At 37.3% G+C, this 72,089-nt stretch overlaps 1 protein-coding gene across 1 annotated transcript; it reads left to right on the top strand.

Annotated features, from left to right (window-relative positions):
- Nucleotides 1-38,974: 38,974 nt before the first annotated feature.
- On the top strand, nucleotides 38,975-70,365 carry LOC111079656 (the record flags this gene model as incomplete). The annotated part of the gene is made up of 6 exons (XM_041593430.1): nucleotides 38,975-40,178; nucleotides 55,988-56,166; nucleotides 58,077-58,184; nucleotides 67,754-67,930; nucleotides 67,997-68,102; nucleotides 69,759-70,365. Coding segments are annotated over 6 exons (1,881 nt in total), but the record flags the coding sequence as incomplete, so codon positions are not given.
- Nucleotides 70,366-72,089: the final 1,724 nt, after the last annotated feature.

The following is a 72,089-nucleotide window of genomic DNA, read 5'->3' as shown; positions in this document are numbered from 1 at the left end:
TTCTTATTGTTTGTAATATTTTTATGTAAAATTAAAAAACAAACAATGAAACAATTACAAAAAAAAAACATCACAAATCTAATACACCCTGTGAAAATTTTGTTATACCCGTACTCAAAAAAGTGTAGGGGTATATTAGATTTGTGGTAAAAGTGGATGTGTGCAACGCAGAGAAGGAAACGTTTCCGACCCCATAAAGTATATATATTCTTGATCGGCATCAATAGCCGAGTTGATATAGCCATGGCAACCAAATTTGGTTTCCAGACTTATGTTATATCACACTGCTATAAGTGTATTTCAAAATTTCGCCTCGCCCCCTTCCGCTCACGCAAAGGACGAAAGTCTGTGGCAGGCACAATTTTAAAGATACGATAAAACTAAAAACGTAGTATCGTACAGAATGACCATATCTACCAGATTGCCCAATCTGAATGAGATCGGATCATAAATATATCCAGAATGAAGAAATTAATTTTCAGTTGCTTCCCCCGCCTACTTTAGCCAGAGACCCGCTACCTATCTCTTTCTCGCTCGCACACTCTTCCGCGTTTAGTGCGTGAGCAACCCCTAGCGGAGGAGATGTAGAATCTAAATGGTACATGTACAATCTACATGTTAGATGTAGAATATTCATTGTAGATGTAGATAGCAGATGTAGCAAAAAAATGTATAGTGTATTATTTTTTTTTTAATTCTAAAATTCTAAAAAATCATATGCTCAAAAATTTATATACTGACTGAATACGGGTATAAGTAGAGTCGGGTCCTCAGAAGCGACTCACACGTTCCTTCTCGTTTTTTTTGTATTTGTTTGAAAAACTATAATATCGTTGTTTATGGTAATATAGTACAAATAAATAGCATTTAGACCAATTTGCATCTTCAACGAGCTGCATATCACTTTTTGAAGAAATTGGTCCTCTGCAAGCAACTGCACGAAGCTTACTTCTCCTGAATGAATTTTTTTTGTTTTTTATGCAGCTAAGAAAGATGTTAAGCTTTCATATTATTTTAATTTTAAGCGGATTTTTAAGGGGTGTCCATAACAGGGCCTATATTTTTTTTCTTGAAAATATATCACTTCACAATATTCTTGATACAATTTTTCTGAATTAAGGAATCAATTGATTTCCTTCACTTATAGTTAGCTAATACCTCTAGCTATAAATTGGTGCACATATGTTTTTATAATATATAATTAGTTCAAAAAACTATGTTCACAACCGGGAACTTTCCCTTAAATATGGGCATTTCCATTCTGGCTTTACGTTACATTCGCACGACAAAATGTTAAAAATAATAATGAAAAGTCCAGTTTTGAAAACAAATATTTTCTTTTTGGTCTCGGAAGTTAGGGTAAAACATTTTTTACTGATATATGAAATATTGAGTGTAAATTTTCAATGTTATGTATGTCTATATATATAAAAATCTCGTATCACGGTGTTTGTGATGAAACTCCTCCTAAACGGCTGGACCGATTTTATGAAACTTTTGTCGTATATTAAGTAGGTCTTCGCATAGGTCGTAAAGTATTTTTATACTCGTACTCAAAAAGAGTTAAGGGCTATATTAGACTTGTGGTAAAAGTAGATGTGTGTAACGCAGAGAAGGAATCGTTTCCGACCCCATGAAGTATATATATTATTGATCAGCATCAATAGCCGATTCGATATAGCCATTTCTGTCCGTCCGTCTGTCTGTCTGTCTGTCTGTCTGTCCGTCTGTCCGTCTCGATGAGCGCCTGGATCTCAGAGACTATAAGAGCTGAAGCAACCAAATTTTGCTTCCAGTCTCATGTGATATCACACTGCTACAAGCGTATTTAAAAATTTTGCCCCTCCCCTTCCATCGCCATCACCAAAAACGAAAATCTGTGGCAGCCAAAATTTTGAAGATACGAGAGAGACAATGACCATATCTATCAGATTGCCGAATCTGAATCAGACCGAATTATCAATATAGCCAGATTAAAAAAATTATTTTCAGATTCTAACCCAACTCCCTCCTGCATATGGATGCTTCGCATATGTTAAGCGAGAAATCGATTCAGTAAAAAATAAGGGGTTAAGTTCTTAGAATTCAAAATATGTAGGAAAAAAATTGTTTTATTATTCAAATTTGGTTTTAATTAATCAAAATATTTTTTTTTTGGTGGCTCCTCTGGTTTATCAAAAAAATCAATAATTTTTTTAGATTTAGATTTTGATAAACAATTCCTTAAACGACGACTAATTAATGTATTATTGTTTATAATTAATGTTTTTGAATTAAAAATTTCGGGAAAAGATAACACAAAAAATTGTTCCCAAACGGTAAGGCGAAGCAACAAAATGTTCTGGTTCAGTTGTAGCTGCATTTATCAGCTTTTCAGAATTGGTCAGATACAACTAGACGTAAGATATGAAAAAACCGTCATCATCAACACGGACAGACGGACGGACAGACTTGGCTATACACTCATTCACTTTTACCACAAATCATCTATGGCATCCACAATTTTGAAGATACGAAAAATATAAAAACGCAGAATTTTAGATAGTGGCCGTATCTACCAGATTACCGAGTCTGGATCAGATTGGATTATTAATATTATTATAACAATAATGAAAAAATCTATTTGCAGTGATATAAACTACTTCTTCCATGCGTTTACTCATTCTCTTTTTCTATCTCACACTCTCTTCCTCGTGCAAAGTGGAGACCTGGCAGAGGGGAACGAGATATTTGTTTCTTTTTAATGCATGGTATGTTTAATACATACTATAGAAACACTTTTTAACATGCATAGGACATCGTTTGACGTTTTAGATGACAGTCGAATTTGAAATAAAGAGAAAAAAATGTTGTACACTTGTGTAGTACACTTGTGAGGGAAAAATGGTGATGGACCAAAATGACACCCCATTCATAGACTTACGCTACAGCAGTCACCCCGCAGCATGCCACATATAACAGGAGCGTGAAAAGGAAGGAGTTCCAGTGTGCGTTGGTTCATCATTTGCAATTATTTGGGCAATAATTACTATTGTGTCTTATGCTTACATTTTGCGCCTGTCAAACGGAGGGCGGGTGTTGGTTTGGGAGTGAGGTATACGTCTCCTCACCCCTTGGTAGCGGCCAGAAACGCCTACCCCATTCCTGCCGTCACCCTCTTGACTTAATGAGGCCTTTTTGTGCTCTTGATGGATTTTAAATTGTTGTCATCATCGCTATTTGTTTGCCAGCTGTGGCAGACGCTGAGCTGAGGGTTGAGTGGAGAGCAGTCCCCGGGGGTTCTACGGGATGACAGGAGGTGGAGAATTCAGTTTGATCATTGTACCTGCCTGTGCAGCCTGTGGCTAATCCCTCGCAGGCGGTTTGTGGTTTCGGGACACTCTTAAGCAAATGCTGATCGGCTACACAAATTCAATTTTTATCTATTGCGCTGCCAAGTTTTCAGAATACCGTGTCAATTGCCGATTCCCAAATTGAATTGATAACTAATATGTGAAAATCTATTAGGAAAAACACCAAGTGATTTATATATTCTTGATTAACGTTAGCAGATGCTATAAAAAAATTAAAATATTTGACGGACAAATTTGTATATATGTACATATGTACGTTAGAGTGGGCTGAAAATTCAAAATTTTTGAATCTTAAGTTGGCCCGGTATAGAAAAGTTGTATTAGGGAAGAATTTAGGTTCAAAAAATATTTCTCGGTTAAATAAATTAGACTTGTGGTAAAAGTAGATGTGTGTAACGCAGAGAAGGAATCGTTTCCGACCCCATGAAGTATATATATTATTGATCAGCATCAATAGCCGATTCGATATAGCCATTTCTGTCCGTCCGTCTGTCTGTCTGTCTGTCTGTCTGTCTGTCTGTCTGTCTGTCCGTCTGTCCATCTCGATGAGCGCCTGGATCTCAGAGACTATAAGAGCTGAAGCAACCAAATTTTGTTTCCAGTCTCATGTGATATCACACTGCTACAAGCGTATTTAAAAATTTTAAGTTGGCCCGGTATAGAAAAGTTGTATTAGGGTATGGTTTTATTTTAAAGGGAATTTAAAAATTTTGACAACCATAACACTACTCGACAAAATCAAACTTTTTTTTCCTCAAGGATCCAAACCGACTTTTTCTGATAGATATGGGGCTTTACAATTTTTTAAAGAATTATGGTTTTTTTTCTATGGCAGAACTTTTTTTTTAAGAATTTTTGAAGTCTGGTATTTTTTTTAAGCTTTTTTCAGAGGTAGCGCTTGGAAGGTTGCGAGCTCAACTGCCCATTGGGAATTGGGATCGCGATCAGGTACCAAATGTACAACCCTTTTTCGTTTGCTTTGTTCCCAATTGGCAGTTGGGCCCGCAACCATAAAAAATGTATTTTTTGTTCATTTTTTTTTTTTCATATTTTAGGTTTGGTTAACGAATTTTAGCTCCAAAGTCTCTCCATAGATTTTAATGAGCGATACCTTGAACGACGCCAAATTATTGCACCTATACACAAAAAAATAGAAGACACAGGATATCATTTTTTACTTTTCCTGAGTTTTTAAAGTCAAAATTTCGTAAAAAATACCCACAAAAATCATCATTTTTATTTAATGTATTTCCCAGACTGTAATCACAAAGTTTGGGCTTAACTTCTAGCTGTTTAATTATATTTTCAAATAGAGTTTTACAACCAACGTAGATAGCTATGTGAAAAAAGGCTACCTGAAAAGTTCAAAATATCAAAAAAGTCGCATAAAAAATACATCAAACCATTTTAAGCCCCAAACTTTAAGAAAAAGTTCGTTTTGTTCCTTGAGGAAAACGTGTTTAGTAATCGACCGACAAAACTTTTTCCACCTTTATTCTTTATAGCACTACTCGACACGAGTTTTCCTCAAGGAACAAAACCAACTTTTTCTTAAAGACTTAGGGCTTAGAAATGGTTTGATAGTAATTTTTTTTTCTATGCAGAACTTTTTTTTAGAATTTTTGAAATCTGGTCTTTTTTTTAGAGGTAGCTTTTTTAGCTTTTTTTAGAGGTAGCGCCTCTTGTTTTCACTAACTCTAGTATCTTACGACTGGCTGTCAAGAACTTTGCTATTTTGCAAAGATAACAGCTACAAACACTTTGTGATTTTAGCTTACCGTCTGGGAAATATAAGGCCATAATTCTTTTAAAAGTGTTAAAGTCCCATATCTATCAGAAAAAGTTGCTTTGGATCCTTGAGGAAAAAAAAATTGGATTTTGTCGAGTAGTGTAATTTGCGGACTATCAAAGTTGATTGATTTTAAGCATAGGTTCGAAAACTAAAAAAATTTAACACTTTTATCTCTTTTTATCATTTTTCTTGGAAAAAATTAAACTTGTAAAACCCCTTTATAACTTTTTATTGTTATTTTTTTGAGCATCGGTTCGAAAGTTATAATTTTGTTTAACTTTTTGAAAACTTTGAAATTTTCGAAGTGCTAGCACTCGAGTGCTAGTTACTTTTTGCACCTAAATTTTATATAACACTATTCAACACGACATTTAGGCTGTGGCCCAAAATAACTTTTTCTTATATAGTTCGGGGTTTAAAATTTTTTAGCGAATTATGGTTTTTTTTTTGTATGGTTTAGTTTTTTTTAAGGAATTTTTAAAATCTGGTATTTTTTAATGTTGTTAGTGGTAGTGCTATTATTTTTCATATGGCTTACGTATCTTATATCTGCATAGAACTTTGCAGTTCTGAAAAGCTGACAAATGCAGCTATAAATCCGACCCAAACACTTTGTATCTGCAGCTTAAATCTTGGAAGATATTAAGCTTTCAAATTCAAATTTCATAATTTTTTGCGGTATTTTTTCCCGAAATTTTGATTTTAAAAACTCGGGAAAAGTCGAAAAAAAATAATTCTTGGCCAATATTTTTAGTTCTAGATATACGCATTAATTAAGCGTCGTTCAAGGTATTGTTCATTGAAATCTATGGATAAACGGTCAACTTGCAATTACCATAATCAATCTGACTATTGTAATTAAAAGCAGCACGCATAATTTAAGCCAAAACAGCACGAAGTATTCGTGATCGCCGTGCAAGATTCAGTACAGGTACAGGGTCAACAGATCTATTTCGTGCATTACGTTCACGCTGAGATGCATTAGCTTGTGCGCGTTCATCTGCAGTCTGTGATCGTCTTAGTAATGCCACATCATTTCGGCGTTCGCCGACCTATATTTGCTCGTCTGTCTCGTGGCATTTTTCCTTCATATAAAAATAATAAATCAAATTAAAAACAAATTGCTACAATTCAAGACTCACCGTTTGTATGAATGCACTCAACAATATGTTTAAAAATATAAACACAACAAAGCAATAATTATCGTACCGCATGAATGACATATAAAAACATGCTTGTACTGTTAACACTGAGAAAAGTTTCAATTTGACAGTACAATTCAGTACAGTACAATTTGAATTCATTTGTTACAAAAAATGTGATAAATGAAGAACCGCTCGACCGATTTTGTGCAAGCTTCACATAAACCATCTACTAAATAGTCCAAAAAAAGCCTAAACATTTGGTTTGGATGTAGAGCCCGTTCTTGAGTTATAAAATTACAACGAAAAGTGGCATCAATTTTTATATAGTATATAGATATACAAATTTTAATATTTCAGTCAAACTGATTTTTGTACAGAGGTGTTCATACAAATATTAGTGCCGCGCTTCACCACTTTCAAAACTTTTTTTGAAACATTTCCAATATTTATTCCAAGTTGAATATAAAACCATCTACACATTTTGATTATAATGGAATTTTAAATTGGAATTCCGAAGAAACACCGATAAATTTGCTTTTTTTCATTACTTTGCATATGTAAGTACCCTTGAAATCTGCTGTTCATTTCCAAGTATCTCAACAGAGCCTTGCACGAATCTATTTGAAACAGTAAACGAGACACTCATACACTTACATTGACCGATATCAAAACATTCCATCTGAGCAAGCATAACAAAGCAATCGTCATATTTGCGAGAACGAGATGCTTCCGAAAGAAGAACCAAGAACAACTTTGTGCTTGCGATAACGGGTACCATTCGAATGGATTTTTTCGCCGAAAAAAACATTAGAAGGATGGTCGCTGTCACTTGAGATCCACTAAAAGGTACCCTGCACATTAGGCGGGGCCACATTCAAACGGGACACCTCCTATTTTTGTTACCTTGGATTTAATAGTAATTTACCGGTTTTTATAATTTTTATTTTTTATTTTTTAGAGGTAGCTACCGAATTTTACAAAAAAAATTTAATTAAGAAAATCAGTCCTATTGGGATAATATCGATAGTCTGGTGATCCATGTTTTTGTCATGTTCCTATTACGTTATAATTTGTTAGTTTAACTGCTCATAGTTTAACCTTATAAAATAAATACAAATACACAAAACTAAAGCAACATACATACATATGCATAAAAAAATTTAAGAACTCTGCAAGTACATTAAAAAAAAATATAATCATATAATCCAAACTATAAGACATAGCCGAAGCCCTCCAATGCCAGTGCTACACAATAGTGTTAATTTTAAATTTTAGATAACACTACTCAGCACGATAAGAGCTAGAGCAACAAAATGTTGTTTCCAGACTCATATAATATCACACTATAACAAGTGCATTTCAATTTCACCCCGTCCCCTTCCGCCCACACAAAGGACGAACATCTGTGGCAGCCACAATTTTAACGATACGATAAAACTAAAAACATAGTATCGTGGAGAATGACCGAGATTGACAGATTGCCGTATCTAAATTATAGCCAGAATAAAGAAATTATTTTTCAGTTACTTCCCCCACCTCCTCCGGCTCTGCTGCCGCTATTCATTCTCTATCTCGCTTAAACACTCTGTCTTGCCTCGTTCACTGGGTGACCTTTAACGGAGAACAATTTAGAACGGCGTGTTGGTGTGAGAAATTATGTAGATGACAGATGTAGTGAAAATATGTTAACTGATTAATATAAATATACTGACTGAGTACGGCTATAAAAATAGAGTCGTGGCAACAGAAGCGACTCACAACGTTTTTCTAAGGCAGAATTTTTTAAAAGATGTACAAACTTTTTTTAATGCTTTTTCAGTGAAAAATTTTTTTTCCACATAATCAAAGTATCTTACATTCGGTAAAAGTCATATATTTTAAGTAACAAAAAACACACATGATTTAATTTCGAGTCGAGACTCGAAGTTATGTGGAAAATAGAAGCAATACCTCTGAAAAAAAAACCATGCAAAAAATACCAGATTTTAAAAATTCTTAAAAAAAAGTTAAATCCCGATATCTATCAGAAAAAGTCATTTTGGTTCACAGCCTAAGTAAAAAGTTAAATTTTGTTGAGTAGTGTAATCCGATCTGATCTAGATTCGGCAATCTGGTGGATATAGTCATTCTCTACAATAATGCGTTTTTTGTTTTCTTGTGTCTTCAAAATTGTGGATGCCACAGATTTTCGTCCTTTGCGAAAGCGGAATAGGGCGTGGAACAATATTTAAACAAACTTGATGCAGTGTGATATCACATATGTATGTCTGGAAACAAAATTTGGTTGCTCTAGTTTCTTAGATTCAGGCGACAAACAAGACGGACGGACGGACAGACAGACATGGCTGTCTGTCAACGGCTCGGCCATTGATGCTGATCAAGATTATATATACTTTATGGGGTCGGAAACGTTTCCTTCTCTGCGTTACACACATCCACTTTTACCACATATCTTATATACCCCTTAACTCTTCGAGTACGGGTACGAAAAGCCAAAACTATCTGTTTTAAGTATTACGTCGAAAGCCTTTGCAGCTTGTGTGGATTAAACTATTATTAGGTTTAGTACTGTATACCAGTTTTAATTTTTTAAATAAATACAAACAAAGTATTAAGATATAAAAGAAAATATTTCTTAAAACCTTGCTTCCAAAAAATAAGGGACAAAATCGTATGATCGTCAAACTAACATGGTTCATTGACTTCGCCGCATGAGTAAAATTCTGAAAACTGAACTCTAGCCGAGTCATGCTTGTCAACCCTTGGAACGAGTTAAGAGAAGAAGGAAACAGAGATGGAGCAGAATCTTTTTTCGCCCTTTACAGTTCAAAATTTCACGATTTTGCAAAGGGTCAATTTAAATGTCTCCAATTTCAAATATTGCCGCGCATCAAGTGCTCTACCAATGCTCAATCCAGACCAAGCCGTTCCAAAAGCTCTCTTTGCTTGTTGCGAAGTGTCCGTTCACAAGGGCTCAGCAAGATGCGCAAGCGGGAGGGCAAAAGTCTCAACGGCAACAGCAGAAACTTGACATATGTGCGCCCCGAGCACTTTTTCGGAAACAGCAGGGCGACATTTTTCTCATTACACCATTCCCGACACTCAAAGAGAACAGGGGTATGGATTTTTATTCGTATAAAATGTATTTATAATAAAAATGTACCAGCAGACCCTCGCGCTTCGCTGCTTACTAAATGCATTTAATATTTAGGAATTCATCGAAATTAAACAATGATAATCAAAAGAAACAAATATGCTTACACAAATTGAAATTTTTTCAGAAATCAATTTTTCTTAAAAAAGATATAAAAACAAAATCTATCATAAAATGTTCTGTTCCACAGAACAGACATGTTCTGTTTTAGACAACATTTTAGATTTTTTTGATTAATTTTAAATTTTTGAGGAACCTATTTATAGAAAAGTACAAATTTGTTTGTGCAAACCATGCCATATTCTCTGGCTATCATTTAAAAAAAATCAACATTCAATTTGATGCACGTATAGCTGAATGCATGCCTTTGCAACCTCACGCACGTTTCTCTCGTCGCATATATAAACAAGAATCGCGGTCTATATATGTATCCAGCTTTCTTCTTTATTTCGGCTTCGTTATCGTTCTCTCCATCTATCTCTCTCTCGCTTGCATTAGGGCACGGGCAATTCGGTCCGCCTGCCCTTATTGAGTCTTGACGTAGCACTCGCACCTGACACAACATCGCCTAATCGCTTTGGCATAGTTAATAAATCAACATATGGGCAGTTCCGCCAAAAGGTCCACCAGGCCAAAAATCATAAAAAGTCAATAAAAACCGATTTCCATAAAATTTTTTCCGGATATTTTTTTCTAAATTTATTGAAAGGTAACTAATTTACTTTATTGACATATAATTTCATTAACTTTCATCCTAAAACCTATGAAAATTAGCAAAAGTTCACGTTTTTGGTATTTTCTGGTATTTTTATAGACATGTTTTCTTTTACTATTATCTCCTAGGAAGAAGATGATTCTTAATAAAAGTTTCTCCTTAAAGTCTTTCTAACATATTAAACTACCTAAAACCATTACCAGAACGTTGGTCCAACCTCGGCTAACAGTATATTTGTAGGCTTTTATAATCGCGGAATTCGGTAACGTCACGCCAGTAACGTTCGCCAGATGCCTCCGCGGAATTTTAACAAAAAAAGAGGAAAAGTTTTTACATTTAATAAGTTTGAAAATTAACTCTCAATACTTCATTTATTACCACAAAAAATTCGCAGAGTTTTGCCATTTTGTACCCCAACCTCGAAAACCACTTCTGTTTTATGTAACGCACTTTTAGGTCATACTTTGGCTTATATCTTTAAAACCGTACGCTCGATTAATTCCACTTTTCTGGTGAATGTAGGTCTAACCAAATTATATTCAACGAGGATAATTTTTTTTCCAAATTTCAGCTTTTTAACTATTTTTTTCAACATTTTGTCGTACGAATGTAACGTAACGCCAGATAGGAACTGCCCATATATGTATATCAATCTATTCGTGACGTCTTAATATAAATCAAGGTGATACATTTGGTACCCTCCTCTAAAACCTGCTCTCGATTTGTTGATCCCTCTATACGATTTACGATTTTATTCCTTAATTCTAGCTTTATTTCCTTTGGCTAGCTTACATATTAATCCTTCGTCCGCTTGCAATATGTTTATAAACCTCTTTTCCTCTGGGCAACTAACAGAAATCACTAGCTTATCCTCAATAATGGTCTTCTTTCGTATCGACATGTAATCGTGAACGATCAACTTTCGACAACAACAGCTTTATTGCCTGTATCGTAATTATGTGTTCAACTGGTTCCTTTAATTCTAATACCTAGCTTGCTGATGAAACAGGAATTGAGGTCTGAATATCGCTATAATGAGCCATATTGGTCTGAACGCCTATCTCTATCTCAGATCTTTTTTCATTACACTACGCACTACGTTATGGAAAACTACTACTTTCCGCGTATGTCTCTCTCACAGTTCTACGTAGTAGTTTTCAAAACTCTTTGGTGCACTCTCTATGTGCCTAGCTACTTTTTTTTCACCTCCTCACTCACAGTTTCACATAACAGATTTCCTCATTTCTCCTTCTCGTTGTCCTTTTTGATTCTTCCTTCGCTCAGGCGAGACAAGCCCCCTTTCTCTCAATTCAAAGAAATGCCCATATTCAAATTCCTGGAAAACCTCGTGTTAAGCGAAAGCGTGTTAAGCAGATTTATGGATTCAGTACAAAATAAGGGGTTACTTTCCTAGAATTTAAAAAATGTAGGCAAAAAAATTGTGTTATTATTAAAATTTTTTTAATTAATCAAAATGTCTTTTTTGTGGTGGCTCTTCTGATTAAAAAAAAAAATTGTAATTTTAGATTGTTTAGAAAATTGTTTGAAACAAAAAGCAAAAAAATAAAAAAAAATGTATTTTCGAATTCCGATGCAATGTTGGCTTTTAGCATTTAATGAACCGTAAACAGGCAAATATGCACCGGAATCAAAGTTCAACTTTGAATATTAAATGTAAAGCTTATAGACGCTGTAGCACCATTTTATCTTAAAGACTAAGTTTTGAAAGATTTTCCTTTCAAATGCAGTATATTTCATGAAGATTGATTGGTTCAGAAGTTACGAATTTAGCAAGCTGAAATGGACGAAGGCCCCACTGTGCAAAGTTCCAAACGGTAAAATGTGATTTTCGGAGGGTTGGTCAACCAATTTTAGCTCATCCGTTTCTCCACAGATTTTAATGAGCAATACTTAAAACGACTTTTTTTACCCCCAATTCTGTTCTTTGTTATTAAATAAAATTATGAATTTTTTTCAAATTTTTAGTTTAATGTTTGGGGGCTGCTACCACGAAAAGAAAATACAAATTTTTGGGTAAATATACATTACAAACTAAATTTAAATCGTCGTTTTTTAAATAATATTAAAACTTAGAAACTAGTTCATATTAATAATAAGGTATTTTTATTTATTTTTTTAGTTACTGTTAAAAAATTAACGATTGGTGAAAATCAAGATGTTTAGCTGTGGTTGATATATTTAGTTAACTAGTTCGCGAAAACTTGAGCAGGTTTTTTAATGCCAATAACTGATTAATGACGATACGAATGGTATCAATATATATGCAATAGATTTCACCAATTATCCAACTCATTCAGCAAACAAATTTTTTAAAATTTTCTTGATTAATTTTTTTGAAAAGTTCGGTAGCCACCTCTAAAAAATTAAAAAAATTAAAATAAAAACAAGTAAATTACTATTAAATCCAAGGTAACAAAACTAGGAGGTGTGTCGAAAAAAAATAAAAAATAAAAAGACTCAGGATATAGTTTTTTTTTCAACTTTTAAAGGTTTTAAAGTCAAAATTTAAGGTAAAAAATACCGCACAAAAATTAACAAAATCCTGAGGTTCCTTGAGGAAAAAAAGTTTGATTTGGTCGAGAAGTGCTACTTTTTCCATCACTGTATATTAGGGCGGCGCTTATTTTCGAAATTTCTGAATTTCAAAGGTCTCAGGGTCTTAAAATGTTCCTTTTCGCCCTACTGTATATGCTGACTGAGTGCCAGTTATATAAAAAAAAACAACGTACACTGATAAAACAAAAAAAGGAATAGTAAAAATAACTACACATATTTGAATTTAACATGTGATTTTTAAATGCAAAAACTATAATATTGAATAGAATTCATTTGATTCAAATATAAATGTATTAAAAACGCTTTCTTAATCCGGTCATATTTAATCTAAATACAACTAATTTAATATGTTTCATATTCATATTGAATATTATTATGACTTTACGAGTATTTGAAAATTTTTATTTTGAAATCAAATGGAGAATCTATTTCTTTGTCTATTTGTTTTAAGTAAGTTTATATTTATTTTCGAAGTCGCTCGAATTCACAACTAGATCAAGCTGCTGCCGCCTTGAATTCAAAACTCAGGGACAGTGAAGTTAACTTTGCGCAGGGGCATAATCACAACCAATACAGTTTTGCTCAGGTTAAGATTATTTCTAGTTGAAAACTTTAACCAATTCACGCCATGAGGACTTGAAATGTGGTCAACTTAGGCAAAATACTAACTAATTAACTTAAACATGAAACATATTCAATTTAAATATAAAATTATATATGAAACATATTAAATTTAAATATGAAACATATTAGATTTAAATATTTTCATATTAATATAAAGGTATGTAATTTCAATTTTAATTCAACCGCTCCTGGATGAAAATCAATGGCATAAATATTAAAATCTAAGTGAAAATATTAAAATGACAAGGCTTTTTTCTCTAGGTGTATGAACTTGCTATCAATATTTTGTTTCCCGGCTCTAATTCCCGTACAAAATCAAAAATTTTCCGTTTTTCGTGCGAGGTGACGGTACTGTTATCGATGTAGAAGCCGAACGGGTCCGCTGCGCGAATATGGGCTTTAAACTTAGGTAAAGGAATATTCAAAGGGTATGTATAAAAAATATTTCGAGAAAAGAGAAAGAAATTTGAAGAGCGCCCGAAAATAGTCATCTGAATATATAAAAAAATTTGAATTGAATTTGTTTTTCAAACATTTTAAAAAATTATATTTGAATATTATTTAATATATATTAAATCAAAATTCAACTTTGACTAGAAACTGTACCACCATTTTATCCTGCAGACTACATTTTGGATTTTCCTTTCAAATGTAGTTTATTTCATGAAGATATTTTGATTCGTTCAGATGTTATTAATTTAGCAAGCTGAAATGTCCTGAAATGAGACGTTTCGGACGTTACATTCGTTACATACACGAAAAAAGTTCATATGCAGAAAATTACGTAGAATCAACCCAGCTTAGAAAAGAAGGATAAGTCGTTGGATGTTTGCAACGCAGAGAAGGAAACGTTTCCGACCCCATAAAGCATATATTCTTGATCAGAATCAATAGCCGAGTCTATGTCTGTCTGTCTGTCCGTCTTGTTGAGCGCCTAGATCTCAGAGACTATAAGAGCTAGGGCAACCAAATTTGATTTCCATACTCATGTGCAGCGATGCCCAGGCCCATTGTCCAGCGAGCCCTTTTGTTTTTGTAATTGCCCTCAGCATAGGAAACCAATTTTTGTATGCATACACAGTTTGTGCTGTGTACCAGCATACCGAAAGCCCAACACATGCAAACATCTTTGTGTGTATGCGATCCGTCCAGGAAAAACCGGTTTTTTCTCTTCTCTGATTGGCGTTACCCGACTTTTGTTATGATTTTGTTGTTGTCTTTTCTTCGAGATTGCACTGTTCCCTTATTCGCATTTTGGTTTTTGTTTAAGAGTATTGGTGAGTGATCTGCAGTAAGCTGACTTTGGGCACCCCTGCTCATGTGATATCACATGAGGGGGCCCCGCCCCCTTCCACCCGCACAAAGGACGAAAATCTGTGGCAGGCACATAATATACTATAAAACTAAGAACGCAGTATCGTAGAGAATGCCCATATCTACCAGATTGCCGAATCAGATTGGATCATAATTATAGCCAGAATGAAGAAATTAATTTTTCAGTTGCTTCCCCCGCCTCCTGCAGCAAGAGACCCGCTACTCAATTTCTGTCTCGCTCGTACACTCTGCCTCGTTATGTACGCGAGCGCCTTTTAGCGGAGGACATATAGAATCTAAATGATACAATATACATTGTAGATGTAGATAACAGATGTAGCAAAAAAATTAAAAATGTAAATTTTATTTTAATTCTAAAAAATTATAAGCTGAAAAATGTATATACTGACTGAGTACGGGTATAAGTAGAGTCGCGTCCCCAGAAGCGACTCACACGTTCCTTCTCATTTAAAATATACTTGACAGTCTAAAAAACTTAAAATCAAGACCATACAAAATTTCAAGAAGTCGAATATCCTATTTCTCTCTCTCGCTATATAATAGCTCGGTCCAATGTATCCGTTCTTAGCGCTCAATGCTATAAAAATTACCTATCTCGATTCAGGATACGCTTTTCCCAGGACCCTAAACAGTTTAACAGCTTCGTCAACAGCACGCGTAGAACGTCCACACATCCATCCTCGCTATCATTTCTTAATTCAAACAAGGCAATTGCCGATCCTTTTTCCTAATTTTTCCAAAAAACCTATTTTTCATGAAAGCTACTCTGGTCAGCCGTATCCATACATCTTACCAAGGTCGAACGGCATTTTCAGCCCCATATTCCGCTCCATAATAAAGGTAGCAAGTTTGATGCAAATAATTATAGAGGTATATCTAAGTTATCCGCTATTCCTAAAATATTAGAAAAAATGTTAACTCCTCACTTGCAACATCTCTGCAAATCACTTATATTGCCAGCTCAGCCCGGGTTTATAATGCGACGATCAACAACCACAAATTTATTAGAGTTCACCTCTCTTATCATTAAAAGCTTCCAAGGTAACTTGCAGACGGATGTTATTTACACTGATTTCAGTTAAGCATTCGATTCTGTAAACCATTCCCTTCTAGCACAAAAATTTTTAGGCTTTCCGCCTAATCTTTTGAGATGGATTTCTAGCTACCTTTGTTCTAGGTCTCAAAGAGTCCTCTTCAAAAATTCGTTTCCTTCACCTGTTAAGGTTACTTCTAGAGTACCACCTGTGTTACCATCAATGCCCCCTACTTTTCACACTCTTTTATAATGACCTGCCTTCAGTATTAACAAACTCTCGAGCACTCATGTATGCGAATAATGTTAGTCCAGTATACGCACATGGTGTTGTGCAAATATGTTACATCCAAATGTAAAGTTTTCTTAACACATTTCTACCATGGAAAATAAGGACATGGGCGTGCTTGGGTTTATAAAGAGCTGGTCAAGGGAATTTGATGACCCCTTTATAGCGAAGACTCTCTATATCTCGCTTGCTCGTTCGATTTTAGAGGACGGCTGTTGTGTATAGTGCCTTCAGTACAAAGTACACCAGGTCCGTACAGAATCAGTCCAGAAAAACCTTTTACTGTTTGCTATGCGTGGCCTTAACTGGGATGCAAGTGTGAGACTACAGGCTCGTAGATTGCTTTTAGTTAGTCGTAGAAAAATGCCTCATCAAGGGTGTCGTAGATAGCCCTGACTTGTTGAGCCGCATAAACTTTACGATTCCTATTCGATCTACTAGAAACTTTATTTCTTTGTTCCTTCCGCTTTGTATGTCAAATTATTCCTTGCATGAACCATTTAGGGTCCTATGCTCGGACTTCAATTCCCTCTACCATATAATATCCACTACTAATTCCCTTTCTCTTCTTAAATCACTAATACTGACATACCTTTCCCGTAATTAGTACTATTTCTTAGCTATCTTTGCATTTTTAGCTCTTTGAGTTGTGTTTAGCTCTAATTTTTCTCGGATATTAGTCTAACGCCTATCTTTCCTGCATGTTCGCGATCGGTTCATGCGGCAGCGCCCCTCGGTCAGTCATTGCATATCAACGACCAGACAATGATAAGAGAAAAAGTTAAATTTAGCAAAGGAGCATATGACCTAAAATTCTGATTGCCAGTACGTGGTCGTTTCGAATGAGAAACCATTTATTTAAAAGGACCAGACTGATACAACTACTATTTTCATTATCTTAGAAAGGAAGAGCACGTATACAAAAGTACATAGTACATCTAGCACTAAGCCACGGTGCAATTATCACAGTTCTTGCGTACCACGGGCAAGATGAATCGGGATCGAAGGACCACAAATGGTGTTGTTGATGTTCATGCACATGAACAGGACCCTAAAACAGTTCCCGCCGGATCGCGGACAAGATTTCCATTAACATGAACAGGAACCGACACAGGCCACCCCATTGTGAAAAAGGAGAACTAGATCTAGGAGCGGTTCGACCATAAAATCAGATACATGGGTCGCGTCGAACCCGAATCTGTCGACACACTTGTCGAGCGGTCAGACACACTTGTCATTTTCAAGGATGATCGTGGGAACAAGTCCCGCACATTTTTGTTCTTTTATTAGCGTTGGTCTTAGTTTAATTATGCTATAGTTTCCTATTAATAGGGCATAAGTTTCGAGTATAAAACAGTTTAAATTTACAACTCGTCTCATCAACAACACCTTTTGTGGTCATTCGATCCGGTTTCATTATTAAGAATAGTCTGGAGAATAGCAGTCGTATCAAAAAATATAATAGAAAACGCGTGGGGATGGCTAGCTTGCAAATTTTACGAGTCTTGTAAACAATACACTAATATAGAAGAACTCATTGAATGCATCAAGAGTGCTTGATTAAATAATGTTGCCAGTTTATACGAGTCGCTTCTTAAAATGATAAATAAGGTCATTCTTAACAGGGAGGATCGACACATTACTAAATTAATGGAAATTAGTTGAAATAATCGAAACGTTAAATTTAAAAATTATTTTACATCTGAAAAGGTAAAAAAAATGCAAAAGTCGGTGTGTGCTAACCTAATGACCAAAATAAAAAATTATTATTCTTGACTCACGAAAAAAATAGAAAAAAAAATATTAAAATAATTTAAACAATTATTATTGTTTTATTCAAGTAAAAATTGGATAGGCTACAACAACAAAAATTTCAATATATTAGCTCTGTTAGCTTGGACAGAATTAAGTCAAAACTACAAAAGCGAGTGGTGTGCTAACCTGATGACGAGCAGTGTACATACATACTCTACTTTTATGCCCGTACTCAGTCAGTATATATATATGTGATATTATGATTTATGTGGAATTTTTAAACATTTTATCAGTTTAAATTTTTATAACCGTGCTCGAAGAAGGGGTATATTAGATTTGTGGAAAAAGTGGATGTGTGCAACGCACAGAAGGAATCATTTCCAACCCCACTCTACGACACACTCTGCCTCGTGCGCCCTCTGGCGGAGGGGAGGTAGAATCTATATTGTAGATGTAGATGACAGCTGTAGAAACAAAATGTGAACAGATAAAATATTTTAAAATTCGACAAAAATAATAAGCTCACATATATACTGATTGAGTACTTGTAGAACAGTCGAGTCGCGGCCACTGCAGTGACTCACACCAAAGAAAATATAAGTATACTTATATTGTCTTTGCTCACACCGTTTCCTCTCGTTCTGTCTGTCTATTGCTGTATTGGTTAATAGGGAAGGAGGGTATCTCCCTCTCTCTCTTTCATGAGAGTGGGGAAAAACATAGAGAGAAAAGGAAAAACCACGACCGCTTGTTATGTTCTAATGTTGATCCTTGTACTTTGTTTGACCTATTTGGAAAACAATTATAAAATTCACTTGTTTCAGTATGGTATCAAAGGGTCCTCACACAAAGTTTGGTTGCTCTAGCTCTTATAGTCTCTGAGATATAGACGTCAAACAAGACAGACGAACGGACAGACAGACATCGACTAGGCTTTTAATGTTGATCAATATGCTGATCTTTGTGCGTTGGAATTGAAAATTCGAACAATTTAACTTTACGTATACATATCAAGCTTATCATAATGCAGTGCAAAATTCTGGTCTATAAGTACATTTTACACATTTAAATAGTACAATGCATGCTTATAATAATATGGGTCAGCTTTTTAGGAATACTTTAGGAATACATACTTTAGGAATATTATTTTGGTATTTATGTGTATACTTACCTATTATGAGTGTGTGTTGATAATTGAATAAACTAATAGCCTCAATTAGACGACACGCTCAGACACGTACATACACCGACAAACACGCACGAAGGTGGAAACCTTTAATAGCATTTAGGCATGACAAGGGCAAAAAGTGCGTTTTGCAATCAAAGGAAAAACGTGAAAAAAGAGACTGGAAAGTGGGTAAGAAGAATGGCGGAATGAGAGTGATTGAGGGAGGAGGGAGAAAGAGATAGCAGAAAAGTTTAACGGAGCACGAGACGTCAGGAGAGAGTGCGGATTCGGGGAGGTTGAGTTTCATACCCGTGGTATTAGGCAGGGTGCGTTCCACGAGGAGCGAGAAATTGACAAAAGCAAAAATGACAGCAGCATCAGCTAAATGAGTTGAAGGACAAACTCGGCTAAGGGTGATGCAGACGAAGGATGGGGTGGGCTGCAACCTACGACGGCGCATATCAAAGCCCTAGCAAAATGGCGTAAGTCGATGGGGAGGCGAACTGGGGCACTTTGAAATAGCCAAACGATTTTCACATGGCTTTTTGTTGCTTTGTTTTTTCCTTTTATTTTTCTCTACTCCTTAAAATTTCCCCTATTGCCGCTTCTACCAGGATCTTTTTTCGTTCTTGCTATTGCTTTTAGCGGTAAATAATGAAAAGTTAAAAAGCCACATCAATGAGATACATTTTTGTTTCTTGGTTGGACAATTTTTGGGTGGTCGGGTAGGAAATTTCAAATTCCTTCTAGTTACTTTGTGTGCAACCCATAACCTATGTGGCCTTAAGTGTGAAAGAGTAAGGACAAAACCATTTGAAGAAAATCCCTCGAGAGAAAAACCAAAATGATTTTCCTCTTTTCCCCTCCCCTCTAGATTACTAGAAGTTGAAAGATATCGACTTTGACTCAATGGCAACTGGTAATACTAAAAAAAGGAGTGAATAAAGATAAATAATAGAACTACATGTGTACATTAGAGTGGGCCGAAAGTCCAAATTTTTTGAAACTCAAGTCGGCCTCGTGATAGAATGTTGTCTTAGAGGATTATAAAACGAGGACCAAAATTTTTTAAATCGGTTAACGTTTGACCATCATGCTTCGAGGCAAAGTTAGGCAAAATTTTGGTACACAAATGTTTAGTTCAAGAGCCTATACTCAAAAAAACCATTGATAGACCGCGAATTATAAAGAATTAGTGTGCAAAAACTAACTGGCGGTCGGACATTTACTTTTTTCAGGAAGTTTCTAAGTTTCGTTTTTTTCATACAAAATGTTAGAACGAGCAAAAAGATGGAAATTCGTTTAATTTACGATAAGTTGCACAAAAAAAAATTATGTATATACCGCGCATTATACAGATTTTACGTGCAGAAACTATTTGTCATTTGGATATGGTTCTTTTTAAAAGTAATTTTAAAATTTATCATTTAGAAAATATTGTATGGGCAAAATCGAAATTAAGGTTAAGTTACAAAAAGTTTGGACTTTTGGCCCACTCTTGTGTACGTGTGTATGTATGCATATGCATATCTGATGTTTGTTTTTGGGTCCACTTTATTTAATTACATTTTTAGTCACATTTACCTTTCGCTTTTCCGATTTTCTACGTTCTTTTTATACAGGAAGCACACATATTATTCGGACACCATTGTCACTCTAGTTTAAACACCTATAACTTGGCGTACGGTTAAGTTAAACAGAAATGGTTATTTTATATCAAATATCAACATTTCTACTATCCGTTCACAAAAAATATTTAAATTTATAGTATCGATCTATGGTATCCATAAAAAATTTACTAAAGCAAACAAGTCACTTTTTTACGCATATAAATTATTCGGACCACAAGCCACGAGCGTTCTTGTCTGCCTGTGCAGATACAAATTTTCATGATACACAAATTAGTATCCTAAATGGATGCTTAATAGCCTGCTCCACTGCCTGATAGTGTCTCCAACCATCTTTCTCTCTAAGTCTGTCTGTGGATGATAACTTTGACATAATCTAACACACACGCAGCGCTTATGTATGTATTTAAATACATATGAGTACAATACATGAATATGAGCATGAATATGGAATGGTATGGTGACTTTTAATGCAGCCTTAAATCTGGCACAACTATGCTACAATTTCTGCTCACGCAAACATAAATAATGTACACATATATTCAAGCGTACAGTGGAGAGCAAAAGTCAGTACATACTCATACATGCGAGTTGTTTTGGTATTTTATTTTTCGTTCTTTAACAGTTTCTCATTTTTTGTTGTTATTATTCTTGCCTATTTGTTAAGAATAAAATGATTGATATATCAAAACAAGTTGGTTTGGTTTGTTTTTTTCGTTAAGCTGCTCTGTGCGACGAAAGTCAACGGCTATGAGTATGTACTGACTTTTGCTTCCCACTGTACATATGTATGTATTTAAAGCTATTATAGATAGTCTACCTAAACTTTCTAGCTTTAAGCATAGTATCCAGCACCGCGGAATCGAAAAATTCCTGTCAAACTCCATATAAAAAAAACTGTGACGGGAATTTTTTATTTATTTATTTTTCGTTCACGTTTTCCTGGAGTGTGTATCCAGCAACACGAGCGGAATCCACAGATTTATATCGATAGTTGCCAATCGGGACCGTGTGTGGACTGCGAGAACAGCTGATGCACAGCTCAGGAATATATACTTTACAATTCTTCCTGAAGTGAATGGTGCCAGATGTAGGCAAAAACTGTCCGCAAACCAAAAAGAGAGATGAAAATTATTCTTTTTTGTTGTGCAACAATATATGCCGACACCAGCACAATCACTTCATCATCAGAGTGCATATTTTTCCTTTTTTAATTTCAGTTAAATTTCACAATCGGCTCTGTTTACAAAACACAGCCGATTCATCAACCCTTTTTTAGCTATGTTCCACACCCTCACGGAATAACTAGCCAATTCATGGCAGGAATTTTCCGCGGTGCTGAAGACAAGCCTTAAAGGTCTGTCTCCACTTATTTTCTACTACTATTTGCTACTTATTCCGTGAGGGTGTGGAACATAATTAAAACAGGATTGATGAATCAGCTGTGTTTGTGAATTGTGAATTTCAATTAAAATTAAAAAAGGAAACAAAATGCACCTTGACGATGAAGTGATTGTGTTGGCGGCGCATATATAGTTTCAAAACAAAAAAGAAATGATTAATCTCTCTTTTTGGTTTTGCGCAAAGTTTTTGCCTCCAAATCTCGCTTTTCCCTCCAGAAATAATTGTTAAACATATATTCCTGGGCTGGGTGTCAGGAATATCTCAGTCCACACACGGTCCCGATGGGCAACTATCGACATAAATCTGTGGATTCCGCCACTAACCATACAGTATACAGTATATACAGTATAGTGATTCCGCTCATGTTGCTGGATACACACGCCAGGAAAACGTAAACGAACATTTCCTGCCACAATTTTTTTTTATTTAAAGTTTGACAGGAATTTTTCGATTTTGTGGTGCTGGATACTATGCTCAAGCCTAAATTTTGGGAAATTTTTGGAAATACAAAATAAACGATTTTTTAGGTGTACTTTTATTGAAATATTGATTTTAAAACTTAGGAAAAGTCGAAAAATATTTCATTCAGGCAGGCTCCTACTTTCACTTGCCTTTGCGATTTCCGATTTTTCAGCCAAAAGTTATACTTTTCATTTCCAGAAGCTCTGATATTTACAAAAGTGTGGTTTATTTCCTACTATACTGTTAAGCGCAAAACTTACTACTGTTATACCCACGCGTTATATTTTTCTGCGTAGAGAGCATGAGAGACAAAATGCAACATTATTGCTCGTAGCAGTTTCTAGACACATCTAATGGCTTTCAGTCTATTTGATACAAAATGATGTTTTCCAGAAAAACACAGCCACCAATCCAGCAAAATTGCATCCGCAAAGTAAAAGTACCGATTAATCGCTGCTCCCAGCTCACCTGGAAAGCCAGCTTGACGCATATATTTCTCTCGCTCTGACTTTTCCATAAGGTCATCTCTATTTTTCGACAGACAGTATCATTCTTAGCAAAACCGTCTTGAGTTTCTTCCGGTTACGTAGCTATTAGTGCCAGATCATACAAAAAGGCCTCCGTTATGTTTAACAGAGATTTATCGATAACCAAATAGGGCTGCCACAGCTGTTCGGATGAATCCACTATTTGTTGTTGCCCTGACCAATTATTTCAGATCCAATTTTTAAGTTGGTTTAAATAAAAATTATTTATAAAAAGGGCACAAACTTAAATTCACTGGTAATCATGTCAAATCCATGTCAATGCATCAATCAGCAAATTTTTTTCATTTTGCAATACAAATTCGTTTTGATAAAAAAAAAAACGTTTATTTTTCATTTCGGCGAGAAAATTGTTGCCGTTTTGAACACGATACAGTTTTGCATTTTACGAATGCGGGGGCGCCTTACTTTCCGTTTTCAAAAGTAAATTCGAATTTTTTTGCAAAAGTGAAAACCGTAAACTGCATGAGTAATGTCGATTTACTCTACTGCAGCACGACTGACTACGGTCTACTGATTAAAGGTTAATAGCAGGCTTCGTAACCCAACAACCCCTATTATGTACCAAATATTTATTTCATCAAAATATATATTAAATAAAATGAGCTTCCTGATTATAACCGTACTCGAAGAGTTAAGGGGTATATTAGATTTGTGGTAAAAGTGGATGTGTGCAACGCAGAGAAGGAAACGTTTTCGACCTCATAAAGTATACGTATATTCTTGATCAGCATCAATAGCCGAGTCGATATAGCCATGTCCGTCTGTCCGTCCGTCCGTCTTTCCGTCTTGATTAGCGCCTAGATCTCAGAGAATATAAGAGCTAGAGAAACCAAATTTGGTTTCCAGACTCATGTGATATCACACTGCTACAAGTGCATTTCAAAATTTCGCCCCGCCCCCTTACGCCACCGAAAAGGACGAAAATCTGTGGCAGGCACAATTTTAAAGATACGATAAAACTAAAATCAAACGCATTATCGTAGAGAATGACCATATCTACCAGACTGCTGAATGTGAATCAGATCGGATCATAATTATAGCCAGAATGAAGAAATTAATTTTCAGTTGCTTCCCCCGCGTGGGAAGCGGGGTAGGCGGGGCCCCGCCTACTTCAGCGAGAGACACGCTACTCATTCTCTTTCTCGCTCGCACACTCTGCCGCATTCAGTACGTGAGCGCCCTCTAGCGGAGAAGATGTAGAATATAAATGGTACATGTTAGATGTATAATATACATAGTAGATGTAGATAACAGATGTAGCAAAAAAATGTAAAATGTTTTTTAAATTCTAAAATTTTTTAAAATCATACGATTAAAAATGTATATACTGACTGAGTACGGGTAAAAGTAGAGTCGCGTCCGCAGAAGCGACTCACACGTTCTTTCTCGTTTTTTTCCAATTTTCCTGAGTTTTGAAAGTCCAAATTTCGTAAAAAATATCGCATAAAAATCTTCATTTTTGCATTTGAAAGCTTAATATTCCCAAACGGTAAGCTGAAAGAAAGTGTTTGGGTTTTATTTATAGCTTTTAACTTTTCCTGGAAAAGTTTATTACAACCAAATGTAAAATACTTAAGTTTTGTGAAAAAAAGAAGTGCTACCTCTGAAAAAAAGCTGTAAAAAAATACAAGACTTCAGAAATTCTCCAAAAAAAAATTGTCACTAAGCATGTATGTATAAAGCCCCAAATCTATCAAAAAAATGTTTGACCGATTCAAAGCGGCGAAATCGTGTCGGGTAGTGTAATAGTGTATATCACTACATAAAATAATAATTTAAAATTTTATTTTTAATCAAATATAATTTTATATAAATTTTGTAAAAATACATTTGTTTAATTTAAAACTTATTTCAGAATTGTTTTTTTTTAATAGTGATCTACCTTGTCAAAAATAACTCCCAAAAACTTTAAATTTCTATAGAAGAACCTTTTTCCGATTTATTTTGAGATATCAAATATATAAAATCATTAGAATATTGACCTCATTTTTGGACGTTGGATTTTGTATGGGAATTAGAGCTGCTACCAGCCCATTTTTGACCGTTTTCGTGCGAGGTAGCGTCACTGTAATGTAGAAGACAAACAACGTAAAAAACAAAAAATGGCTTTAAAAAAAAAAACAAATTTAAAAATTTTCGTAGTATGAACAATTTTTTAAAAGTTTTTTTAAATAAAAAAAATAGTATTACTATCTAACCCAAGATAACAAAATTAAGGGGTGTCCCAATTTAAATTCAAAACAACAACAACAGACTAAACATATACATACATATGTATGTTCATATGTAATATTTATAAACATTTTTTTGTATTACTTGTGTAAGGACATTGGTTCAGAATTCGTCCAGAATTGGATGAAGTTTTATTAAAACAGGCTGCTTTGATCAAGTTATTAGTTGCTTTTGATGGTTCTACTCCAGTAGATGCACTTCATTATGGAACTCCCAGAAGTTGTTCTCCTTTCATATGTGAATTAATAATTGGTAATCCATCCACTTTGCCATGCCCAGTCAATTCAGTAAGCATTTTACCATTCTTATAAACCACAGCTGACATCTGTGACATTATACGTAAATCAATACTATAACGTTTTTTAAACCAAATTTTGACGTTTTTTTTTGGCGAAACAGATATTGTTTGTCTGGTTTCTTCTCTATTAAAAGCATATTCACTGATTTCATGGCTTAAGCTTCAGCTATATCAAAAATCAAGTGTCTAAATAAGATAAAACCATTTGGGTGTTTTCTGCCTTTTTTGGGTATATACGGTTCAGATTCCATGTATAGATGATTATGCATTACATTTTCGCTGGATTACACTCACTTCTAGAATATGATAGACGTCCTACAGATATTGATGGTTTAAGTAATTGATATGCTAAAAGTCCGATTCTTACTGTCTGCATTGCCATGTAACGATCTCATTAGCGACTAGTATGACAAGTCGAGTTTTAAGTATTTATTTTTGGCTTTAATATTAACCAATCAAGCTGAAGTTTTCGGAAAAGTATTATATTCTTATATTCTAAACATAACATAACATAAAAAATGAGAAGAAACGCTTCTGTGGACGCGACTCTACTTTAATACCCGTACTCAGTCAGTATATACATTTTTTTAGCTTATGATTTATGTAGAATCCTAATATATTTTACATTTTACATTTTTTGCTACATTAGTTACCCACATCTCCAATGTCGATTACACATCTAAAATTTAGATTCTACATACACAATGTAGATTCTACATCTTCTCCGCAAAGGTCGCGCATTGCACCGGGCAGAGTGTGTGCGAGCGAGAAAGACAATGAGTATCGTCAGCGTCGCCGGAGGAGGTGCGGGAAGCCACTGAAAAATAACTTTTTAATTCTGGCAATAATAATGATCCGATCGGATTTGTATTCGGCAATCTGGTAGAAACTGTCATTCTCCACGATACTATGTTTTTAGTTTTATCGTGTCGTTAAAATAATGTGGCTGACACAGATTTTCGTCCTTTTTTTGTGCGGAAGGGGGCGGGGCGAAATTAAAATATACTTGTAATATATCTGGACGTTGATATGCAATGACTGCACCATCAAGTGGCCCATCGGACACCAAGCCGAAGCCTGTTACGCGCGGAACCCAGGGCAGGAACGCAGCCCTCCTCCCGCCCAACCGACCGAGGGCGCTGCCAGCACGACGCGTGTTACCGAACCGATCGCGAGCATGCAGGAAAGATAGGTGTATAGACTAAAATTCGGGGAAAATTAGAGCTAAACACAACTCAAAGAGCTAAGCATGCAAAGATAGCTAAAAAATATAACTAATTACGGGAAAGGTATGTTAGTATTAGTGATTTAAGAAGAGGAAGGGAATTAGTAGTTGATATTATGTGGTAAAGGGAATTGAAGTCCGAGCAAAGTACCCTAAATGGTTCGTGCAAGGAATAATTCGATCTACAAAGCGGAAGGAAAAGAGGAATGAAGTTTCTAGTAGATCTAATAGGAATCGTAAAGTTTATGCGGCTCAACAAGTCAGGGCTATCTACATCACCCTTGATCAGGTTGTGCATAAAAATCACACCAAGCATTTTTCTACGACTAACTAAGGTTGGAAGGTTTATTAAAAGCAATTACGAGGATAGGAGATGGCAGTCTCACACCTGCATCCCAGTTAAGGCCACGCAGAGCAAAAAGTAAAAAGTTTTTCTGGACTGATTCTATACGGTCCTGGTGTACTTTGTACTGGGGGCACCATACACGAGCCGTATTCTAAAATCGGACAACGGCGAGATATAGAGAGTCTTTGTTATATAGGGGTCGTCAAATTCCTTTGACCACCTCTTATAAACCCAAGCACACCCATGGCCTTATTTACCATGGTAGAAATGTGTTCAGAAAACTTCAACTTTGGGTCTAATTTAACACCAAGATCATCAACCAAGGTAATTCTCTCTAAGAGAACCACCGCAGAGGCTATAAGGGCAATAGGGGGCTGGAGCGATGAAATGTCATTACTTTGCATTTCGAGGCATTTAGGTGTAACATATTTGCACAACACCATGACTGAAAGTTATTAAGATGTGATTGCAAGCGAGAGTGAAATGAAATGTCCTTATACTGGACACAAAGTTTAACATCATCCGCATACATGAGTCTAAGAGTTTGTTAATACTGAAGGCAGATCATTAATAAAGATGTGAATAGTAGGGGGCCTAGATGGCTGCCCTGTGGTACTCCGGAAGTAACCTTAACAGGTGAAGAGAAGGAGTTTTTGAAGAGGACTCTTTGAGACCTAGAACAAAGGTAGCTAGAAATCCATCTCAAGAGATTAGGCGGAAACCCTAAAAGGTCAAGTTTTTGTGCTAAAAGGGAATGGTTTACAGAATCAAATGCTTTACTAAAATCAGTGTAAATGACATCCGTCTGCAAGTTACCTTGAAAGCCTTTAATGATAAAAGAGGTAAACTCTAATAAATTTGTGGTTGTTGATCGTCGCCTATAAATCCGTGCTGGGACGGAGATATAAGTGATTTGCAGAGATGTTGCAAGTGCGGAGTTAAAATTTGTTCAAACATTTTAGGAATAGCGGATAACATAGATATACCCCTATAATTATTTGCATCAGACTTGCTACCTTTCTTATGGAGCGGAATAATAAAAGATTCCTTCCAGATGGGGGGAAGCATGAAGAGTTAATAGATAGGGTGAATAGTTTAAGCAAGGGTCCACACAGAGCGTCGGAACAGTACCTGAGTACACAGCCGGGAACTCCGTCGGGACCTGGTGAAAACACCGGCTTAACTAGTCGAAGATCATGAAGCAGTGAGCTTTCATTTAACAAGGGCTGAAGATGCCATTCGACCTTGGTAAACTGTATGGATACGGCTGACCAGAGTAGCTTTCATGAGAATAGGTTGTTTGGAAAAATTTGGCAAAAAGATCGGCAATTGCCTGATCATTGTTTGCTGACATATTGAGAAAAGATAACGAGGATGGATGTACGGACATTCTACGCTTACTATTTACGAAGCTGTAAAACTGTTTAGGGTCCTGTGAAAATCGTATCCTGCATCGAGATAGGTAGTTCTTATAGCATTGAGCGTTAAGAACAGAAATTTGACCGAGCTATTACATAGTGAGAAAAAGAAGGGGAGAACCAACTTCTCGAAATTTTTTATAAAGTCTTGATTTTAAATTTTTTAGACTGGATAACTCCTTGGTAAACCAAGGAGGTTTTCCAGAACTTGAAGGACACAAGAATCAAAAAAATGTGTCAAGTACATTGTAAAAAATGTGTGTGCCCTTCATAACGTCAGTGCACAAGTACAGAGCGGACCAATCAAAATCCCTAATAAGGTTATTAAGCTTCGTAAACTCGGCTTTACGAAAGCAGCGGACACGTTCGGATAGCCTACTCATTCGATCCAATACAGTAGGGCCAATATCGACTGACACTTCGAATGTAGGATGGTAGGAGTCTTCAGTGTGCTGAGCGGAAGGGCTCGGGTTAACAACGCTATGGTCGGATCCGAGACAAAGCACAGATCAAGCAATCGACCCAAGGAATTTTTCACATGGTTGACTTGAGACAGGGATAGGTCTAGCAAGCCGTCGATAAAGTCATGTCGTGACATGGGCACAAGGTTATTAGACTCGTTTACCGAAAACCAAACAGCACCTGGCAAATTAAAATCACCAAGAACTATCATATGGTCTTTATCTGATAGCGAGGAAGAAACAGTTTTTAAAGCGGTCAGGTGATGCTCATATAGATATCCGAGGAAGGTGGAATATACGAGCAAGTAATGAAAATGGAAAAGCCTGGGAGAATCAGTTTTACGCACAGGAATTCCAGGTCTTGTTGAACCTGGACCATGAAATGTTCCAACGTGAAATTTGAGTCCACTCAATAAGGACCCCACCTCCACGTCGAGACAAACGGTCATTTCTAAAAATTGTGTACCGACCTGCCAAAACTCAGAACTAAGGATGTCCAGCTTTAACCAGGTCTCGGTGAACACAATAACGTGGGATGAGAATGCAGACTCTCAAGGAAAAGAGGTGCTGAGCTTACTACGCAAGCCTCTAGCATTCTGGTAGGTAACTACAAGAGAGGAAGTTAGTTTTTTGGATGGGTGGAAGTAGAGGTGGAAGATGAGGATAGAGATGGAGCACTGGTCTGAATGCTAGGAAGAGTAATGGGGGGCCTATTCTTTTTCTTAGCCTTAAACTCTTTAACCACCAAATGCTCTGGCCAAAACTTGGCGGAACAAATGGTTTCAAATTGAGTCGGGGACACGCTTATCTTGAAGGAAGATATCTCCCTGGCGTAAGAAAAGTTAAATTTTTCCACCTTTAAGCCGACGGCTTTTATTTTGCTTTGTATAAAAGCGGTCACATCATTGGATGTGAGGTCAGGGCTAGCCACAAGACAAAAACTTGTCGCTTTGGTGGGACTCCCACCAGTGGTTTTGCACCACAGGCCTAGTACCTGTGATGGCAGTATCCGGTGGTCCTGGACATCTATTAGCTGGTGGAGCAAACTGGGGGATAGTTAAGGGTTGGGTGCGGACTCGACACGGACTCTACAGACATTTCTAACTGCATACTCTCCGAAGTGACGCATTCGGCTCCCGAAACTGCATCACCAGCAGCGATCGTTGCCCTTGGAGTAGCAAACGTAATCAACTGCTGCACTAAGGAGTGGTCGAAGTTTTTCGGATGCCGGCGGACATGAGGCAGTCGGCACTTGCAAGTCCCGCAGAGTAGACTTCTTGCGCCTCGGAGATCAGCCAGCAGCTGTAAACTGCTGAACTGAGTGTTCATGGCCAGAGCCGATCGTACTGCTGTTTAAAGCCCACGATCAGCTCTTCGAAGCCACTCCGCGTCTGTCATGAACGAACGCATGTCGTTTTCCACAGCACGGCATTCCTCACAACTATAATGTAGGCCGTTGTTTGGGAAATGGCGTCTCCTACACGCCCGAGATCCCTACACATTTTGCGTGCACTACGCTTCGCAAAGCCAGCAGGGATATTGGGCTGGTCATGGGTGATCTGCTTCTTGCAGGTTTTTTTGGCACAGACGACAGAAAATTCCATATTTATTCTTTTATTTTTTTTTTACTTCGGGAAAAAAAAGTTCAAAACAAATAGCAATCAGACCACTGTGCAGAGCAAATGCTTAGAGCAATGCTTAAAGCGAAATCGGAAAAAAAGAGAGAGAGGAGAATGGTTGCAGCAACAGCTTATAAGTGAGAGCGTTACTGCACAAAAGGTTACAGAGCGAGAGCGAAAGAACAGTTATTGAGAGTTAGGTGATAGAGAGTGATAGAAGGCAATAAATACGACAAAGAGCGGCTAAATGTAATGGGAGGGCATTTCAACAAAACAACAACACAAACACACGACTAACCGACGCACAAAATTTATTAAATAAGTTGTGTTCACAATTTACAATTAACAGGCATGCACCCGTAAAGAAAGAATGATTTTAATGTATGGAAAAAAAATTGAATAATTAAATAAAAAACACCGGCTGTTTAAGTTAAACAAAAGGAAAACACGTCTGGACACACGAGCACAATTACACTATTACATTTACATTTATCATATGTGTGATATCATATGAGTCTGGAAATAAAGTTTGGTTGCTCTAACTCTTATAGTCTCTGAGATCTAGGCGCCCATCAAGACGGACAGACAGACGGACATGGCTATATCGACTCGGCTAGTGATGCTGATCAAGAATATATATACGTTATGGGGTCGGAAACGTTTCTCTCTCTGCGTTACACACATCCACTTTTACCAAAAATACAATATACCCCTTAACTCTTTGAGTACAGGTATAATAAAATCAATTCGATCAGAGCGACTTAAAGCATACATTTTCAGCTTGGTCCAATAATCGTATTTTTAACTTTGAGCTCAAATCTGCACCTCTAAAGGTTTTAGAATCGTGAGACAAATTTGTATTGTTTACACTAAAAAAAATGTTTAGATCCTGAGGCCTTTGAAAATTACACTTTAGAAATAAGCCCAACCCTAATGAACATATATGCTTGATATTCTTAATATTATAACATATGTAAGTAGCGGTCCTGTATTTACATACATATGTACGCCGGGAATGCAACATTTTTATTTCAAGCGAACATGTATGGTTATTATATCTTTAAATATAGGATCAAAATTTTGAAACTTAACTTTGGAGAAAGGGTGAGTGCGAGCTGCCCTATAAATTTGATACGTGTTAAAAAAGAACGATAACTTTGGTAATTAAACCTTGAATTTTAAATTCAAATTATATTTATAACCTTGCTATAACGACTGTTTATGGAACAAAAAACCAATGAATGTGTATCCTAGTTATTTATAATTATTATTTATTTAATTTTATCTCTCTATGTAATTAACAAGTTTTGTGTTGTCGCCCGATATTTATGTATATGTACATTTAAAGTTTAATGTTACACATTTCAGCTGTGGCCCAAAATGACTTTTTCTTATAGATTTCGGGATTTTAATTTTTGAAAGAATTATAAAATTTGTTTAAGAATTTTTTTAAATATGTTATTATTTAATTATATTATTCAAATAACTTAAGTATCTTATATCAGTTTGCATAGAACTTTGCAGTTCAGAAAAGCCGACAAATGCAGCTATAAATCCAATCCAGACACTTTGTAGCTGCAGCTTAACGCCTGGAAGATATTAAGCTTTCAAATTCAATTCAAATACTTCCCCTGAAATGTTGATTTTAAAAACTCAGGAAAAGACGATACAAAATATTTCTTGGCATGCATTTTACGTTTTAGTTAGACGCATTAATTAGGCGTCGTTTAAGGTATTGTTCATTAAAATTTTTCGAGTGACGGTGGAGCTATAATTCGTTAACCAAACCTAAAAAAATGAAAAATAGACAAAAAATACTTTTTGGAAGGTTGCGGTACCTGAACGTGTTCCTTTGGCATTAAATATTGTTGACAGTTACTTTTTTTCGTTGTGTTTTTCGTTTTTTATTTGGTGTTATGTTGCTACAAGATTTTAAACGTATGTATGTGATAAATTTGGTTTTTTACTGCTTGTTACTATTCTTAAAATAACACTAGTTAACACGAAATTTCCGCTGTGGCCCAAAAAAACTTTTTCTGATAGATTTCGGGATTTAAAAACTATTTAAGAACTATGGTTTTTTTTTACAGAATTTTTTAAAATCTGGTACTTTTTTAATGTTTTTTTTTCAGAGGTAGTGCTTCTAATTTTCAAATAGCTTAAGTATCTTATATGATAAGATAGTTGACAAATGAAGCTATAAACCCGTCCCAGACATTTCGTAGCTGCAGCTTAACGCCTGGAAGATATTAAGCTTTCAAATTAAAATTTGTATTTTTCCCCGAAATGTTGATTCCCCAAATGTTGACTTTAAAAACTCAGGAAAAGTCGAAAAAAAAATATTTCTTGGCATGCATTTTTAGTTTTAGATAGACGCATTAATTAGGCGTCGTTTAAGGTATTGTTCATTAAAATCTATGGAGAGACGGTGGAGATATAATTCGTGAACCAAACTTAAAAAGATTTACAAAAAATACATTTTAGAAAGTTGGAAGGTCTCATTCCAAACACCTTGATACCGTCGTTCCATAGATTTTATTTGTTGGTGAAATCTCTCCCCGTGTTCATCATTAACGTCCCCTAGGTTTGTCGGAAAAAAGTCTAAGTGGGAGTGCAGAAAATTTATTTTTAGTGACATGTTCACTCCAATTTTTTCATAATTCTTAATTAGTTCTTGAAGGGTATTAACGTAATCATCGCTCCTGCTCTTACCTAACCGTAGATAAAATATTTTCAAATCCATCATCTTTTAGTGGTTTTCGAATTTGGGGGCCATCAAATACGCCTTCTATATCTTTTGCCAGCGACAGACGTGGAAAAACAGTTTTTAGGTAAATTATTTTAAGAACAGTAACAAGCAGTAGAAAAAAGAATTTATCACATACGGTTAAAAACATGTAGCAACATAACACCAAATAAAAATTTGTATATCTTTAAAATTTACTGAAAAGACTAAAAATTACTGATTGTTGTATGGGTTAAAGCATGAAATCCTATATCTCAGCTACTTATGGGAAGTTGGACCAGCAACGTACCGGACGGTACTTTTTCAGGTAAAATGAGTTTTGAGTCGATTTGGTCAAACGGCTTTATTTCTGTTTTCTTCTGAAACGTTTTAAGATTGATTTTTTAAACTCAAACATATTTGTGATGTTTCGATAAAAATGAGCAAACTCAAAAACAAAACAAAAAAAATCAAAATAAAAATCTCCTGGAAACATTTTCCGACTTCCGTTTGGGAAAGGTTGTATTTGTCTCGTGAATGTACATGTCGTCAAATGTGCTTCAGAGCTTCGTTTAGAGCGAAAAGTGTCCATGACATAATGTCTGCGCAGCAAATTCAAATTAATTGAGTGATCAAAAGTTTTAATTCTTCAAAACAAGGTTAAAACCTATAATTTGAATTGTTTTTCACTTTAGAAATTATTTTTCATGAATTTTAATAAGCAAAGGCTGCACATGTAACGTAACAGTCCGGACATTTTGCTTGTCAAAAAAGGAAAAAATTTCTTTTTGGCATAAATGAAATTTACTTCAATACTTCCATCACATAGCTAACGAGAAGGAACGTGTGAGTCGCTTCTGGAGACGCGACTCTACTTATACCCGTACTCAGTCAGTATATACATTTTTGAGCTTATGATTTTTTAGAATTTTAAAATTAAAAGAAAAAATTTTACACTTTACATTTTTTGCTACATCTGTTATCTACATCTGCAATGTATATTTTACATCTAACATGTAGATTATAGATGTACCATTCATATTCTACATCTCCTCCGCTAGGGGTTGTTCGCGAACTGAACGCGGCAGAGTGTGCGAGCGAGAAGGAAAATGAGTTGCGTTGTCGTTGGCGGGAGGGGGAGGGGAAGCAACTGAAAGTTAATTTCTTCATTTTGGCTATAATTATGATCCGATCTGATTCAGATTCGGCAGTCTGGTAGATATGGTCATTCTCTACGATATTGCGTTTTTAGTTTTATCGTATCTTTAAAATTGTGCCTGCCACAGATTTTCGTCCTTTGTGGGGGTGGAAAGGGGCGAGGCGAAATTTTGAAATAGACTTGTAGCAGTGTGATATCACATGAGTCTGGGAACTAAATTTGGTTACCCTAACTCTTATAATCTCTGAGATCCAGGCGCTCAACAAGACGGACGGACGGACAGACAGACATGGTGACATGCTGATCAAGATAATATATACTTTATGGGGTCGGAAACGTTTCCTTCTCTGCGTTACACACATCCACTTTTACCACAAATCTAATATACCCCTTAACTCTTTTTTGAGTACGGGTATAAAAATGATGTACTAGATCAGCGATGCCCAAAGTCAGCCTACTGCAGATCACTCACCAATACTCTTAAACAAAAACAAAAATACGAATAAGGGAACAGTGCAATCTCGAAGAAAAGACAACAACAAAATCATAACAAAAGTCGGGTAACACCAATCAGAGAAGAGACAAAACCGGTTTTTGCTGGACGGATCGCATACACACAAAGATGTTTGCATGTGTTGGGCATGTGCAATTACAAAAACAAAAGGGCTCGGAGGGCAATGGGCCTGGGCATCGCTGTACTAGATACTCGTTAAAAATAGTCAACCAGAAGAGCAGACTTTTTCGAAAGTGTTGCGCAACTTGAAAACCTACATACTTCCAAAATTGTGTAACGTAACAGTCCAACGCGTACAGAAAAATGTATTTTAACAAAAAATCTAACTGATTCAAAAAGATTCAATAAATATTAAAAGGACACAGTTTCATGCGTTTTTGAAAAAATTATCGTTAAATTTTGCGTTCGGATGCAACATAACATTTCGCGATTCTGGCTCTACTCAAAATTAATAGTAATAATTTTGTATTCCTGCTACAATTAATTTATATGTATGAATGTGTGTACATACATATGTATGTACATATGAACATGACAAAAACAAAAAAAACCTATAATGTTTTAATGAATAAAACAGTTAAAACGGTGTTGATGTGTAGATTAGATAAATTCCCAATAAAACAGATTGGTTTCCGGTGCCCTGTTTCTTCAAAAATATGGGCAGTTCCGCCAAAAGGTCCACCAGGCCAAAAATCATAAAAAGTCAATAAAAACCGATTTCCATATAATTTTTTACGGATATTTTTTTCTAAATTTATTGAAAGGCAACTAATTTACTTTATTGACATATATTTTTAGGCTTTTATAATCGCGTAATTTGGTAACGTCACGCCAGTAACGTTCGTAAAAAGAGTTTTTTACATTTAATAAGTTTGAAAATTAACTCTCAACTTCATTTATTACCACAAAAAATGTTATACAAATAGCCCTATCCAATTCGCAGAGTTTTGCCATTTTGTACCCCAACCTCGAAAACCACTTCTGTTTTATGTAACGCACTTTTAGGTTATACTTTGGCTTATATCTTTTAAGCCGTACGCTCGATTATTTCCACTTTTCTGGTGAATATAGGTTTAACCAAATTATATTCAACGAGGATAATCTTTTTTCCAAATTTCAGCTTTTTGACTATTTTTTCCAACATTTTGTCGTACGAATGTAACGTAACGCCAGATAGGAACTGCCCATATGTATGTAAGTATGTACATGTATGTATGTATGTATGTGCTACCAATACAAAATTGTCTATTCTATTGTTTTGACCGTGGCTGTTCCTCTGCGTATAAATGTTTCTTTTACAGTTCGCTCCTTTAAATTAGACTAAAGACTTCCCGACGCTTATATGTGTGTGTGTGTGTTTTTTTCCACGATGACTTCAACTTTTTTCTCTCTGGCTATATTGTGTTTGAGGAAACGCTGTAATCATTTCGAGCCATGCTGAAAGTAATGAGAGGTGGGAGGCTGAACTGAGCTATGTATGTATGTATGTATATGTGTGTACATGTACATACATACATTTATTATGACAACGACAAACAGATACGATGATTAGCCCATCGCAGACCGCTTCAAAGCAAAACTAACTTAACCCTACAGGCCAGGGCCAGGGTCGGTACCTGGGCCAGACGCGCCCACTCTGAAAAGGTTGACGGTATTGGCGACGCCGATGAGAAGCTAGATGATTTCATGCCATAAGCGACGGCGCTGGTTCTATGAAAATGGAGCAGTAGTCTACCATTTTCAGGCGCTCAGTCGAATGTATTGTTTTAAGATTTAAAGAGACAGATGGATAAAAGGACTGAGGTGCGCAGCTGCAAGTATGCCAAAAGAAAATGGCAAAGAAAATGGGCAACAGCGCATTGTTGTTGTTGTTGTTCTCAGTGTTCTTGTTCTTGTTCTCAGTACCGACCCTGCTACCACTGTCGGCGCCACATTTAACGAACACTAATTCATTGCGCAGCAGCAGCAGAAACAAAAACAACAACTTTGATGCTCACCGATTGGTGCAGCACCATTCGCCCTAAGCGAGCATGCGCTTGAGCGAGACAAACATAGGGACAACAGCGTTCGTTCTGCTCTGCCAAATGTCACAGCCAACGCAGTATCGTTCCTTCTCACTGGTTTTTTTGGTTGCGCTTTACTTTTGTCTCTTTCTATGCCAAGCACTCCCTTGCTCTCTTTTACAGCCAGCATCAATTGCAGCCTCACTCATTTGGAGCATGCATTGCGATATCAACCTGCAGCTACTCTGGTCGTCAAATTGGAGTAGAAATATTTGCGACAGTTGGAGCAACTGCAACTGGATGTAATGCACAAGAAATGATTTCCCAAGCTCTTCTCTTGATAACTTGCCGAAGGGAGCTTTTAAGCACCACAGCGTGGGCACACTGATTGAGGTAGTGGGTACTTATTGAATGCCAGCTAGGAAGGCGTGCCACTTTCACTGTACACGAGTGCTCTGCTCGGGCTGCACTTTTAAGTGTGTCATCAGCCATATTTGGAGCTTTCAAAAAATAAGTTTCGTGTATTGTAATAAGTGTTGGTTCATTTTTCGCGAGAAGCATCGCTGGGACTGGTTGCAACGTAACAAGCCCTATTAGATCAAGAAAAGTACACCATGCATACGGCTATACATTTCTGACTTCGTAACTGTGAACATTAATATGCATGTGCTCACGAGAATACACAGATGTTTTGCACGTACATACATACCTGCATACATACATATATACATAGATACATATGTATATTTGTATTAGTGTCGAGTCTCTGTCGCAAAACATACGAAGGGCTACGATACTTCATCGACAAAGGCAGCAATGGCGACAGCATTGGCAACAACTAACAAAATTAATCAAACAAGTTAAAGCGAGACAGCAAGTGACAGCGCCGTGCAAGTGGGCAGGCAATATATTTCACTTTCAAGGCAGCAGCATGTGCTGCTATCGCATTCATACGACGTGTTCCTTTGCCGCCCAACACACACACACACAAAAACACGCACTAACACTCCCAAAAAGACACTCCACCAACACAAGTTTCATTTTTCAAAAATTATTAGTACGACTAACGATTCGTGGTCTCGACTACACAGACACATGCATACTCACAGTCGGAGAGAGGGCTAACCACCAATCGTTCGCGCGTAGCCCGCAATCGCCCCCCCACAGTGACAGCAACCACCAGAAATTCGGTATCGTACAAGCAGACAGCAGTAGAATCAGCGCGCAGTCCCAGGGACAGAGTAAGCGACAGCAACGCCAGCGTCGGCGCCGCCGTTGCCGAGCACATGATCCTTAATTTCGTTATAATTTTGTATGTTGCTTGAAATTGTATATCATTTTAAGTTTGATCGGCCGCGAATACGTACCGCCGTGCCTAAGCCATCAGCAACAACAAGAGCAACGAAAGCACCAGCGAGGAACATCAATAACAACAGCGCCAGGGCACACGATTCACTGCTCTGTTAGGGAAAAGTGTGGAAAGGATGGGCGAGACGAGTCGACTTTATTAAACACTAACAGTCAAACACAAGCACACGTTGAGCCGCATTTGAAAATATTTTCTCTCAACCTCTTTGTTTTCGCTTTTAAATTCTTCGTTTTGTTCGTGTGCCAAACCAAGTTTACACGGTGGAGTTGGAGCCACTCTCGGCAAAACGGTAGACAGCATTCAGTCCACGATCCACTTACACGGTACAAGCATTACGGTACAAGCATTACGGTACACGTGCGCACATTTAGCAAAAGAAAACTACAAATAATTATCACTGGCGACCAACAGAAGGAAAACTTTTACAGCGCTTATCCTTTTTTTTATGTGTCGTATAGTTTTTTCAAGTTCTCCCACTGTAACAAAAAAAGCAACAACAAAATAAGTGTTGACTTTAGTGGAATTAGATTGGAAGTGCAATAGTTCGAAAGACGAAAAAAAAATCGAGACTAGCAACAATTTGAAACGGAAAACATTTTGATAAGGTAACGAACGAAACGTAATTCCGAAGCAGTAGTCAGCTTCAGTGCGATCTACAGACTCACTCTCGACTCCTCTCCGCGCTCATTTTTTTTTACGCCACGAAACCGCGTTCGCCGCGTGACAGCTTTCAGTTGGATTATTCAATTGACTTTTTCAAAACGTATATCGATACGCAGCGGTTTTACGCCGGCCACAAGTTGGATTTCAAACATCAAAGTTGTGCCGGCGGCCCTGGTTCCGGTGGTGGTAGTGGTGGCGCTGCTGGAGGAGTCGTCGTCGGCGGCAATACCAACTCAGCCACCCAACATCAGCAATCAGTAATCAGCAGCGGCAACAGCACAAGCAACGGAAGTAGTAACAGCTCGGCCCTGTCGCTTACCCACAACCACAACCCGCACGTCCATAACAGTCACTCCCACACTCACGGACAATCCCTAGCGATCACACACGCTCATCACGGTCTGTTGCCATCGGTATCCGTTTCCGTGCCCCAGCAACAACAGTCGCAACAGTTGCCGACCGGAGTGGGAGCCGCAGCTCCTCTGCTGCAGCATCAGCAGCAGCATAGTCAACAACAGCTGATCAACAGCAGCGGAGTTTCCGTTGCCCCGACTCTGTTGATCGGCAACGGACCGAGCTCATCTGGAACGGGATCAGGATCAGGCGTCGTGTCAGCAGTCGCAGCGGCCGCAGCAGCAGTCGCCTCGATACCACAAGTGGCGCCCCACAGCCTTGGTCTCAGTCCGCAGTCCAGCGCTGACTCGCAGCAGTTTAACATTTTCCCGGCGATCTTCAGCCGGCAACTGAACTTTTCTTCGGGAGGGCAGGCAGGAAAACTGAGCATGGATGAGCTTCGCCCCAATCTGGTAGGCGGGTTATTGGGCCTGCAGCAGGGGTTGCTCGAGGATCATGCCAGTATGCAGCATGGAGGCGTCCAGGATTCCAAATTCATGTCGTTCCAGGACCAGCGGCTGATGGGTATCGGCGGCTCTCACGAAAATCGCCTGCTCAGCCTCGCTACGTCCGTACAGGACGCGCGATCTCCCATCACCACACTAGACAAATCGTCCACGTCGCTAAACCACCAACGGAAATGTAGCAGTACGCCAGAGGACTTCAGTGCCCTGTACTCAGGCCTACCCACACCTGGAATGGATTCATCATCGCACCACCACACTCCGGCACACACGCCACCCTCACGACTCTCCGACCACACAATATCGGGTGAGTGTTTCTGTAAGTGTCCCATAATTCCCCCTTATCTAGCCACACAATAGCCTAATGGACATGGCAATAAAATTATCCTTTAACACCCGAAACCCTTCGGCTTCAGCTTTGTCTTTATTGGCCTCTTCCTTTGCCTTTGTTCTTTTCCCTTGCCATTTTTGGTTTACTATTACCCAGTGCTCTATATCCTTTGTTCCGAGCTTATAGCCTCAACACAATGCACATTGGACTAGACAGCCGATATTTTGGCATAAATTCGAAAACTTCACAGAAACAAAATCTTATTTTATCTAATTTTCATAGAACATACCTTGGCTAAAAAAAATGCAAGCATATTTTTTATTTTAATGCTGCACTGAAATTTTTGCAGCCCATCAAAGTGAGATGTTCGATTAATTAAGAGTTGGTGTACGAAAAGCGGAAATCTTTTTCTTGAGTTTGTGAGCTTGTAAGTTTTGTAAATTTTGAGAAAAAGATGATTGTAAAATATGGAACAGAAAGGCCGGGGTATGTAGAATAATAATATAAAAAAAGCTTTTGTTCATATGTGCTAGTTTGTTTTTGTGCGTATTTATTTGGGCCTTCAAAAATTACACAAAACTTAACCAACTTGCCTTTTGTGGCTAACAACTAATCCCGAGACAACTAGAATCAAAATCTAACTATGCCAAATTAAAGAAGAAAGTTTATATTTACTAATGTCCATTAAATTATAATAATTATTTGCGACCGTAATTTTAACTTTTTTAATGAAACTCTATTCAATATTTGGATTGATAACAATAAAAATGATTGCATTGATTCAAGCTTGATATTTAACAAGCTGAAGACGTATTTTTACCTCAATAACGGATTAAAACAATGATAAATGTAAACAAAAATTATTAAATCCAAAGGAGCCAGCAAAAATGCCGTTAAATATGAAAAATGTAATTATATGCTTTTTTAGTGGCTATTACACTAGTCGACATGACATTTCCGCTGGGGCCTAAAATTACTTTTTCTGATGGATTTCGGGATTTAAACTTTTTTTTTAAGAATTATGGTTTTTTTATGGTCTAGGTTTTTTTTAAGAATTTTTTAAAATTTATTATTTTTTCATGTCTTTTTCGGGGGTAGTGCTTTTATTTTTCACATAACTTAAGTATCTTATATCTGGTTGCATAGAACATTGACAGTTGACAAATTCAGCTACAAACCCGACACAGACACTTTGTAGCTGCATTTTAACGTCTGGATGATACAAAGCTTTCTAATTCAAATTTTGACTTTAAAAACTCAGGAAAAGTCGACAAAAATATTTCTTGGCATTCATTTTTGGTTTTAGATAGACGCATTAATAAGGCGTCGTTTAAGGTATTGTTTGTCAGAATCTATGGATAAACGGCCAAGTTGTAGCCGTTTGACCTAAACGACTCTGCTGCTTTTTCATTCGTAGATAAAATATTTTTAAATCCATCATATTTTAATCTGGGGGCCCTCAAATACGCCTTCTTTAACTTTTGCCATCGACAGACGTGGAAAAACAGCTTTTAGGTAACGCATTGATTCGACTTCCTTATCCAGTGCTTTAACAACATTTTTCATTAGTCCCAGCTTAATGTGTAATGGTGGTAAAATAACGCCTTCAAACTTCACGAGAGCTGCATTTTGTATGTTGTAATTTTCCAATGTATTTTCCTCCCGTTTTGGCCAAAGTTTTCTTGAGTAATGCTCAGTTCTAGCTCTTCTATCCCATAGGCACAGGAAGCAGCAGTATTTTGTGCAACCACCTTGCAATCCCGTTAATATGGCTACGCCTTTCAAGTCACACGCGACCTTCCACTTGTGTTCTTTATCTATACTATAAGTTTGTAGAAAAAAATCTGTGTGTAAGCGGCTATCTCCGCAACGCGTGCACGCTGTTTTTTTTTTTAAATAACAGCCAGAGAATGTGGCATGGTTTGCAAAAACAAATTTGTACTTTTCTATAAATAGGTTCCTCATAAATGAAAAATTATTGAAAAATATCTTAATTTTGGTCCAAAAGTGTGTGTTTGAACGCCTATTTCATTTAATTTCTCCGCAACGCGTGCACCAAATTGAATGCGGTTTTTTGTTAATGATAGCCGGAGTATGTGGTATTTCTTTCCCAAATCTCAAATTTGGTATAAATATTTGTGTTTGATCGCTTATTTCATTTCATTTTGTGTCATTCTGTAGAACAGAACATTGTGATAGATTTTGCCTTATACATTTTTGTATGAAAATTTTTCATTCAAATTTCATAATTTTTTGCATTTTTAATATTAGATTAAATACCGCAAAAAATGATGAAATTTGAATTTGAAAGCTTAATATCTTCCAGGCGTTAAGCTGCAGATACAAAGTGACTGGATCTGATTTATAGTTGCATTTGCCAGCTTTTCAGAACTGCAAAGTTCTATGCAACCAGATATAAGATACTTAAGTTTTGTGAAAAATAAAAGAACTACCTCTGAAAAAAAACATTAAAAAAAAACAGATTTTAAAAAATTCTTTTAAAAAAAACTAAACTATTAAAAAAAACCATAATTCGTTAAAAATTTGTAAACCCCGAAACCTATAAGAAAAAGTCATTTTGGGGCACAGCCTAATTGTCGTGTTGCCTAGTGTTATCATTGTTTAATTTCGATGAATTTCTAAACATTAAATGCATTTAGTAAGCAGGGAAGCGCGCGGGTCTGCTAGTATTTTATATTTTCAAAAAAGTTTGCCATTGTTTGATATGTTTCCTTCATATTAACAGCATGGGCGATGGGAATAGACGGCTTTTGGTTTCCATTATGTAGCAAGACAGCCTTTAAACTTTCTTTACTGCTGTTAACAAATAACCTCCAATCTTTTGGGTCGTAAGCTTCACCCAGTTGCTTGAAGCTCCGAAAATGTCGTGGCAAACGCACATGTCATCCTTTGTCATATAAAATTGTGCGTGAACCAAATGACGCGTCCGGAAATTAGTTATTTTGACATCTTCCTTCAATAAAAGGGCATCCTTTAAAAAAGATCCAAGAATCTCAGCTCTACTTTTAGGAAGATCCAGGATCCTCACCAAATCTTTCAATTTATATTCTCCTGATTGGTCATTACATGAATCCGTTGTTCCATGTGACGAAGACGACATCTTCTATTTTTTGCGTTTTAGTGGCGGTATTTCCTCTAAGGGAGGAGCAGGAAGCGTAACGCCTTAACCAAATTGTTTCGGGTAACCTCATTTCATGGATCTCCCGATTCCAGTTATTTTGAATGAACAAAAGATGAATGTTTCTTTTGTTTATTCAAAATAACTGGAATCGGAGCCTGAATCTCTGGTTTTCTCCACAGCATTGGAGTAAAAGTAACTATTTACAACCCAAATGGATATGAACCGCTGGAAAATCACCTCAATTCTATTCCGCCGTGCCACACACCGATATTTCAGCGGAGTCAAAATCGCTCACAATTTATTAAATCTCAATCCGCTGTAGACCGAGGTGGCCACTTATGGCGATTCGGACTTTCGAAGTTAAAATAGTAATGCCACCTTTTTAAAGTCGAATTCGGAGCAATATATTTAATATTAATTATATTGAAAGCATTCTGATTTTCTTTAATTAAGCATTACAAAAAATACCTCATTGTAGTAAAACTTCCTTTACGTCAAACGTGGGCATACTTTTTTTGCAAATTGTGAAAACATTTTTAGAAGTTTGAGAAGTCAATCACAAAAACCACATACGTATCGCCTGAACGTGAAAACGAGTCCGATGCGCATCTGAGAAGCCTGCGCTGCAAGGTTTGTATTCTAATATGTTGCCTCCGTAGTTCTTCGATGGCCAACAGTCTCGGTAAAAGCATTTTAATTAAGTTTACCGTAAAATTCAGATGAGTGTTTTTTTTAACAGCTGATTGCTGCCATGGATGGAGAGATGCCAGACAACTGCTAGAGTTGCCGAGTACATTGTATTGTTTGACTCGCACGATATGGGATATTTTTCTTGCTTTGAAATTATAAAAGTACAGCTTTAAAAAATCAATTATTTTATATCATAAAAGAAAAACATTAAAAAAACAATTTTTTTGGTATGATAAAATCAATAAAACTGCAACCCTAGCCTTAGTTCGAATTTGGTTTGTGACCATGCTAAGAAAAATGAAATCGCACGGAATTCTGTGGCACGGCGGAAAGTTTGAAGCGGAAATCCTCTGCGCGGTTTCCCATTTCACTAGTGGTTTCTGTGGCACCCCTGTATATATCCGAGATATATCCATACCTAGGACTCGGTAAAACCAAAATTACAGGTCCTTTTTGTTTCCTGCATTCCCATTTTGGCAGTTGGACCAGCAACGTACCGGACGGTATTTTTTCAGGTAAAATGAGTTTTGAGTCGTTTTGGTCAAATGGCTGCAACTTGGCCATTTATCCATCGTTTCTTACAAACGATACCTTATGCCTAATTAATGCGTCTATCTAAAACCATGCCAAGAAATTTTTTTCGACTTTTCCTGAGTTTTTAAAGTAAATATTCGGGACAAAATAACGCTAAAATAATATCAAATTTGAATTTTAAAGCAACAAAGTGCAACCAGATATAAGATACTTAAGTTATGTGAAAAATAGAAGCCCTTCGAAGGGCGTTTCACAGTTCACACTTATCCAACTTTGGTGATGAAAGAGAGCTTTAATCGTACCCAAGATTGAGATAACTCAAATTGGTGGAATATGCGAATATTAATATTGACCCTTTCCACAACCGGCAATTTTTTTTAGAAAAAATATGAGCCCTGTTGTGGACACCCCTGAAAAATCCGATAAAAATTTGAAAAAAGAAAGGAATACAAAATTTTAAGAACCTTCCCAGACATTAAGAACAAAAAAAGAACGAGAAGTTTTCACATTACTCATCACAATCAGAAGCACAAAGCTTGCATATGAAGTAGCGCATTAAAATCATTTATTTTTAGATTAAATGATTTTTTCGATGTTGACTTAGATAAAAACACGTAGAATGCACTGTGATAAAATACGCTACGTTAACATCAGCAACGATATTAAACAGTTTCTCAACAAAATACACTCATTAAACACAACAAAATCAAGGTGTCCACAACCGGTATCATGACGGTATCACAACGGGGCCCGACAGCCATTTTTCCAATATACCAAACATTTATTTTATAAATAGATATTGGTTAAAAACGCATATAAATCAGAAACTACACTAACAACACTTCAAGAAAAACGAACCACTAACATTTTTGGACAAAATTGACATCCATTTTTTGCAGTTTTCAGTTTAAGGTATTTTTTCCCCAATTTTGTATAACCGTACTCGGAGAGTATATTGGGGTATATTAGATTCGTGGTAAAAGTGGATGTGTGCAACGCAGAGAAGAAAACGTTTCCAACTCCATAAAAGATATATAGTCTTGATCAGCATCAATAGTCGAGCCGATAAAGCCATTTAAAATTTTTGTATACTGACTAAGTACGGGTATAAGAGTAGAGTCGCGTCCACAGAAGCGACTTACACGTTCCTTCTCGTTTATTTTGCCCAAAGCTCTTACACCAAAGTAAATATTTTTTCGTTATTAGCACGAAAACTGCGGATTGTGAACAAATATGACTCACAAAACTCAGATCTGTATCATCTGATTGCTGTCCAAGTTTACGTGGGGCTAGTTACAACTAGACCCTTTCCACAACCGGCACCATTCTTCTAACTATTTATCTAGTCCATTATCCTTGAGTTACAGATTATTCTTATGTTTAGAGCAATATTCACAATAGAAAAGCTGCTATAATCATATATGGGTCTTTCTACTAGATTTCATTTCAATATTTTCTGTAACGGAATTGATTTTCACTTTACTTTTGATGTTGAATATTTTAATTATACCCTTTACTCAAAGAGTTTAGGGATATATTAGTTTTGTGTTTGCGACTCCATAAACTATATATATATTCTTGATCAGCACCGAGTCGATATAGCCGTGTCTGTCCGTCCGTCTTGTTTGACGCCTAGTTCTCAGAGACTATAAGAGCAATTGGATTATTATTAAAGCCAGAATGAATAAATTAATTTGCAGCTGCAACGCTACAGCTTCCAGCGCTTACTCAATTTCTCTCTTGCTGTCAGCGCTATGGCGGAGGAGAACGAGCTAGAATATTTGTGGTGTGAGAAGATAGAGAAAGATGTAGCAGAATAAAAATATCCCTGACTAATTAACAGGTAGAAAAGAAGTGTCCGGCTTCAAAACTAGATTATTGAGGTTTTAAGGTTTTAATGTTTTATGTAATGAACTCTTTCAATATACTACAATTTTAAGATAATATATTTACCATCAAAATACCTTGTTCGACAAATTTCTTTGTCATTAAATATTTATATTCTATTTCTTTTATTCTTAAAGTTTAAAAAGGGGCATCTTTCTGGTAAATCGTACTTGTTCAATGTATAATGCGTGTATAAACGTGTTTTCCATATCGACTTTGCAGTAAATTCAAAAATCTTTTTATTGGCCAGCCAAAACTCATGTAGTGCAAAGTAGATTTGAGTTTTCTAATCAATTCTGCCATTTCCCCGAACAGTTTTCCTTCCAAGTTCAATTTTCCGGTAACCTGCGATGTGGATGACTGCTTTGCTTAAGGAGCAATTTTTAAAAATTAAAATTTTTCGCGTCAGCCAGACATTTATACAACCAGACAGCTTTAAAACGATTTTTTGAAAAAACCGGATTTTTGTATTGCTACTTTAGCCTTTTGAGTCGCAAAAAATGATTTTTTTAGCTTTTTTTTTTTTATTATTTTCTAGTGCACTGACCCTCTCACAGTGGTCGGCACGCACACAAGCAAACGATATGCAGTGCGATTGTGTGCATATACGGCAGGCAAAACGGACAATTGGTTTGGTTTGGTTTCAACCACCGAAATACACGTGTACGTGAGTGCAGCGCATTTTCCTAAGCCCAATAGATATTATAATATATATAATAAGACTAATAATATAAAGTCATTATAAAACGAGAAGGAACGTGCGAGTCGCTTCTGGGGACGCGACTCTACTTATACCCATACTCAGTCAGTATATACATTTTTGAGCATATAATTTTTTAGAATTTTAGAATTACAAAAAAAAATTTTACATTTTACATTTTTTTGCTACATCTGTTATCTACATCTACATATATTATGTATATTCTACATCTAACATGTAGATTAAACATGTACCATTTAGATTCTACATTCTACAGCGAGAAGGAAAATGAGTTGCGTTGTCGTAGGCAGGAGGGGGAAGGGGAAGCAACTGAAAATTAATTTCTTCATTCTGGCTATAATTATGATCCGATCTAATTCAGTTTCGGCAGTCTGGTAGATATGGTCATTCTTTACGATACTGCGTTTTTAGCGTTTCTTTAAAAATGTGCCTGCCACAGATTTTCGTCCTTTGTGTGGGCGGAAGGGGGCGGATCGAAATTTTGAAATACACTTGTAGCAGTGTGATATCACATGAGTGTGGAAACCAAATTTGGTTGCCCTATCTCTTATAGTCTCTGAGATCTAGGCGCTCAACAAGACGGACAGACAGACAGACAGACAGACATGGCTATATCGAATCGGCTATTGATGCTGATCAAGAATATATACACTTTATGGGGTCGGAAACGTTTCCTTCTCTGCGTTACACACATCCACTTTTACCACAAATCTAATATACCCCTTAACTCTTTTTTGAGTACGGGTATAATTACGGAGAAAAATCTTGTCCGATTATTCGATGGCTGTGATTATTAAACACTTTAACTTTACCCGGTTCAGGCTCATGCCGTTATCAGTGGCTATTAATTTGCGAAATAAAGGTTTCGTTACTTACATCGAAAAAATCATGAACTGGACATCTTTTCATACATATGGACTGAGCATGAATAATTACATAAATTTGGTAGATCATTAATTGAAAATATTTAGAAGAGGACCGATTTCGGGCGCTTGGAACCCTACGGCACTTAGCAGATAATAGCGACAAAGACTACAGATTTTTACCTTTGTCTTACATGTGTACACACATATATTAGTTAAATGTGATTTCACATAACCTAGGCAGACGACGAAAATTAGTAATGATTTTATGGTTTAGTGAATACTATATGGTTAAACGTTTAAGCAACCGTTCCTATACTGTAGTCAAGTAGTGTTAAAAAGTCACATTATTATTGTCTTGTTGTTTTTGAAAGTCTTCGTGACTTACAGATGGCAACATTAAAATAGTAGCCTCTCCTCATCCCTTTCAAAACTATTTTTGAGACACTTTCAGTTTTGTTTTTTTTGAAGAACCTTTTCCTTTTAGAAAGCCTTGAATGTAAGCATTAGAACAATGAAAAAATCCTATTTCATTTGCATTCCATATTTTTGTTAAACATGACATAAAACAAAAAACCATACCAACTGCTGCACATAGAAGTGCTGAGTGTGCAAATTTAAAAAAAAAAATGTAAAAACAGAACAAATTAATTTGAAAAAGTCACCATCAGTAAGTTTATTTCAGTTATTGAATATTTTTAAGAAAGAAGATTTTGGAAATAGCGGTCTTTTGTTTTTTGAGCGTTGAAGAGCACATGGAGCACATGGGTGTACAACTTAATGTTAGCAAAAACGCTTGTGGGCTGGCCTGTGCCACAGTAACGAAAAATACTTTTGACTAAGGATAGTAAAGTTGTATTATATGGTAAGATATACTCCTGAAAAGTTGCTCGACATCCACAAAATTATTGAACCAAAAATGTGTATTCAGATATACTTGAGAATACTTTACAATCCTATTCCAGTCAAAAATGGTATTTTAAAAGAATCTTTCAACAGTATAACGACCTGAAACACTCAAACAAGCCCTCTAGGAATTGGATTTTACCGGAAAAGATCGACGTTTTGCCATGCCCAACTTAGTCTCTGGATCTCAATCTCAATGAAAACGTATGGGGGAATGTGAAATACATTGTAGTAACTACAAATCCGGCAACCAGAGAAAAGTTTTGACAAGTAGTTTAAGAATTATTGGCTCAACTCCTATTGAAGCGTTGGCAGGAACTTATTGCCCCATGCCAGGCAGGTGTAAAGTCTTAATGAAACAAAATTGATTAAAAACTGAATAATAAGCCTCAAAAAACATGTTGAACATAAAACATAAGTTTTAATTTGAGTTTCGTTGGTCTTTCCAATTTTCTAAAAAAAAACACTACTATTTCTATGTGCAGCAGTTTGTATTTGTCTTAAGTCATGTAAAACAAAAATATATAATGCATATGAAATAGGATTTTTTCAGCATTATAATGCTTACATTCAAGGCTTTCTAAAAAGGTAAAGGTTCTTCAATTTGAAAGACTAAAAGTGCCTCAAAAAAAGTTTTGAAAGGGATGAGGTGTGGCACTACTATTTCAATGTTCACAGCTGTATGTATATTGGAAGCTGTCTCGCAGATTCCTTATTCATTTTTATACTTTGTATTCAAAAAATATATAGAAAACCGGGAAAGAACGTTATGAGTCGCTTCTGTTACCGCGACTCTACTTCTAAACCCGTACTTAGTCAGTATATGGGCATTCCTCTGACGATGTCCACCGAGACCAGAAAGTTCAATGTTTATAAAAACAAATTTCCATATCATTCTGTTGCGATATTATAGTATAAATTGAATGAAGGGCATCTTATTTACCAAATTGACATATAATTTCATTAACATTGATGTAAAAACCTATTCAAGTAAGTAAAAGTTAACTTTTTCGGGATAGTTTTGGTTTTTTCTTTTTATACCCGTACTCAAAAAAGAGTTAAGGGGTATATTAGATTTGTGGTAAAAGTGGATGTGTGTAACGCAGAGAAGGAAACGTTTCCGACCCCATAAAGTATATATATTCTAGATCAGCATCAATAGCCGAGTCGATATAGCCATGTCTGTCTGTCCGTCCGTCCGTCTGTCCGTCTTGTTGAGCGCCTGGATCTCAGAGACTATACGAGTTAGGGTAACCAAATTTGGTTTCCAGACTCATGTGATATCACACTGCTACAAGTGTATTTCAAAATTTCGCCCCGCCCCCTTCCGCCCCCACAAAGGACGAAAATCTGTGGCAGGCACAATTTTTAAGATACGATAAAACTAAAAACGCAGTATCGTAGAGCATATCCATATCTACCAGTCTGCCGAATCTGAATCAGATCGGATCATAATTATAGCCAGAATGAAGAAATAATAAATAATTTCAGATGCTTCCCCTGCCCCCTCCGGCAAACAACAACGCAACTCATTTTCCTTCTCGCTCGCACACTCTGCCGCGTTCAGTGCACGAGCAACCCCTAGCATGTAGAATATACATATTAGATGTATAATATAAATAGTATATGTAGATGTAGATAATAGATTTAGCAAAAATATGTAAAATTTTTTTTTTTTAATTCTGAATAATTATATGCTCAAAAATGTATATGCTGACTGAGTACGGGTATAAGTAGAGTCGCGTCCCCAGAAGCGACTCACACGTTCCTTCTCGTTTATTTTAGCCATGTTTTCTAATACTATAATCTCGCATAAAAATTATGATTCTTGAGAAAAGTTATTGCACAACATCTTTGTAACATATACAACTATCTAAAAAAAACGAGAAGGAACGTGTGAGTCGCTTCTAAAGACGCGACTCTACTTATACCCGTACTCAGTCAGTATTTACATTTTTGAGCATATGATTTTCAGAATTTAGAATTAAAAAAAAAAATTTTACATATTACATTTTTTTGCTACATCTGTTATCTACATCTACATCTACAGTGTATATTTTACATCTAACATGTAGATTATAGATGTACTATTCATATTCTACATCTTTTCCGCTAGGGGTTGCTCGCGCACTGAACGCGGCAGAGTGTGCGAGCGAGAAGGAAAATGAGTTTCGTTGTCGTTGGCTGGAGGGGGGGCAGGGGAAGCAACTGAAAATTAATTTCGTCATTCTGGCTATAATTATGATCCAATCTAATTCAGATTCAGCAGTCTGGTAGATATGGGCATTCTCTACGATACTGCGTTTTTAGTTTTATCGTATCTTTAAAATTGTGCCTGCCACAGATTTTCGTCCTTTGTGGAGGCGGAAGGGGGCGGGGCGAAATTCTGAAATACACTTGTAGCAGTGTGATATCACATGAGTGTGGAAACCAAATTTGGTTACCCTAGCTCTTATAGTCTCCAGATCAGGTGTTAACAAGACGGACAGACAGACAGACAGACGGACAGACAGACGGACAGACAGACATGGCTATATCGACTCGGCTATTGATGCTGATCAAGAATATATATACTTTATGGGGTCGGAAACGTGTCGTTCTCTACGTTACACACATCCACTTTTACCACAAATCTAATATACCCCTTAACTCTTTTTTGAGTACGGGTATAAATACGAGAAAAATGGCTCAATCCCAGCAAACGGTATATGGTTTTAATTAAATAAAAAAAAAAAACTACGGAACACATTTTCGTATAATTATAAAAATTTTAAAGAGACATTAATGCACAACATGTACAAAATTTCGCATCAAAATATTGCCTCAAATTTTTCTGAAATCTGAGTTTGAATTGATTGCCGCGAAAACTACTTACGTATTTGTCCCTTGCGAATGGCTTTGTTTTTTTTGCAGTAGTCTCTCAAACGAATATTGCTATAACGTTTGGTTCTATGAATATTAAAGAGTACATATATGATAAACTAGAGTTATAGTTTCTTCAACATCATGTGTGTTTTATAACTAGTTTTCTAAGCAAAAGTTGGTATCTACTAGATTTTAGAATGTTTCGATTTTTATTTCGTTATGCCATGTTTTTTTCAATATTTTTATAAATTCAATTAAAGTTTTGGGTCTCTGCTTTCACATGAAATCATTGATGAAGTGCTAAAGATTATTTATCGGATTGAGATCAGGACTATTTTCCCGCCAGTCCAATGTCCTAGTCCCCAGCATTGCTAAATATTCTTTTACCTATAATAACGCGTCGTTTTAAAAACCAAACTTTTTGAATAAATCACAACACAATTCAATAACAAAGTTTAAAAAAATGTTCTTGACCAATGTTGCACTGTGGCAAGGAGCAGAATCGTCCTAGAAGATGAGGGCATCAGTATGCGGAAAGTACTGCTCAATAGACGGAATGCGGTTTTTCACTTACATTTTTTTCGACGTGACCGCGTTTACCTATCCATCCGTCAATTAATGCAAAATACCTAATCCTTTAATACAAAAAAACCCCAGGCCATCCTGCTGCCACACCGTTTGTTTTGGGCACTCATTTTTAAAGCGTTCGCTGACTTTGCGGCGATCATTCGTCCTACTATCCGAACCAAACAGGTTTATCTTACTATTGTTACAAACATTATGTTTCTCCAATCGTTAACAGTCCAAGTTTGGTTGATTTTGGTGAAAATGCTCCTAATTTTCTGTCTCCTGAAGACGCCGCCGTTTAGCTTATGTGCTAATATTTTCTTACAATATTTAATAATATTTATTCATTTTAGGCATACACATAATTATTTGTTTCTGGAGTTAATTTACCTTCTTTGTTAGTGTAATATATCATATTAAATACAAAAGTGAATTTTATATCTGCTTGTTATGGTGTTTATATACATTCACTACTGGTCCAAATAATAAGTACAGAGGCATCGTGCTGATTTGTTATGAAATATCTCGACTGTTTTTGAATGAATGACTGCCAATTGTTTGTATTGATTGGTGTGGTCAAAATAATAAGTACACTTGAGGTATTTATAAATTTTTAAGGATCTGAAATATCTTAAAATACAAAGGAAAAGTCTTCGGGAAAAGTCTTGGAAGCTCGGTATTTGGACCAGAACGCATTAAATTTAAGATTTCTTACCGAAAATCAAAGACGGTAGAAGAAATCTTCACAAACAATGGACACATACTGTAGCGTACATTGAAAAGTGGACAATCATATTATTTAACTTTAAACCGATGGCGCGAATTCAAAAACATCTAAGTCAGTCTGGAAATATTTTTATTGCATAAAACCATTCATTAACTGTTCATTGATGACTTGTTTCCATTTCAAAAAGCCACAAGTTTCAACAAAAAATTGAAAATGTTAAAAATGTAAAAAAAAAAACTGAAACTGAGAAGGCAGCCATTTTGTGATTGCGGTCAAATTCTTTAAGTTTTGGCGCTACTAGCAAAATCTTGTGGTCTGGAAAATATTAGGCTTTCAAATGCAAAATTGTGTACTTTAAAAACTCAGGAAAGTAGAAAAAAATTATACGCAGTGTCCTAATATTTTTTGTGTCTAGGTGCATTAATTAGGCGTCGTTTAAAGTATTGTTCTTCAAAATCTATTGAGAAACGGTTGAGCCAAAATTGGTTGACCAACCCTCTGAAAATCATATTTTACCGTTTGAAACGTTGATGGCCCTCCAAGCAATGCTTGTTTTGACATTTTTTACATTTTTCTTGATATATAAAATAGGCTACTTTTAGTAAAAAACAAAATCGTACTGTTGGCATTTTTTGGACAATTTTATTTATTAGTAGCTTATTTTGTTGAAAACAGGTGCCGCTAAAAAGTTCATAACTAAAAATAGTACCATACCCCACGAAAATTTGTTGTTGATATATGAGCTTCAGATTCGGAGTAAAAATTATGAAAGGGGCCAAAACGTTGGGCCAGCAATGAGATCCTGGTATTCATCAAGTCAGACTGACTGTATTGACTTGACTGTATATGTTAACAAGAAATATAACTGATAAAAATAATAAAATATATATACATATACATATATATATGTACAATTGTGTTCAATGATAGTAGTCCCTCTTTTTGTTAGTTCAGAATTGGCGGGTAGGATTGGTGATCCACTCTGTTTTTCATAGTCCCGCTCGTCATGGAGTTTTTTGTTTTGTCCACCTCCTGGGGTTTGGCGGGTTTTTTGGGTGCGTCGTCAGGGTTTAAGTTGCTTGGGGGTTGGTTGTGCTCCACTATGTTTTACCCATACTCAAGAGCGCGTTGGGGGGGGGGTGGGGCCGGCTTTACCATTGTCGCGCAGTAGGGGTGGGGATTACACGTTTGGGGCGCCGCGTTGGGCTAGAGTACAGGGCACGACTTCAGTTGGCGCGTGGTGGCCGGTCCGTGCTACTTTGACTGAGTGTGTGTTTGGTGTGACCAAGATAGTTTGGCATTCACAGAAATTCATTACTACTTATCTGTAGCATTGGGCATGGGGTGGCTTATGGGGCCCAGCTCAATATGTAGTACTTTCTAGCCTGGGTTGTATTATGGTTTTGGCGCTGTGTATGGGCATACTTTAGATCATTAATCAAATTCTGTCGTTGGATCTTTTACGGATATGACTTATACCCAGAGCTCGCTAGGATTGATTTTTATCGGAGATCGACGTTTTTCCAGGCCACTGTCCAACTGATATATCTCATCGAGCTTATGCTGGATACCAATACATTGTTGACACTCATCCGTGACCGGCCTAGTTTTAGCAGTGGTTCATGGATTTTGGTCATCTATTGAGCGTTGGCAGTTTGACCAGTGGCCGGTGTGCCATTGTTACAATTAGTGCGGAATGGTATAGTTTTTTTGAGTTTCGTTGTTTTTTTTAATTTTCTACACTACATTCATTGCAGCTATTTTTGGGTTGGTTATGTCATGTCGGATGGGCAAGTACGGGGTTTCTTCGGTTATCCAATGCTACATTCCAGGCTTTCCGTAGGTATCACTTGTTCAATTTGGCTAGAACTATCTCAGGTTTTGGTGTGGGTGGGTACTTTCTTGCCACTGTATGTAGATCCCATCGGCCACTATCGGTACGTTCGACATGCACCTGGCTTAAAGATTCTATACTCGAAATTATCCTTTTGTTTTATTGTTGTTGTTGCCTATATATCTACTTATAAATCTTTGAAGGATGGACAGATACATATGTGCAGCAGGTTAAAATATATGTATCTGGAAACGTTTAAGATCGTTTGGGCTTGTTATAAGTACATACATATATGCAACAAGTCCCAACAACGTCAATTACATTATCTGGCTTCACAGCATAAATAACGGTATCGGCGGCGTGGTCCGAGGTATCGGAGCAGATTATATGTGATTTAATTAGTGAGACGACGTTCAAAATGTTCTACATAGTTTACATTTTGTTGACAAGCTAAGCGAGCCAATTAAACGCCAAAAGCAACAGGTCAGGGTCTGCGTCCTCTGTCTTCTGTCCAGTGGCCGGAGTCCTTTGTCCCTACTATGACCTTTGCATGTTATTTACCGCCTTTTGGCCATGGTACGGCAGGTAGCCGACATCAACAGAAGCAGCCAAAAGATCTAGCCTCATCCCAGTCGGAGTCCTGAGAGCTTGTACCCAGGATTTCTACCTATATTAATGTGCTAGACATTTGCATAAATTATCCCATATTGCATATTCATGCGACCGCCATCAACATCACTTGTGTCAACGTGACCCAAGTTCAACACTTTGCACCTTTTTGCCTTTGCCTTCGTCGACCAGCTACGACAGCGTCAGCATCTTGTGGCCGCAGCGCGGTTGCTGTTGTCTTTGACAATTAAGAAACATTTTTGGGTCAGAGGTCAGGGGTCAGGTGGAATCACTGGGCACCGCGCTGAGGTTAAGCTTTTTACGCATATTAAACAAATTTTGTTCCACACTTTTTGGCACCGGATTAGGATTCTAGATTTAGTTGACATTTTGTAACATTAATTAACGTGTTCGTCTTTTCGTGTGTACTATTTTTGCAGCGGAAGGTGCATTCAAGAAGCTTAAGCCGGAACCCAACAGCGGCCTCCCGACAGTTTCCGCCGGCATCACGTCGCCCGGAAGCGGATTATCAACGCTGAGTCAGCACGCTGGCCACACCCCAACCACTGCATCCTGCCCTACGCCAGCCAGACGGAGACATCGAACCACATTCACACAGGTCAGAATTCATTGATGACCCTTTTCCCCCTGCCCCATCTCTATCCATTCTACCTAAATGATAAATTTTAATTAGATTTCGTTAAGGTTACTCTTGTAGTTAAAACTTTGATGCTACAGCAACAAGAGCAACAACAAAAGGAAGGTCAAGTTTGAGTAAAAGTATCCAGGCTTTTTTTCGTACATGATCATAGCTTATAGCTACATACTTTTATATAGAGAAGGAGGCTTACAGCTGTGTACTGGCTAATAACACCATTTAACACTATTAACACTAACTATTTAGATTTTTTTGTATGGTGCATATATTAGAGTGGGTCGAAAGACACAATTTTTTTGTCTTAAGGTATTATTAAACGAGCTTTCTTACAAAGTTTCACATTTTGAACATTTGTGTGTGCAAAAATTAAATTTTGAAATTCCCATAAAAAATAACGAATCTGACTGACAAAAAGTTTCTGCTGATTAATTTAGGATAAATTGCGATCCATTATCGGTTTTTTTCTTTTAAGCTTTTGAGAATACATAGGTTCTTAAATTAAATGAATTCCCAAATTTTTGCTCGTTCTTCTAACATTTTGTATGAAAAGAACGAAAATTTTAAGTTTCCTGAAAAAATAGCCACGTTCGACCGCCAGTTAGTTTTTGTACGTAAATTCTTTATAATCTGCGGTTATGATATAGGATCCTGAGTTAAGATCTACCCAAATTTTGCCTAACTTGGCCATAATCAAAAAGGTCGATGCGCGATGGCCAAACGTTAACAGATTTAACAAATTTGTTAGGCCTCGTTTTAAAATCCCTTAAAAAATTTCTATCACTTAAGTTCGGACTTAAGTTTACAAAAATTTGGACTTTCGGCCCACTCTAAAATACATACAAATGTACATATTTAACAGCAAGAAGGAAAATACTATTTTTCTTTTGTTGATCATTTACACGACAAATACGTTTGCAAAAGAGTCAGTATTCAGTTTGCACAAAATTCAAGTACTTTTTACAAGAAACGCAGGTTAAACATACATATATATATTTATATATATATATAACTAGGAATAGGTGAGATCAATTGAGTATACTCTTGGTGTAACCGCATCTGTAAGCCAAATTCCAAGTCCAAGTTCCAAGTTTGTGTTGACGAATGTTGGTTTGTTGTAGACGTAGACTAAGCGACGACAAATCAATGAGCCAATACCAATCAAATCTAAAAAACGCAGGAATTTAATTTAGGTTTATGTTATGGCCTGAGTTCTTATAGTCAAAATTTCGAAGTTAAACAACGTCTGTACACAACATACAAAAAAGCCTTTCACCTGAAATGAAAATCATTTTGTTACATAGTGAAATATGCCAGTGGCCGATAGGAAAGATATGGGAAACTTAAGTATAGGATGAATTATGCACCAGCCGGAGAAATGTAGACCCGCCAATTCAATTAGGATGGGGCCAGCGGCACAGATGATCGATGGTTACGCCTCTCAAATCCGAATTAGGTAATCTGGCTGTACTGGCTATACATATTGGAAACCATCAGCTCTCCGTCTGATAGCTTGGAGATGTGACTGGAGGCGGGTAACAACACAAATTTATCGTTGTGTCGCTCTGTCATTGCAGCAAAGTTAACAAAGCTGCTGAATGTCATACCCCCGTTAGCAACGGGGCATCCTTCGCATTCTCCTGCCGTCTCTTGCCAGCTTTTCAGAACTTACTAAATATATTTTTGGAGTACTCGAAATCAAGCTATATTAAATGCAAATCCTGATAATTACTCGCCATCCTTGACCATCCAAATATCGAATGACAGGAAAAAAAAAAGAGTTTAAAGAAGGGAAGAAGAAAATCCACCGAAAAGATATTTAGATATATAAAAGGGAGCACAACAAATAAGCCTAATTAAAAGCTTACTTTCAGGAACAATTAGCGGAACTGGAAGCTGCATTCGCCAAATCGCATTATCCGGACATTTACTGTCGCGAGGAGCTCGCGCGTACAACAAAGCTGAACGAGGCACGGATACAAGTGAGTAGTACCCTGACATCAGAAATGGCAGCTCCACCGTCTTTCCTTGAACGAAGCCAATTACTCCTATTTCAACAGCTGTTGCTTTGAGAATCATAATTCGAATCGACATCTGAATTAGAATCGGATTGCGAATCTCGCCCCAAATGAAGATGATGATGAGGCTGATCTTGGTGTGCGATTAGCGTGCGATTATTCCAACCGACTGATTTCGGCCCACGCCTGGTGTTGCTCTAAAGTGCTCGTCGAATACCCCTGGGGTTCTCCGCAAGTTGATCAGGATTTCTCCCTGTTTGAATCACATTCGTTTGGTTTGTTTGGTTCGTTTGGTTCGTTGTCCCTCTTCTGCTGCGCTTTCAAGTGCGCCGCGCCAATAATTAATTTATAGTTTTATCATGACTGGAAAGTAAGAGTTCGGGGTGGCTACCAGGGTTGATAGGGTGGGGTTGTCCGGTAAATTTCTATGTAGGGTTGTAGATTTTCTTGTTCGTCTCAAATTTATATCGTCGTTTTTTGACTGGAGTAATCTGAAACTTTTAATGATTAGATATCTAAAGGTGTCCTTAAGCAGGTTGGAAAGTAGAAAATTAGCTTTTAAAATTAGAGTTACTTTTCAAAAATATGAATCTTTTTACTGATATATTGTTAACATAGTACTGTGTGCATCAATACTAATCAATGAATTTGTATGACTCAGAAAAATAAAATCCAAAATTGTTGGAATTTAATTTTACCTGACAACGACCACATCGAGATTTTTTTTTAATGAACGAAGGCTATCGAATTGCGAAAAATTATGACTCAAAACTGAATTAAAAAAATACTTTGTGTATGACTTAAAACGATTTTGAACTTATGTTTTTCAAAATAATAGGATCTTTTAATATTAATGAATATGCTAAAATATCTTGGTCGTGTCTTACGACAGCTGTATGTCCAAAAAAGCTGATTACAAATTTATATACAGATACACTTCGGAATCGTAATCTACATCTGAGTCTGTCCATTGCCCGTTGCCGCTACCCTTGCCCCATCTCCTGTTCCAAACAACTGTTCACGATCAAATGACAGACAAATGCCAGATTCCGGACCCAGACCCTGTGTGCCTATTAACAAAGCGTAAACCATATTTTTCTACAAATGTTCAAATATTTACACTTACAAGAGTCAGTGCAACCCTCGTTCCTGCGCGACCGCAGCGCGATAATACATATTCCCCTCTCCAACTTCTTGACATCTAACTTCCCCGCTTTTGTACCGTGCGTAACTTCTCCCCTCGGCGCGAACTGCTGGTAATTTGACTAGTTCTCGACGTCGCTTCGCTCACAACTTAACTTTGGCACTCACTTAGCACTCTACAACAACAAGAGCAGAAACATTAACAAAATCCATATCTACGGGTACATCATAATTTACGTTGTTGTTGCTGAAAATTTGTCGTAGCTAAATTTTATTGAAAAATGTAATGCTCATTCTGGCCTGGCCTGCCATGGGGTCGTCTCATCTGGCGAAATTGGACTTATTTAGGTAAGGAGGAGGGTTGCCTGACAGGGAGCACTCCATTTGGTGGAGATGAAAGGGCGTTACTTCGCACATCTGCCTGGAAAATCTGTCAAGCTAAATTGTAAAGGAATAAAAGAATTTCATCGAAATGTTAAATTTTTCAAGCCAAACTAGTAGTCTGGAAATGCTGAAGAGCCAGGGATAGTGTATCTACAACTTCGGATAAAGAGAAAACACAAAATGATGTAAACAGGTGAAAACAATTACACTAATTAGACTAGGTTACAAAATGTGACTTTTATTATTAATCCCCTTGAAGAGAGAATATTAAAATTGGAGAGAATAACGGGACATACTTAATAAAGCACATCTTCATAAAGCAGGGCTCGGCACGGCACTATTTAATGGGTATACGAAAGGGCGCTGTCGATCTACCGATATCTCAATCTCCCGTTTTCTTATTTTCTTCTTGTTTTTTATGTCATTAGACAAATACCCATGAAATCTAATGCTCATTGAAAAAGTATTGCTGTGTGCAAATATTTAATAATTAATTTAATAATAATTAAGTATTGCTGTGTGCAACTATTTAATAATTAATTTAATAATAATTAAGTATTGCTGTGTGCAAATATTTAATAGTTCATTTCTCTTCTGTGGACGCGACTCTACTTTTATACCCGTACTCAGTCAGTATATATGTAACTTTGGGAGCTTATGTTTTGTGTAGAATTTTAAAATATTTCACACTTTACATTTTTTTTTGCTACATCTGTTATCGTAATCTACATCTACAATGTCGATTGCACAGGGCAGAGGGTGTGCGAGCGAAAGAGAGTGAATGAGTAGCTGGTCTCTTGCTGGAGGAGGTGAGGGAAGCAACTGAAAATTAATTTCTTCATTCTGGCTATACTTATGATCCGATCTTATTCAGATTCGGCAATCTGGTAGATATGATAATTCTCAAAGATTCTGCGTTTGTTTTCTCGTATCTTAAAAATTGTGCATGTCACAGACTTTCGTCCTTTGCGAGGGCCTTAAGGGGCGTGGCAAAATTTTGAAACAAACTCGGTTTGATAATCTGGTGGATATGGTCATTCTCTACGATACTGCGTTTTTAGTTTTATAGTACCTTTAAAATTGAGCCTGCCAAATTTTTTATGCGAAATTTTGAAATACACTTGAGTCAGTGTGATAGGAGTCCGAAAACAAAATTTGATAGTCTCTGAGAACTAGGCGCTAATCAAGACAGACAGACAAAGACATAGACTCGGCTATTGATGCTGATTAAGAATATATGTACATATGTATATACATTTTGGGTTCGGAAACGTTTCCTTCTCTGCGTTGCACACATCCACTTTTACCACAAATCTAATATTCCCATTAAGTCTTCGACTATGGGTATAAAAAGTCACCATCAGGACGCTCATTTTAGTTAATCAGGCACTTTTGCGAATTAATAGGATAAAAAACAGAAAAAAGGTCAAAAAACATTGTTCTTTTATTTTTCATTAGTCTTACCAAAAATAAAATAGCATTCTTCTTTTGTAGAGGGTCTCAGAGTATATTTGTATTTATTTCGATTTATTTATTCAAATATATATATATAAATATATAAATAAATAAATATATAAATATATACATATATATATATATATATATATATACTGTTGAGCTACTGAGCTTCTTCAGTAGCGTTGTATTGCGATATTATTAAAAAGGCGATGATTGTTCAGTTAATGTATTCACAGTTTATTGTACTTAAGTTAATATATATGTTTTATCCAAAACTAGCGAAAGGTGTGCGGATTTGATAACGAGAGTTAACGATGGGTCGATTGAAGACGCGGGGGCCGGTTCAAGACTGTTGAAGTTGTTAGATTTATGTAAGGTTTAGTTTAGAACTATGTGGCAGGCAGGTCACTGTGCCAAACAGCAAAACGTTTAACTACGGAGATGATCGAATCTGAAGTGTCTTCTGCTTTCTCTGACGAGCCTCCACCACAGCGGCTGTCGAACGCCGACAGAGAGCAAAGCACCAGACAGAGCATAAGCAAAGCAAACAAAACAGTAATAAAGAGAGACGTTACTTTTAAGAGATGTTACATATGGTCTCTTTGCTCATTGTGCTGCCATGGGCCGGCGCTTAGCCGAACATACTCCCCCGTTGAAGAGCGCGGATCTTTAACGTCCTTATTTTGCAGCACTGTTGTTGTCTTCAGCACCGTCTTCAGTACCGCTACTCCGGACTTTATTTCTGACCCTATGCTGGGTCGAGCGAGGGGCCACTTCAGATGAGCTACCTGAAAATAGAGAAGCAAAAAGTGGAGCTGCCTTGAGAGACGGAGAAACCTCTCCTGCAACTATCCATCCCAGTTTGGTCTCCTGAAGACGTGGCAGTCCAGTTCCCAACTTGATATTGCCAGGGCATAGAAGCTCGAAGAACAGAGCCGCTCCAATCAGAATATCAACTGGCTGGGGCTGGTGAAACTTCTGATCCGCCAGAGGTATGTTGGAGGGCATGTTCCAGCGATTAATGTCGTGGATACCGTTGGGTTGGTTACCCGTAATGGTTGGAGCAATAAGTGCCGTAATGGTCGCGGCATAGTTGGACGCGTATGATTCCAGTTGGATATCGACGCAGCATCCTTCGGATATGGCACACGAATCGCCTAGACCAGAAACGGAAACTTCCGACTCTTTCTTCTGTAGCTGCAACTGTTGAGCCAGACGAGAAGTGACGAAATGCACCTGCGATCCAGAATCGAGCAGGGCACGGCAAGGAATCAACATCCCGGAGCGACTCCTTACGCTGATTATGGCAGTGGGCAAAATCACAGCGTCCCGTCGATGACTCTGGGCCAAGAGCGACGTGGCTGACGATGTTACGGCATGTTCAGCGACAGAGGGTATCGCGGGAATTCGTAGAGTCGATGTTGATTTGACGAGTTGAGGCAGAATGGCTTGAGAAGTGTAGGACGAAGACTCGGAATGAAGTAGTGTGTTATGCTTAGCACCACATACTCGGCAGGATCGTGACCGACATTCACCTTGCTGATGGCCTGATCGGAGGCAGTTGGTGCATAGGGATAGCTTATTAGCTTCCTGGAGCCGAAGTCGAGGAGAAAGGTTGCTGAATTGAGAACATCGATATATCGAATGTCCGGTGTCGCCGCAGAGCGCGCAGGCAATCGGCTTGAAGGTAGTTGCAACTAGGCAGTGTTTCCGATTGCTATTAGTGTACATTTCCTTAGCGTGCTCCTGAGTCTCCAACCTCTGGCATCTCTGCTCCAGAAAAGCGGTAAATTGCTGGCTTGTGGGTATGCTATCCATTGACGAGCATTCCTCCCACTTGGCTTGTGTGGCGCTGTCCACTTTCTGTAGCAGGATATGTATCAGAATGCAGTCAGCTATCTGGTCCTTTGTCCCCATACTCTGCAAGGCCCGCAGATTGGCATTTACAGTATCTGACAATGACCGGAGCTGGGACACAGACGAGGTCTCAATACGCTGCACACCCAAAATGTCGGTGACATGTGCCTGAAATATTAAACGCTTGTTATTGAATCGTTTATTAAGAAGGTCTAGGGCGATGGGATAGCTGGCGTGGCTGAATTCTAGCGAAGAGATTGTGTCTAGAGCAGGTCCTTTCAGGCAGGATCGTAGGTGCTGCAGCTTCTCCACATTCGTTAGGTCAGAATCCTTGTCAATTATGGAGGCAAACATGCCCCAAAACGCAGCATATTTCGCGTAGCCCCCGCTGATTCGGGAAGCTTTAATTCCGGCAGGCGAGGCCGACTCTGCACCATGACTGTAGCTGGGGCCTCTCCAACATGATCCGTCCGCATTGTTGAGCATGGGAGCATTGTGGGCTGCCGCTTGTTCAACTCGCGCTTCATACGAATTTCCAGCATGACCACGCATTCGTCAAACTCCTCCCTCAAGGGACTGCCAATCTCATCGAGATCAATCCTCTCCAGGGCATTATGGTGCTCGTTGAACGAAGCGACCAGATCCGCTAGCAACTTTAGTCGCACATTTAACTCCTCCTCACTGAGTTCCCCAATCCTCTCCTTGCCGACGGCAGTTTCCATCTCCGTGCTGCTCCTACCATGGATTGCACCTTGCGCTTGTTGAATGCAGCTTCCGAATCGACGAACAAAGGTGAGGGGGGAGAGATTGAAGGGGTGCTATTAGAAGCCATCGTGTATGCTCAGTAGAAAGCTGGGTTTAGAGTCACTGAGCGAGTGTAGAGGTTAACAGCCGGTGACTAACCTCGAGCAGTTTTACATGAACTGTACAATCGATCGCAGCGCTCAAAACACACGGTCTTGCAGTTTTACAGATCAGCAGCGTGAGCTAACAGTTTGAAACGCACTAAACTTGTGCATCCGACAACAACAAAGGCATGCACACTGAGAGCACGAAACCGAAACGAAACAGCAGCAAGCAAGCAGACCGCAAAGCAGATGACGCGAGAACCGTTTCTGTTGCTTGTGCACATACGACAAACCGAAAAAACCGTGGTTCAAAGCCAATTTATCCAACGAAAATGTTATGTTTTTTGTGATAAAATTTAACAAGTTTATGTTTCTATCACGTCGGGGTCACCAAATGTTGAGCTACTGAGCTTCTTCAGTAGCGTTGTATTGCGATATTATTAAAAAGGCGATGATTGTTCAGTTAATGTATTCACAGTTTATTGTACTTAAGTTAATATATATGTTTTATCCAAAACTAGCGAAAGGTGTGCGGATTTGATAACGAGAGTTAACGATGGGTCGATTGAAGACGCGGGGGCCGGTTCAAGACTGTTGAAGTTGTTAGATTTATGTAAGGTTTAGTTTAGAACTATGTGGCAGGCAGGTCACTGTGCCAAACAGCAAAACGTTTAACTACGGAGATGATCGAATCTGAAGTGTCTTCTGCTTTCTCTGACGAGCCTCCACCACAGCGGCTGTCGAACGCCGACAGAGAGCAAAGCACCAGACAGAGCATAAGCAAAGCAAACAAAACAGTAATAAAGAGAGACGTTACTTTTAAGAGATGTTACATATGGTCTCTTTGCTCATTGTGCTGCCATGGGCCGGCGCTTAGCCGAACATATACATATGTATGTAATATATCGTTACGTAACTGTTTATTACCGTTTATATGATTAAACTTGAGTAAATTTCTCTAGATTTTTTATTTTAAGCAACGTTTTCACAAATGCTTCTATCAGGAACTGGAACTTTCGCAGAAGTGAAAAGACCAATGCTGAAAGCAAACGCGCGAAGAACAAATGCATTTTGTTTGTATAATTTTTTGTTTCTTGTATTCCACGAGCGCAAGTACAGTAGGTTTTCGGTTATTTGTCGACTTCGAAAAAAAAAATAAATTGGCTTCGTATTTTTAATCTGTTTCGACTGGTCGCCGTTTGCTTCCCGTGTAACTAGTCGCAGAACTAGTACAATGTAGTCGACGAATACTAGTTGCGCGGTAATCGGCGCGGAGCTAGTTCCAGAGGGTTAATTGACCCCCTTGGTTCTACAGGGTGCTTCCACATCGTCTTCAATTTGACACCGTCTTGAACCGACCCCCGCGTCTTCGTATAAAAATCTCATCGAAATCTTATGGGGGAATGCCAAATGGAAAATAGAAACTACAAATCCGTCAACCAGGGCAAAGTTTTGGCAAGCGGTGCAAGAATGATTGGCTCAAATCCTATAGAAGCGTGGAAAGGACCTTATTGACCAATACCAGGACGGTGTAAGGTCGTAATGAAAAAAATGGGTTATAAAACAAATAAGCTCAAGCTCAAGAGTTGAGTAGTTTATTTAATAGTTTCTAAACAAAACATCTTTTTCATCGAAGAGCAGATTTCATGGGTAGTCGTCTAAAGTCATGTTAAACACGAAGATGAAATGCAAATGTAACATTGCAATGTTCTAATGCATACATTTTAGGATTTTTAAAAGATAATTTTTTTTATCAATTTGTATGACTGAAAATTGAAAATGACTCAAAAATTTAAATTTACTCATGAAAATTTCTGTGTTGTGATTTTCTACCATATGTATTTGATGTGAATTTTTGAGCCAAGAATGATTAAATCACATTAGTGCAACTTTTATTGATAAAGCACCACGCGTTGCCACTGTAAGGAACTGATATCGCCAATTCAATCGTGGACGATTGCAATTCTTTGCAGGACAAACTTCGTGAAGGTCGTCTAAAATAATTTGTTGTGCCATAAAATTTCGATGATGTGCGCGAAAGATTGAGCAAGATAGTCATGTCAAATACCGTGAGATTGATGTATTTTTGCGCATCTTCACGACCATTAATAAGATTTTCTATGATCAGCTCGTGGTAAAAAATGTGTATTCGTGTTTTCGGACCCTTTTTTTGTATGTATGTATATGTATGTATATTATTGTATGTATACATACATATGTACATAGAGCTTTGAAAACGTGTGGGCCAAATCAAAAGTACAGAGATTATTAAGGTCTAAAACACAAATCACTAAAAATAACGCTGGCTGAGTCAAAGTTTAAATGTTGAAAGCTAAAGCTATTTCCTTCCGAGTAGTGTGTTATTGTGCTATTTGAAAATGTGTATCAAATTTAGACCTCGACGGGCTGGGTGCAAAGGCCACAGGTTTAGGCCGGATAACTTAAAACTTTAAGAAATGAATATCCAAAAATATTAGATAACGTTTTTCCTATTTGCGTACTCGTAAGTATTTAAAAATATTTGTACCTATTTATGTGCATGTACTATGTACATACATAAATACATGTATGTGTGTCATCAAATGTGTGCCTTAATTGAGTTACTCCGCCCACTCACACACATACACACAAGCAGCTAGAAATTGAATGGCAAACAGACATTCGGACAGAGAAACAGTCAGACAACGTTTTTCATCCCTCGAGCTCGAGGAAGCAGGCGTAGTCAGGCAGCACCATCCATGGCTCATGGTTAAGAGCATTATTTAGCAGCCGCACATTCGCATATACACAACATGAGCACAGACAAGCAAACAAGCATACACACGATGACGCTCTGACTGGCATTTTTATGCTGGCAGCCAACCAAATGAAACCGAACGAGCAATAAAGCGAGCACTGAAAACAACCCCTGAAACCAGGCAGGGCCAGGACATGATGCCTGTATTTTTCATTTAAGCCAACACACGCACCCACAAACATATGTACATATGTATGTATGTACATACATACATATATCTATATGTACATATTAATTTTTATATAATGCGTATATGTACATAGCCATGGACAAAGATAATAATAATGATAAAATAAATGAAAGAAAAAACCGAAAGACGAAAAGAAAGAAACAGTTACCATCGTGATGCCCTCCAGCCCCCATTAACATTCCACCCCCGCACTCAAGACAGCCTCGTCGACGAGTTGCCTCAGTACCGCCATTACTTCTACCTCCTCCCTTTCCCGCCTTACCGTAACCACTTGTCTTCCTATATAAGTAACTCAAAGCAAGCTGAGCATCTTTCAAAATGTCGGAAATTTGTTCACACCACCCCCGAACCCCGGGCACTCATACACCCTCTATCGTACCAATGCTTGTTGTCTAGGGAAGAGCACAGCTTTTATCTTAGCAATTTCTTTTTGCCATCCAAGATAAGGACAAGGTACAACGGCATCGTCAGGATAAGAACCATCTTTATTAATATCTTAGCAGAGGAGTCGGCCCTTCTCCCGTCCGCAGCACTCCCTGTCAGAGCTGGGACGGGACCCTCGCAGCAAATAGCACCGTCAACTTATTTTCAATTTCAATTTAGATTTTTTCACTCAGAAGACTTTGGCGTCGTCTCGATCCACGGCCAAAGCCAGAGGCAGAAACATACGAACAGCAGCGACTGAGGGCTCAGTGCATGCCACTTGGCAATGCCGTTTTCTTTTTTTCATCGTCCGTTACCACAGACTTACCCAAGGAGTTTTGAAAGTGGAACGGGGAGGGAAAACAGAAAATTGGGATGGGACCAAAACTTGAATATAAAATTATTTATTTCCATTACTTGCTTCCATTCGCAGGTTTGGTTTCAAAATCGTCGCGCCAAGTATCGCAAGCAAGAGAAACAGCTTCAGAAGGCATTGGCACCATCTGTAATTCCATCTTGCAACGGAATGATGCGAAATATTCAGGGCTATAGTGTTTCCCGCGGGTATCAGCCATATCCCCATCATAATACCATGAATCGATATCCTCAGGTATACTAGAGATGAAATTCAACAAATAAAAGCATAATTAATACCGTATACATATATCCATTGCAGGATCTTTTCCAAATGGGCGCCTCCTCGTATCCAGGTATGACGCAACCGTTCTCAATGGCGCATGGTACAAATATGGGGTCTGTTGGCGTGCGTCAGGACTCGATGGGTAAGCTTGTTTCGCAGTATCTATCCGGAACCACCTGGTAGCATCACACATTAAAGGAGCCATTGCCAAATCCTTCTATTATGCGGATTGTTCGATTTCACTACGCTTTTTGTTTCCACAATAAACTCCGCCTTGCCCTTGATCATCTGCCACCGGGAGAGTGAGTAGTACTGGAAAGTACTGAGTCCAGAGTACTGGAAAGGGATCTGATACTGGATCGCAAATCGAGGAATTATGTCGCACAATTTTCATCTTTATGCTGTTAACACAAAGGATTCATCATGTGTCTTGCTGAAGACCTTTTTGGTTTTTACTTACTTTTTGCGTTTTACTTTTTCAACAAAAGCGCTTACTTTTCGTTTCTACGTGCTCAAATATTCGTAAAAGTAAAATTTTTATACCCGTACTCAAAAAATAGTTATGGGGTATATTATATTTGTGGTAAAAATGGATGTGTGTAACGCAGAGAAGGAAACGTTTCCGACCCCATAAGGTATATATATTCCTGATCAGCATCAATAGCCCAGTATATATTTTCTTGATCAGTATCAATAGCTGAGTCGATATAGCCATGTCTGTCTGTCTGTACGTCTGTCTGTCTGTCTGTCTGTCCGTCTTGTTGAGCGCCTAGATCTCAGAGACTATAAGAGATAGGGCAACTAAATTTGGTTTCCACACTCATGTGATATCACACTGCTACAAGTGTCTTTCAAAATTTCGCCCCGCCCCCCTCCGACAGCTCGATTTGGGTATCGATAAATCTCTGTTAAACATGTGGCCTTTTTGTATGGGCTTTATTGTATTTAATTTTTGATTTAAAAGTTTTTGTTGTTATTAGTTGTGTTGGTTGCGCTGATAAGTAGAAAAGTGCAAAAACGGGCTGTTAAGCGCAAAAGCAATCGAATATTTCGTATAAACGCATCTGCGTCCGAAGGGGACGCTACTTTTAGCCACCACTAGGCGCGATGCTTAACCTATGTCAAAAAAAAAAATGCGTCTCCGGGAAGACACAAAGACTCATAGCGCAAGTCCAGTGTAAGCAGCCTAAAAAATGGCTATAAGAGGTAGGACTTTAAGGTCATGATCTCTTTAGAGTTCGATTGTTGGTTCTAGCGTTATTGTTATGCAAACGTCACATAGGATGACAAAAAATCAAAAATACTGTTTACGATCCAACAAAATTTCATCCACTCCCTCATTTTCCATCACCACTTATTAGTGGATCTCATGTTTAATGTGTTATGTAAGTGAATTACCGCTGTGGTTGATATGTTTGGAAATTATTTTTAAGAGCCAAGGCGCTTCCATAATCTCTATTTTTATCGGATTATTTATATCGAAGAAGAATGTGGAAGAAAATTTGATGCTTTTACATGGCAAGGCAATAGTAGTGGAAATAGTGACATGGTGGCGAAGAGCCTACCCGGATATTAGAATCTGAAATGAATTTCCGGGTCTGGAACGCCCACCGTCTCGACCCTTAAGTTTTCTTTGGGCAGCAAGAAAATATTCTTTCAGGACAAATAAAAAAACCTGAAATTCTTATTAGCCTATTAATGGAAGAACACCACTAACAATTTCAAAAGAAAACTTACCAAAGTAAATTGAATCAATTTGAAAATGATTATTTTCTTCTATCTTTGCCATTTGTTTCAGGCATGTCCCCGGAAGATGAGTGGTACAACAAGAGTCTATCCGCTCTACGGATGAACTCGTCGCATCATCCGAATCTATCGGCACCAATGCTCCAATACCAGACATAATCAAAAACCTTTGACGACTTCTTTTAAAAGATCGCTCCACAGCCGCCCAATCAAGGGCGGTTGATTTGCGGTGCTTTAAGAGCGAGTACGTCAAATGGTGTCCCGCAACACAAGCATGTATCCGTGAATATTTCTGTCTATAACTATGCATATATCTGTGTATATATGTATATAGTAAAATGGCAGTCGGTAGTTTCCAGCCCTACGTTCCAGCTCTAGACTAAAGATACGCAAAGAAAACCAAACCGGGCAGATCGCAGCTCGATCAAATCGTTCGGTTGCACTTCTAGCTAGCTGTATGCTAGACGTACTTATAAGACTTGTTGATATTATCCTGTTTTTTTGTGCACTACATGTCTTGGAAGGTAAGCGAATAAGCCGAATCAGACTCGAAAGTAAACAAAAAAAAATGGAATATACTGTAATAAGAAACTAGTCATAGAATTTAATTGAATTGTGTATTGAGATTTTAGCGTGACATTATAAAGAATAAAAGTAAACCAGAAATCACGAAATATATATATATATATATATATATATATATATATATATATATATTATATATGTATTTTTTTTTTAAACAGTATACATTATCGATAGCATTAAGCATTTTCAACTCCACACGCAGACAAGTCGGGTCTGTTCAAATCTGGCTCAAGGATCAGCGCTCAAACTGAAACTGAAATCTCCATTCTTTCAACGATTTTTAATTGCCTGCCCAGTATATACTAAATATAGAATACTCGCTCATGCAGCATACGTACATAGTATATATACATACATAGGTCCAAATCCTCCCCAGTAGCCCACTTTACTATCACACAGCTCGGACTCTCTGCTGACCAAGGTAAGCGACAGATAAGGCCCAAGAAATCTAAACCAAGCTATCGTAAAAAACTATGAAACTTTCGAACTATATCAAGATGTGTCGAGTTAATATAAGGGTTTTTTTTTTTAGCTAAGCAATGCATTAAAAAGTTAAATTAAATTGTAATACTAAACTAAGCCCAAAACACGAAACCAATTAAAATACATATGTATATTAAATATTGTATGTATGTATATTTAAACAAGAAAAACAAAAAGCAAAACAGAACTACAAAAATCATTTTTAATAAATTATGCCAGACTCACCATCTATGGAAATAATAAAAGTAATACAATTTAAAAAAATTGAATCAAATATGCTATCTTTATTTTCTACTAGCGGAACCGCCGAACATCGTCTCGACCCAAATTAATGCCTTCAGATAAACTCTACAGATAGTTAAAATTTCAATATAATTTAAATGAATGGAATTAGCTCTTAATTGAAGCACCTTTTGATATACGACATTTTTATACCCGTACTCAAAAAAGAGTTAAGGGGTATATTAGATTTGTGGTAAAAGTGGATGTGTGCAACGCAGAGAAGGAAACGTTTCCGACCCCATAAAGTATATATACTCTTGATCAGCATCAATAGCCGAGTCTATATAGCCATGTCCGTCTGTCCGTCCGTCCGTCTTGATGAGCGCCTGGATCTCAGAGACTATAAGAGCTAGAGAAACCAAATTTGGTTTCCAGACTCATGTGATATCACACTGCTACAAGTGTATTTCAAAATTTCGCCCCGCCCCCTTCTGCACACACAAAAGACGAAAATCTGTGGCAGGCACAGTTTTAAAGATACGATAAAACTAAAAAAGCAGTATCGTAAGAGAATGACCATATCTACCAGATTGCCGAATCTGAATCAGATCGGATCATAATTATAGCCAGAATGAAGAAATTAACTTTCAGTTGCTTCCCCTCCCCCTCCCGCCATCGACAACGCAACACATTTTCCTTCTCGCTCGCACACTCTGCCGCGTTCAGTGCGCGAGCAGCCCCTAGCGGAGGAGATGTAGAATCTAAATGGTACATGTACAATCTACATGTTAGATGTAGAATAGACATTGTAGATGAGATGTAGATAACAAATGTAGCAAAAAAATGTAAAATGTAAAATTTTTTTTTAAATTCTAAAATTATAAAAAATCATGCTCAAAAATGTATATACTGACTGAGTACGGGTATAAGTAGAGTCGCGTCCCCAGAAGCGACTAACACGTTCCTTCTCGTTTTTTTGGTATGTTTAGACCCACCTCGGAAATTATATCCATTTGATATATTTTGCCAGCAAACACGAAGCAAACATTGCAATAAAGTACACAAAACCAAATGAAATATTTTAATAATGAAG

The sequence above is a fragment of the Drosophila obscura genome, unplaced genomic scaffold (assembly GCF_018151105.1).
Source record: "Drosophila obscura isolate BZ-5 IFL unplaced genomic scaffold, ASM1815110v1 contig_188, whole genome shotgun sequence".
Lineage (NCBI taxonomy): Eukaryota > Metazoa > Arthropoda > Insecta > Diptera > Drosophilidae > Drosophila > Drosophila obscura.
This window is presented reverse-complemented; position numbering and strand designations above follow the sequence as displayed.